The sequence below is a fragment of the Pleurodeles waltl genome, chromosome 2_2, assembly GCF_031143425.1.
Source record: "Pleurodeles waltl isolate 20211129_DDA chromosome 2_2, aPleWal1.hap1.20221129, whole genome shotgun sequence".
In the NCBI taxonomy this organism is placed as follows: Eukaryota; Metazoa; Chordata; class Amphibia; order Caudata; family Salamandridae; genus Pleurodeles; species Pleurodeles waltl.
The window spans coordinates 881,659,444-881,731,532 of record NC_090439.1 but is presented as its reverse complement, the minus strand read 5'-3'; the positions used below and the strand labels follow the sequence as shown (position 1 = coordinate 881,731,532).

The 72,089-nt window shown below is 44.5% G+C and overlaps 1 protein-coding gene across 2 annotated transcripts; it reads left to right on the top strand.

The window, feature by feature from the left end:
• The first annotated feature begins 19,804 nt into the window (after window positions 1-19,804).
• YWHAZ (tyrosine 3-monooxygenase/tryptophan 5-monooxygenase activation protein zeta) lies at window positions 19,805-68,878 on the top strand. 2 transcript variants are annotated; one of them, XM_069220565.1, is made up of 6 exons: window positions 19,805-20,247; window positions 21,755-22,065; window positions 32,104-32,224; window positions 54,847-55,010; window positions 55,091-55,186; window positions 67,814-68,878. In XM_069220565.1, exons 2-6 carry the CDS (start codon window positions 21,766-21,768, stop codon window positions 67,880-67,882), a joined length of 750 nt encoding a protein of 249 aa, XP_069076666.1. In that variant the 5' UTR covers window positions 19,805-20,247; window positions 21,755-21,765; the 3' UTR covers window positions 67,883-68,878. The 2 variants fall into 2 exon arrangements, with proteins under 2 accessions (XP_069076666.1, XP_069076667.1); XM_069220566.1 differs by lacking the exon at window positions 67,814-68,878 and adding an exon at window positions 58,247-58,273 and having other exon boundaries at window positions 19,944-20,247.
• The last annotated feature ends 3,211 nt before the right edge of the window (window positions 68,879-72,089 follow it).

Genomic DNA, 72,089 nt, shown 5'->3' with positions numbered 1-72,089 from the left:
CCCACCAACAAGGTGTCCCAGATAAACCACCTTCCCCTGCCCTATCTGGCACTTTGAAGCCTTGATAGTGAGGCCTGCCTTTTGCAGGACCTCCAAAACTTTCCATAGGTGGACCAGGTGATCATCCCAGCTGGAGCTAAAGACAGCTATATCGTCCAGATATGCTGCACTAAAAGCTTCCAGCCCTTGCAGGACTGTTTTCACCAACCTCTGAAAAGTGGCAGGTGCATTGTTCAATCCAAAAGGCATTACTGTGAATTGGTAATGGTTTCCAATGGTTGAAAATGCAGTTTTTGCTTTTGCATCTTCTGATAATTTGATCTGCCAATACCCTGCAGTCAAGTCAAAAGTGCTTAGATACTTGGCAGATGCCAGTGTATCTATGAGGTCATCTGCCCTGGGTATAGGGTGAGCATCAGTTTTGGTTACCTGGTTGAGACCTCTGTAGTCAACACAAAACCGCATTTCCTTCTTTCCATCTTTGGAATTAGGTTTTGGTACAAGTACCACAGGAGAAGCCCATGGACTTTCAGAGTGCTCAACCACTCCCAGTTCTAACATTTTCTGCACCTCTTGCTTTATGCAGTCTCTGACATGGTCAGGCTGCCTATAGATTTTACTTTTGACAGGCAAGCTGTCTCCAGTATCTATAGTGTGCTCACACCAAGAAGTGGTACCTGGCACAGTAGAGAAGAGTTCAGAAAACTGACCCAGGAGATTTATGCAATGGTCTTTTTGCTCAGCAGTAAGACAATCAGCCAAAACTACACCTTACACTAGAGCATCTTGTTCTGTGGAAGAGAAGAGATCAGGGAGATCTTCTTCCTGTCCCTCATCAGTTGCCATGAGCAGGGTGAGATCAGCCCTGTCATAGTAGGGTTTCAGGTGATTGACATGGAGCACCCTAAGGGGACTCCTGGCAGTGCCTAAGTCAACTAAGTAGGTGACTTCACCCTTTTTCTCAACAATTGTGTGGGGTCCACTCCATTTATCTTGGAGTGCTCTTGGGGCCACAGGCTCCAAGACCCACACTTTCAGCCCTGGTTGGTACTGAACCAAAACAGCCTTCTGGTCATGCCATTGCTTTTGGAGCTCTTGGCTGGCCTGAAGGTTTTTACTGGCCTTTTTCATGTACTCAGCCATCCTTGATCTGAGGCCAAGTACATAGTCCACTATGTCTTGCTTTGGAGCTTTTAAAGGTTGTTCCCAACCCTCCTTAACAAATGTTAGAGGACCTCTTACTGGGTGTCCAAAGAGGAGTTCAAAGGGGCTGAAGCCCACTCCTTTTTGGGGTACCTCCCTGTAAGCAAAAAGGAGGCATGGTAAAAGGATATCCCATCTCCTGCGGAGTTTTTCAGGGAGTCCCATAATCATGCCTTTGAGAGTTTTATTAAATCTCTCCACCAGTCCATTTGTTTGTGGATGATAGGGTGTAGTGAACTTGTATGTCACACCACACTCCTTCCACATGGCTTTTAAGTAAGCAGACATGAAATTGCTTCCCCTGTCTGATACCACCTCTTTTGGGAAGCCCACCCTGGAAAATATTCCCAGGAGGGCCTTTGCCACTGCAGGTGCTGTAGTGGTCCTTAGAAGAATAGCTTCAGGATATCTTGTGGCATGGTCCACTACCAGTAAGATAAACCTATTGCCTGAAGCAGTAGGAGGGTCAAGGGGGCCAACTATGTCAACCCCTACCCTTTCAAAGGGAACCCCAACCACAGGCAGTGGGATAAGGGGTGCCTTTGGAGTGCCACCTGTCTTGCCACTGGCTTGACAGGTTTCACAGGACTTGCAAAATTATTTTGTGTCCTCTGACATTCTAGGCCAATGAAACAAGGGAACAAGTCTGTCCCAAGTTTTCATTTGTCCCAAATGTCCAGCTAGGGGAATGTCGTGGGCTAGAGTTAGGAGGAACTTTCTGTACTCCTGAGGAATCACTAACCTCCTGGCAGTTCCAGGTTTAGGGTCCCTTGCTTCAGTGTACAAGAGGTTGTCCTCCTAGTAAACTCTGTGAGAGTCACTGACATCCCCATTAGCTTGTTTGACAGCTTGCTGTCTTAGACCCTCTAGTGTGGGACAGGTTTGCTGTGCCACACTCAGCTCCTCCCTGGCAGGCCCCCCTTCACCCAAAAGCTCAGCAGTGTCTGCTTCCAGCTCCTCTGGTGTAGGTTCTGCACAGGGTGGAAATTCTTCTTCCTCAGAAGTAGAATCCACTGTAGAGGGAGGGATAATAGGTAGTGCTTTACTTCTACTAGCCCTAGCTTTAGGGAACACTTGGTCCATTGTTCCAGGATCCAAGTCACCCTGTCCTTTTTGCTTTTTGGCCTGAGCCCTGGTTAAAGCAAAAATATGCCCTGGGATGCCCAGCATTGTTGCATGGGCCTCCAACTCCACATCTGACCAAGCTGATGTCTCCAAATCATTTCCTAGTAGACAGTCTACAGGTAAATCTGAGGCTACCACAACTTTCTTTGGACCAGTAACCCCCCCCCCCCCAGTTGAGATTTACAACAGCCATGGGGTGGCTAAGTGTGTTGTTGTGAGCATCGGTTACTTGGTACTGGTGACCAAGTAGGTGTTGTTCAGGGTGGACCAGTTTCTCTATTACCATAGTAACACTGGCACCAGTGTCCCTGTAGGCCTGAACCTCAACACCATTTATTAGGGGTAGCTGCTTGTACTTATCCATGTTAAGGGGACAAGCAACTAAGGTGGCTAAATCAATAGCCCCCTCAGAGACTAACACAGCCTCTGTGGTCTCCCTAACAAGACCAACCCCAACTAAGTTACCAAAAGTGAGCCCAGCTACTCCCTTGGATTGGCTATTAGTAGGTTTGCTCCCACCACCACTGCTATTAGTAGGGACACTAGGTGTAGCAGTAGGGGTTGTAGTGGTAGGAGGCTTGGTGCTTTTCTTTGGACAACTGGGATCTGTTGTCCAATGGCCTTTTATTTTACATAAATAGCACCATGGTTTCTTTTCTTTGTTTTGATTAGAAGAGGATTTGGGCCCACCACCCCCACCAGAGTGTTTTTGTGGGCCTGATGAAGACTCATTTTTAGATTTGTCCCCACCCTTGTCAGAAGACTTACCATCCTTCTTCTTGTTGCCATCTTTGTCACCCCCTGTATGAACTTTTCTGTTCACCCTTGTTCTGACCCATTTGTCTGCCTTCTTTCCCAATTCTTGGGGAGAGGTCAGATCAGAGTCCACCAGGTATTGGTGCAACAAATCAGACACACAGTTATTAAGTATATGCTCTCTCAGGATCAAGTTATACATGCTTTCATAATCAGTAACTTTACTGCCATGTAACCACCCCTCCAAGGCCTTCACTGAATGGTCAACAAAATCAACCCAGTCTTGTGAAGACTCCTTTTTGGTTTCTCTGAACTTCATCCTGTACTGTTCAGTGGTTAAGCCATAACCAGCCAGGAGTGCATTCTTAAGAACCGTAAAATTATTGGCATCACTTTCTTTTACAGTAAGGAGCCTATCCCTACCCTTTCCACTAAATGATAGCCATAGGATAGCAGCCCACTGCCTTTGAGGGACATCCTGTACAACACAGGCCCTCTCAAGTGCAGCAAACCACTTGTTAATGTCATCCCCCTCCTTATAAGGGGGAACTATCTTGTGCAGATTCCTGGAATCATGCTCTTTTGCAGGATGACTATGGGGAATACTGCTGCTGCCACCATGGGTTTCTAAACCCGATTTCTGTCTTTCCCTTTCCACTTCTAAGGACTGTCTATCCAAATCCAGCTGTTGCTTCTTGAGCTTCAGTCTGGTTTGTTCCACTCTCAATCTATTGAGCTCCCTTTCTAACAATCTGTCATCAGGGTGGGTGGGTGGGATATTCCTTGAAACAGAAGTATGGTGAGAATGTACAGAAGGAGAACCATCCCTTACAGAGGGCATCCTAACAGCTTGGTTAACAGAAACATCACTTCTACTATGATGTGAAGGAATACTCTTGCTATGATGTGAGACAACACTATCAGTATGGTGTGACTCTACATCAGTACCAACTATGCTAGGCTGTCTTGTAATGGGCAGGCTAGTAAGTTTCTTTCCTGACTCTTTTACTAGGGGTGTCGCTGGATCAGATTGTGAACCATTAGCTACTTTTTCAACAGATGGGGCACCTCTAGCCTTATTCTGTTCTATAAGCATGTTAACCAATAGTTCTCTGGGGGGATTCTTCCCTACACTTAAACCTCTTTCTATGCAGAGACTCCTTGCTCCTTTCCAGCTAAGGTGATCATAAGCAAGTTTAGACAGACCAACAGTTTGGCCTGTGCCAGACATTTTAGAAAGTGTTTTAGTGACAGAAAAAGGAAAGAAAGTTTGTCAGAACTTTTAGAAAGACAGGGAAAAAAAAAAACATTTTAAACTTTTTTAAGAACTTTTTGAAAGTTTAGAAGTACTTTTCAGCACTTTAGAAAAGAAGTGAGAAAAGAAATGCAAAACTTTTTGGTTAGGTGTACATACACTGAACTTGTTTTGTATATTTTTCTCTTATGAAAAGTACAATGACAAAAGTGGTAAGTAGTTACAGAGCACTTATCCCACCACTGCACAACCAATGTAGGAGGCTGGACTGGCTTGTAGTGAGTACCAAGGGGTACTTACACCTTGCACCAGGCCCAGTTATCCCTTATTAGTGTATAGGGTGTCTAGCAGCTTAGGCTGATAGATAATGGTAGTTTAGCAGAGCAGCTTAGGCTGAACTAGGAGACGAGTGAAGCTCCTACAGTACCACTAGTGTCATATGCACAATATCATAAGAAAACACAATACACAGATATACTAAAAATAAAGGTACTTTATTTTTATGACAATATGCCAAAAGTATCTCAGTGAGTACCCTCAGTATGAGGATAGCAAATATACACAAGATATATGTACACAATACCAAAATATGCAGTAATAGTATTAGAAAACAGTGCAAACAATGTATAGTTACAATAGGATGCAATGGGGACACATAGGGATTGGGGCAACACAAACCATATACTCCAAAAGTGGAATGCGAACCACGAATGGACCCCAAACCTATGTGACCTTGTAGAGGGTCGCTGGGACTGTAAGAAAACAGTTAGGGTTAGAAAAATATCCCACCCCAAGACCCTGAAAAGTGAGTGCAAAGTGCACTAAAGTTCCCCAAAGGACATAGAAGTCGTGATAGGGGAATTCTGCAGGAAAGACACAAATCAGCAATGCAACAACGATGGATTTCCAAACGAGGGTACCTGTGGAACAAGGGGACCAAGTCCAAAAGTCACAAGCAAGTCGGAGATGGGCAGATGCCCAGGAAATGCCAGCTGTGGGTGCAAAGAAGCTGCTACTGGACAGTAGAAGCTGAAGATTCTGCAGGAACGACAAGGGCTAGGAACTTCCCCTTTGGAGGACGGATCCCTCACGCCGTGGAGAGTCGTGCAGAAGTCTTTTCCTGAAGAAAGACCGCCAACAAGCCTTGCTAGCTGCAAATCGTGCGGTTAGGGTTTTTAGATGCTGCTGTGGCCCAGGAGGGACCAGGATGTCGCCAATTGCGCCTGGGGACAGAGGGGGCGTCGAGCAAGACAAGGAGCCCTCTCAGAAGCAGGCAGCACCCGCAGAAGTGCGGAACAGGCACTACGAAGTGGAGTGAAACGGTGCTTACCCGAAGTTGCACAAAGGAGTCCCACGCCGTCGGAGGACAACTTAGGAGGTCGTGCAATGCAGGTTAGAGTGCCGTGGACCCAGGCTGGACTGTGCACAAAGGATTTCCGCCAGAAGTGCACGGAGGCCGGAGTAGCTGCAAAAGTCGCAGGTCCCAGCAATGCAGTCTGGCGTGGGGAGGCAAGGACTTACCTCCACCAAACTTGGACTGAAGAGTCACTGGACTGTGGGAGTCACTTGGACAGAGTTGCTGGATTCAAGGGACCTCGCTCGTCGTGCTGAGAGGAGACCCAGGGTACCGGTGATGCAGTTCTTTGGTGCCTGCGGTTGCAGGGGGACGATTCCGTCGACCCACGGGAGATTTCTTCGGAGCTTCTAGTGCAGAGAGGAGGCAGACTACCCCCACAGCATGCACCACCAGGAAAACAGTCGAGAAGGCGGCAGGATCAGCGTTACAGAGTTGCAGTAGTCGTCTTCGCTACTTTGTTGCAGTTTTGCAGGCTTCCAGCGCGGTCAGCAGTCGATTCCTTGGCAGAAGGTGAAGAGAGAGATGCAGAGGAACTCGGATGAGCTCTTGCATTCGTTATCTAAGGAATCCCCAAAGACAGAGACCCTAAATAGCCAGAAAAGAGGGTTTGGCTACTTAGGAGAGAGGATAGGCTAGCAACACCTGAAGGAGCCTATCAGAAGGAGTCTCTGACGTCACCTGCTGGCACTGGCCACTCAGAGCAGTCCAGTGTGCCAGCAGCACCTCTGTTTCCAAGATGGCAGAGGTCTGGAGCACACTGGAGGAGCTCTGGGCACCTCCCAGGGGAGGTGCAGGTCAGGGGAGTGGTCACTCCCCTTTCCTTTGTCCAGTTTCGCGCCAGAGCAGGGCTGAGGGGTCCCTGAACCGGTGTAGACTGGCTTATGCAGAAATGGGCACCATCTGTGCCCATGAAAGCATTTCCAGAAGCTGGGGGAGGCTACTCCTCTCCAGCCCTAACACCATTTTCCAAAGGGAGAGGGTGTAACACCCTCTCTCTGAGGAAGTCCTTTGTTCTGCCTTCCTGGACCCCAGGAGGGCAGAAACCTGTCTGAGGGGTTGGCCGCAGCAGCAGCTGCAGTGAAACCCCGGGAAAGGCAGTTTGGCAGTGCCAGGGTCTGTGCTAGAGACCCGTGGGATCATGGGATTGCACCAACAATGCCAGGATGGCATAGAGGGGGCAATTCCATGATCTTAGACATGTTACATGGCCATATTCGGAGTTACCATTGTGAAGCTACATATAGGTAGTGACCTATATGTAGTGCACGCGTTTAATGGTGTCCCCGCACTCACAAAGTCCGGGGAATTGGCCCTGAACAATGTGGGGGCACCTTGGCTAGTGCCAGGGTGCCCACAAACTAAGTAACTTAGCACCCAACCTTTACCAGGTAAAGGTTAGACATATAGGTGAATATAAGTTACTTAAGTGCAGTGTAAAATGGCTGTGAAATAACGTGGACGTTATTTCACTCAGGCTGCAGTGGCAGGCCTGTGTAAGAATTGTCAGAGCTCCCTATGGGTGGCAAAAGAAATGCTGCAGCCCATAGGGATCTCCTGGAACCCCAATACCCTGGGTACCTCAGTACCATATACTAGGGAATTATAAGGGTGTTCCAGTATGCCAATGTAAATTGGTAAAATTGGTCACTAGCCTGTTAGTGACAATTTGAAAGAAATGAGAGAGCATAACCACTGAGGTTCTGATTAGCAGAGCCTCAGTGAGACAGTTAGTCATAACACAGGTAACACATTCAGGCACACTTATGAGCACTGGGGCCCTGGCTGGAAGGGTCCCAGTGACACATACAACTAAAACAACATATATACAGTGAAAAATGGGGGTAACATGCCAGGCAAGATGGTACTTTCCTACAGATAGATAGATAGATAGATAGATAGATAGATAGATAGATAGATAGATAGATAGATAGATAGATAGATACTGAATAAAAACATTTAAAGTACATAAGGTACTAAGAATTTAGGTCAAATTAAAAAAAAACTAGAAATTCATTGAAAAAAAACAAAGGTAAAACAAAGTTATAGTTACGCCTTTTAATAGTATAAAAAGTAATGTTTTAAAACAAAAATAACACTGAACTTCATCAGTTATAGTTTACAGAGCTAACTGTAACTTACGCCCGGCCATTATGACCTCATTTATTACATCACTCATGACATGTTCAAAGACATAATTGATGATTAGCCAAGCACAGCATGGGGTTGAGTGGTTAGGGGGGTTGGCCGCAGGGTCTGGGTGCAGGCCAGGTCTTGTGGGCAACCTCCGCTGTGCATGGGTAAAGGCCATTCATGGTGTAAGGTTGGGTGCTTATAGGGGATTGGCCTCAGGGCCTGACGAAGGCCGTGTGCGGCAGTGGTTAGATTAAGGTATAGAAATAAAAATTACTATATATAAAAATAAACATACATATTCACTGAAAAAAACATAGGTTACAGGGACATTATATTTAGGAAGTAGAATTTTTAAAAAAACATAGAAATTCTCTTAAAAAACCAAAGGTTGCAGGGACGTTATAATTAGGCTCACATTTTAAACGTACAAAACCATAGAAATTCACCAGTTATAGTTAGACTTACTCCCAGTAACTATAACTCATGCCCTAAGGTAACTATAGCTCACGCCCTCGCAATGCACTGCTAATTAACCTACCAATTACACCACTCATGACATCCTTGAAAATATCATTGACAATATCAATGTAATATTTGCAGTAACATTTTTGATGAAGAAAAAATTGTGCATGGCGGCGGCACGAGTTATTGTTACCTTAGGGCATAAGTTATACTTACTTGAGTTAACTCTAACTATAACTGGTGAACCTTTATGATTTTGTATATTTAAAATGTGAGCCTAAGGATAACGATAATATATATATAGTAGAGAATGTCCCTTTCTGACCTGTTTTTTTGATCCTGTGCTGAATTTTGGTTTTCCTGGCTTTAGGACTCTGGGCACTTTACCACTGCTGACCAGTGCGCAAGTGCTCCCTGTCTAAGTGTGTGAGTGTAACCAAGGCTCAAGTGAGAGCCAAAATGTGTTGATGATTATCGTGTCAGCATCCAAATAAAGTGGCATTTCCTGATCATGAGAAGTGTTCGATATATATATATAGATATATACATATATAAAATCATGAGGTGTAGGGCTGGTAGCCCTGGGCTAACTATTTGGCTGCATGTATGACTGTGCTGACATCCAAGTGTGAACGCTAGTCATTTCTGTGGCCTGTGTTGTGGGACTATCATCTTCAGAGACATCCCTGCTGTGAGAGTCTGATTTTCACGAGGGAGCACAGGAGTCTGCACTTCAAAAGAAGCAGAACCACAACATAAAACTTCAAAGACTCAGACTAAGACTTTAAATCATATTTGGTGTCTGAAAATGAACTGCAAGCAGGAGTAGGGGCAGCTCCTCAAGACTTCTGCCTGTGACTAGGACTGGGGACAAAGGCCTGCTAATCTCCCTGCAGGGTGAGGGGACTACAACCAGGGACCCCCATAACCACCTATTATGCAGCCTGGAGCACCAGCCCCTGCCTGCTTACCAAGACCAGTGTGCCCTGTGAGAGAGAAGAGAGAGTTGGTGGGAGCAAGGTCCAGTGGAGAGCCCTGTCAAGTGGACTTCCTGTGCAAGGTGTGAGGAAACGGCTGCTGCACCGATCAGGTTGTTGCCCGTGTGCAGGACTGAGTTGGCAAACCCCGTATGACAGAAGAGGGTCGGCGTGAAGAAAGTTGTGGTGAAGACTCTTGTGTAGTAAGGGTCGAAGCCTTGTGCTGTAGCGGTGTGCTAACCCCATATGCCAAGAGCTGCTGGGGTGAAAAACTGCCATGCAGTAAGGGCTGCAGCCTTGTTTAGCAACCCCGTATATCAGGAGTTGCTGCCGTGGATAACTTTGCCATGTTGACCAGGCTTGAGTCCATTCACACTGAACAGTGGTGACCTGTAGGTCATCAGAAGCAACAAGGATTGCGACTGGTTCTACTCTGTTAGATGACTTAGGCAGTGGTGTAACAAAACTTTGGGGGGGGCTCTCCTGCAAGATATGCTGACACATCAGTAGGGGCTGAAGGGCTCCCCTCCAGTATGGCTATGACCTAGGGCTCACCCAAACCAAGGGGGCTGCAGGGGCCTCTGTTAGGCCCCCTGGAGTGAGGACGCCATAGGGGCATTGTTACTCAAGTGTAGAACCTAGGACATGATCATTGTAGCCTCCCCACTCTTCCCCATCAGATGCCAGTGGACACTTACCCTGCAGGCAAAACCGCAAGAAACTCCTGATTGCTGTACGAGCATACCCATGAGGTAGAGAGCCTCAGCCTGCACTCATCGAGTGCAGCCACTGAGTCTGTGTGTTGCTGACTCACTTGACGTGCACAGGTGCCACTGAATGAATCCACAAATACAGCGCACTCCAGGACTTTTCATTTCTTCCGGAGCATGTAAGACTCATTTTGGGCTTGACGGCATTGAGGTAACTTGCTGCATTGCCTATGGGACATACCCTGGATGTTCCAGTAGGGAATGGGGAACAACTGTGATCGCTAACACGAGAATTGAATGGGACAGGAAATTGCCGGAGACACTATAGCCCCGACCTCAGGAAAAGACTGTGTAATTGTGTATGAATATTATATTCTTCCTTAGTGTGGTAGAAATAAAATACTTCTCTTTTGTTACAAAACTGAGTATTTAGCGGCACAATGATTTATCACTGCTGCTGTGTGTAACTGGAGTTGTGAGCCTGTGTTAAAAAAAAATGTATACACCTTCCAGCTCCCTCTGGACTGCTCTTACCACGCAACCCAGAGAGTTGAGTGCAGAAGGGGCACTTGGCCCAGTTGCTCAGAATGCATGGTAGACCGGGTCCCAGGACTTCAGGAGTAAAAGGACTTAAGCTCCACAGTTGGGCCCAGGATTCCCAGTGTGCCCCATGGCTCTTTGAAAGGGTTTTTGACAATTGGTGGCATGTAGTGGGGTGCCTAACTTTTTAGGACCCTGGATGCAGCTATGGCATTGGCCATTTCCAATTTGTAGAAGTAGTACATTAAAGGGGTCATCATGACCCTGGCGGTGAGTGTTAATGTGGCGGTATTACTGCCAACAGGCTGACAGTACATACCTTCACATTATGAGAATGGCAGGTTAGCTGCAGCCAACCTGCCACTTCTCCACTCATACCGCCATGGTGGTATCAGCTGCCAGGCGGGAGATTTCAATCTCCAGCCCGGCTGCCGGCACAGCACTCCCGGAGGCATTATGAGCCGGCCTACCACCATGGTTCTCCTGGCGTTGGCAACACCTCAAAAACCCTGACGGTAGGCCCTACTGGTGACAGGGAATTCCTTCCCTGTCACCGGTAGGTGGATCCCTCACCCCCCCAACACACACCTGACACCCCCCAGCTCCCCTCCATCCAAAGCCCCCCTCACCCCACCCATACATACACTAGCCCCCTACCCCCAATCCAAACACACACACCCCCACCCCGGATCCAAACACAAACACCCCCCAACCCCTGACATTCAAATACACCCCCATCCCCGATCCAAAAACACACACACCCACCCCCTGACATTCAAATACACTCCCCAATCCAAACACACACACCCCACCCCTGACATTCAAATCACCCCCCAAGCTCCCTGATCCAAACACACACTCCCCCACCCCCTCCGATCCAAACACCTCCCCCATACACGCACACAACCGCAGACATGTACCACGCATACACCCAATTGCTCACACTGGCGTGCACACATACTTCCAGACATGCTCGCACACATTCTTACACACAATCACACCGACATGCAGACACGCACTCACTTCACCATTCTTACACGTATTCACTCACATGACTACAACCATGTAAACAACACAACACACACAGACGCATTCACTCACACATTCATGCACACACTCAGACACACACACACAATACCCCCCACCCTCACACCCCCCTCCCTGTCGGAAGCCCAACTTACCTTGAGGGAGGAGGTCTTCTGTCAGGAAAGGGGCACTGCTACCGCCAGCAGAACACCTCCAGGCCATATTACTTGTCATAATACAGCTGGCGGCGCTCTACTGGCGTGGCGGTGCTGGTGGTAGCAGCGCAACCTTACCACTGTCCGCCACCATGAACACTGCCGGATTTCCACCCTTCTTGTGGCGGAAGTCCAGCAGTAAAATGATGTCAGGGTAAGGAAAAAGCAATGTCCTGAATGTGTCTAGGGCAATACCTTGATTGCACCTGGCTTGGTACTAATATCGGAAGGTTTTATGGCTTGGACAATGTCAGCTGTGTTGACCAGAGCACAGGCTGCACATTAATCTCAGAGTGGGGCTGGGATCATTCCAGATTTGCAAGGACCGTGACAAGGTAGTTTGCGGGAAAGAGCAGACTCCGGGAAGGCAATGGCCATGGAGGTCAACGCTTATGCTCCTGAGGTAGGGGAAGGTGAGGCTCCAGAAGCGAACCAGCTTCTGGAGTCTCCGGCGCTCCCAGAACTGCAGTTGCTAGCTGCTTGGGGGCCTACCCGTTAAGATTTTTGTACGGCACAGGAGGAGTTCCGTACACTTCTGAGAGTTCTGAAGAATGCCCAGGAACGGGTCAGCAAAGGCATGGTCAAGAACACTGGTGGCTGGGAGGATGGCCTACTTTATATTGAGCCAGTATTTCCTGTGCCAAGGACCAGCAAGAGGCTAGTGGTTCCGTTACTGCACAGGAAATTTCTGTTGTCGCTGGCCCATGGCCCTTAGCAGGGCATTTAGGGCTTAAAAAAACCCTAGATAGGCTTGACCCTATATTCTACTAGCTAGTATACACAAAGCAGTTCTGTAGAACCTGTCCTGCTAGCCAAAGGGGTGGTAAGACAGGAGGGAGGACAAAGGTTCAGTTAGTGCCTCTACCAGTTGTAAGTGTTCCATATGAGTGCATGGGAATAAACATAGTTGGTCCATTCGACCCCCCACTCACAGTCAGGCAACAAGAATATCCTGGTTCTGGAGGATCATGCCCCCGGAAGCTGTACCTCTGAGAAGCATGAGTGCACGAATGTCAGAGAAAGCTCTCCTGGGGATCTTTTCTACAGTCATATTTTCAAGGATGGTAATTTCTGACCAGGGAACCAACTTAATCTCCTCATACATGAGCGAGATGTGGGACCAAGCTGGTGTGCCATACTATTTCTCTACAGCATATAACCCACAAACCAATAGTTTGGTGGAGTGAATTAACAAAATACTGAAAAGCATGATGGGAATGCTGTCAGAGATCCTCAGAAGGAAGTGGGATCTTCTCATGACATGTCTTTTGTTTGCCTTCTGAAAGATTCTGCAGAAGGGAGTGGGGTTCAGTCCCTTTGAGCTTCTGTATGGACACCTGGTGGGAGGATCCTCTCAGCTTAGTAAGAGAAGGGTGAGAAGAATCTCAGAGTTTCCCCAGAAGGGAGAATGCTGCTAAACCAAGCATGTGTGCGTTGTAACACTATTGACTTTAAATCAGAGGTGCAGTGGTCTCTTGAATCTTGGACTACTAGTGAGGCAAATCCTGGCTTTTATCAATAGTGAATGGGGAATAATCATGATTGCTAATACGAGGACTGAGTGGGACAGGGAACAGTCAGAGAGACGCTAGAGCCCTGACCCCAGGGGTGTACTGTGTAATTGTGTGTGAATATTGTATTCTTCCTTTGTGTGGTATGCAGTAGAAATAAAATACTTCTTTGTTGTAGTAAAAGTATTTGTCTGGTCAATGATCAATTGCTGCTGTGCTCATTTTGAGGTGTGAGCCTGTGTTTACCAATCTGTATCAACCCCCCCCCCCCCCTCCCTCTGCCCCTGGACCTGGAGGGAGCATTAGACTGCTCTGACCACACAACCATGAAAGTCAAGTGCAGAAGGGGTCCTTCACCTAGTTGCACAGAATCTACAGTAGGCCAGGCCCTGGGTCTTCACTGTTAAAAGACCTCAACCCCCACGGTTGGGCCCAGTAGTTCCTGCTTGCCCTGTGGCCCTTTGAAAGGGGTTCTGAAACACAATTAAAAAAACAAAGGCTAAAATGTTATAGTTCAGCAAGGTAAAAACAGTAGAAATTCAATGAAAAAAAAACAAGTTTATTGAGCTAACTATAACTTATAGGTAGACAGCTCAATACATGTAGGAGCTCCACTCTGGGGCAATAGCAATTTTTTAAATAGAGAATAAAGAACCTGTGTAGTTGGAATTTATTAGCAAAGGGCTCATGAAGTTGGCCATGTGGTAACAGTTGGCAAGCTGATGCTGTTCATAGACGGCCAATCTGTTTTCAAACTGGGTATAACGCAATTCGTGAGATATCACCAAATGTCCCTGCACCCAACTCCTCGTGGGCACTGCTCCCCTGCCATGCACTGCCTTACGCTGAGTGTTGCATTGAGTTGACCACAGGGTCTATCACTCCCCCATACACAATCTTTTCATGTGGGATACTTCACTTGGCATTGCCTTGGGTATTCTCAGGGATAGCTATTCAAGGTACAATGTTCATCTTCACCACTTGTGACTTACCGCATGAAGACAAATTGAAGGCCAACCGTCTTGTTATGTCATGCATTATTCTGTCTATTACGGGATCCATATTATCTTCCACTATACTTCAGACCTTTGCATGAATCCCCAGGTGTATCAATTTTAACATTTGCCCCTTTAACGGGTGTGGCCATGGCATTTCCATTATAGATTAGCTGGTTAATGGTAAGACTTCACATTTCCCTCAGTTGATTCAATAGTGTGAGAATATCTGTGAAGTGTGTTAACGGACGCATCCCAATTAAATTGAGTTAATAGCATATCATCTGAGTAAAATAACACCTTGGGTTTGCCTGCCAGGGTACAGTCTATCTAATGGCTATTGCCAAAGGTTCAAGGACAGAGACACAAAGCAGTGGGGATGTGGGCAGACTAGCAGTTGTGACGCTGTGCTGTGGTAGTCCAATTTATCAAGTACGAGGACTAGTACTAGGGTTCCAGTCCCCACCTAATACTACCTTAGTTCTGGACTTTGGAAGGAAGAGTTTATCGCTGTAAGTAGCTGGAGCATAAAGCGAGCTCGGGATTAAGGGCTGCTGTTGAATGTTGGCCTTTATGACTAAGTAGTGGCTTTACGGGTATGACCACTTTCAGGTTACTCTACAGTAATTACCATTTATTCAGAGTTCCACAAGTCAGGATAATGTATTGATGTTTTGCACACTAACAAACCAGATTTTCTTCAGAACTCTGGGATACGTAAATAACATTTGAAACATGAACTGGAATAAGCCTTTTTACTATTGTGTTAGAAACTTCTTATATTGTGGTGGTTCAGATTGGTGAACTATTTCTAATCTTTCAGAGGTCAAGACTTGATGGCTGAATCATGTAAATACACCATTTTATTATCTCATGAATCTATTGTCCCAATTACAAGTGGTCTGGTAAATTGCAATCCCTGCGCAAGCACCTATTTGCGCACAAATCACAATTATAAGTAATTCAATGTTTATTGTACCTGGTAATTATCAGGACCAATAACTTTTGCATCCTTTGTTATATTTCAGCAGGCTGAACCTGTCGGAGTTTTGTATGGGGGAAAAAAGATACTTACAGAAACAAGTGGATTTTTAGGTGATAAGCACCAAAATCTGCATTATATTCCCCATAAAAGGAACAGGCGGTGTTTTTTTCACCTGGTAAATTCTGAAACCCAAGGTGTAGGGTTTTAAAAGGTGTATTGAACACCACTTATTCCTTCAGGGCACTCATATTTAGGCCTTAAGTCAGAAAGATGCCCAGACAGAGCTGGCACCAATAGCACCCTAGGTGGAAAGAAATGTGCTGCCCTCACTACTGCAGGTGAATAAAGTGAGGCAGCAGCCCCTTGCGTCTGAACATTCACCTCTGCACTGCCCCTGAATCACCAAGTTAGGTCTGTCAGTTTGGTTTCAAGTTGTTCGTTGGAGGAGGAGTATTGATGTATGGCAGAGGGTTGTGAGAGGCAGATGCGGGTGCAAGGTAGGGGGCTGATTGGGTGCTAAAAACAAAAACTGCAGCATATTAGAAGCACTTTATATTGAATCGCTGGAGCGTAGGTGGAGCGACGTTGCTTAAAATTACAACACAATTCCTTTCCTTAACATTGTTAAAGTTACAGTTCCTTTTCCCGAATGGTAAGAGAAATACACAGTTCAACATTTTGTGAAAGGCAGGAACTAGGGTGAGCAGAATGGTAAGGTAAAAAGGAAGACAAATTTATAGGCCTTTTGGTATGCATACAGAAGGACCATTTAGCCAGTTTATCCATACTCATGTTCGCAGGACATTTATGCAGACAGTGTTTTTGCCCCTCTCAAGATTGGCACCCAGGTCACCCATGCCAAAAGCCAGACCTGTGTCCAGACACAGGTGCCATTTCTTACAATACTAAGGGTTTTTATGATTGGTGTGGTGCTGATGTAAGGAGGTTAAATACCTCAACACAAATTCAGGTATTCGTTGTGGAGTTTACCTCACAGGAAACAGGAGTGGGGCAGTGAGTTACAATATGGCTTGGACCTGGAATAGGGATGATAATCATTTTTGGAATATGACCACACATAACTTTATGCATAAATGAATGTTTATGACCTATAAGAATTTTTGAGACCCTGAAGAAGTACACGGAGTGAACGAAATGCGTTGACTTTGTCTCTTTTGCTGTTACCTTGTGGAATCATGAAGTTTTTACTGCTTTCTTTAAATGGAATAAACAAGATATCGAATAATCTACAACAGTGGTTCACAACCTGTGGTCCGGGGACCCCTGGGGGTCCGCAAAGCCTTCTCAGGGGGTCCGCGAGAGCCTAGAAAATTAAAAAATATTAACAAATATTGACAAATTAGGTACCCAGCTTCCAGTAATGACTCAGGCGGGGTCCCCAGATTCTAAAGATGATTCAGTGGGGGTCCCTGGGTTCCATTAATGTTAAAGTGGGGGTCCACAGAAATCAAAAGGTTGGGAACCACTGATCTACAACTTAGTTGGACTTTTTCATATTGATGTCTCTTGATGGTGCACCATTACATTGATGTTGATATTTGATCTGATTTGCAGTGTTCCATGGGGCAACAAGTATTGTAACATGCACATTATCTTTGTGAATTGTTTTAGGGACAAGAGGGATGTGTGGTTCATTTACACCTGCTGCTAAAAAATTGAATTTGTGAATATTAAGGGACACAATTGTCATCTCACTGATGAGTAAGACCAGTATGCATCTGGAGTTGCTTGTGGTCTTGTGCAGAGAAGATCCAGCTTGAACATGGTTGGTCCCATTCTACAATAGTACAGCTAAAATTACAAAAAGAAGGGGTGTAGAATTCCTATAGTCAGACACCCATAACATACTGTTTGGGGTCAGGTACAAGTATTCATATATATTTTGCCCTTGAGACAAGTAGGCCCAACCCACTGCAGCACAAAACCTTTGGCTGCCAGTTTACCGTACCACATTATGGATCAAGGAAGGCCATTGTCTACAGTAAAGTTAACATTTGTGACCATATGTTAATGCTGTTCGACCTTGTATTTATGGTCCAACAATGCAAGGCCTTTATTATTAGGGTGAGCACGTGCTAAGGAAATGTTGTAAGCTTGGACAGCAGCACTGATAGTGATTCCAGTGTAAAAATGTATACACAAGTTCGTAAAGTTCAACGGTATGAGGCTATGTATAATGCTCCCAGAATGCTCTCTGATTAGATGCAAATATCTGCAGAAGCTTGAAAGCAGTATTGAGGACTATTTGATTTCAAAATCAAAACGTTCATTAAAAAAATGCAACGAGGAAAAAAAAATGTTTTGATAAGCTGCTGTGAAATTTGAGGTACCATTTCCTTAAAGCATCAGTTGGTAAAATGCGTTAATGCATACTGGTATTTCTAAAAAAACATACCCATAATGGAAAAATCAGTGTAACCAGTTTCAACCAGATTATGGGAAACATAAAAATAAACAAGCATTGTCAAAGTGGGGAGGTTTAACATTGGTCATTCGCCTTTTGGTCTTGTCAATGCATGTCTTGTTTTGACATGGCTTTTGTAAAACTTTATTGTTCTGGGAGCTGCCAGGCCCTCACTATTATAACAAACATTGACAAAAGCAAAAATATTTTGGGGTCTCTAAAAGCACACATTGCCACAGTAGTTCCTGGCATTGAACAAAACTACTTTGTGTGCCGATATGCTTTTTGTGAAAGAGCACGATGCAGTCACTGATAGTGAAGCCAGCAAACAGACAGAGAGAGACAGCATTGTAATAAAAAACAAAAGGTATTGGTTAACAGCAGACCTAATTAAGGGCCCATTTCTTAAATGGAAGTCACAAAAGTGCACCCACAATACGTGTCATTGTATTATTGCAGAATCTTGACTTATAAATTACCAAGAATTTACAGAAGTAGGCCAGGAAATGGTACTCCTAGAAAATATTTGTGAAATACATTTTAGCTCAAGCAAATATGTTTGTCCAGATTTGCTCAAGCGAAAATCTGTTGAGCATTTACAAGTTCATTTTCCCTTCAATTATTTTTTTCCCTAACTGTCAGGAATAACTTTCCAAGCTTTCTCAGTATGGAAAACAATTAGAGAAGTGCTAGGAAAAAAAACATAAACATGCGAGTTCCTAGGTTTGCACAGACTCAAAAGGGCATTCTAAACCTGGAACTATTGCTTACTGCTATCTACAGCCTCAGTATGTACATCTGTGGAAAGGTGGCAAAATAAGGAACTTGCTAGTATTCGAACGCTACTATAGTATGAGCCCTGGCATAATCAGAGAGGCTATTATCAGAGCCCTTATATAATGAGATTTCTGCCATAATTTGTCGCCACACTCCATGGCACCAAAGGGTTACAGGATAAGGTTTATGAAGCAACCTGTTCCATGGACAAATAGATATTTTATTAAATTCCACACCCCTGAAAAGTCAGCTATACGATTACTATCCAGACTGTAGATGTGTTGGCTCGATCATTTCCTTTCATCTTTATTTTACTGGCAACATAAACAATCACTGACTCTTCTTACCTTCCCCTACCTATCCTTACACCTATTCGTATCCCAAAATGTAATCCTGGAAGAAGCTGTACTTTTAATGACTTTATTCTGTGCATCAGGTTTTGGGATATCTGTGTGTCAGTGGCTTCAGGCATTTAGCACTGATGGAATGCCATGAAATGATAGTCACTGGATCTGAGCCAGCCTTTGTTAGGGTAGCGCCCTGGGCGAAAATAAATTTGGCACCCTTGACTGATTAAAATTAAGCAGGTGGGAGCCTCTTTTGTGCTCTCCAGCAAGTGCCTGGCTGGGCAGTGACTAGCCTCTAAGCACGAACATCTTGGGACCGCTACAATCCACCTGAATCACCCGCAATTTAACATTGACATGCTAGTGAGAGGGTTGTTTGCAGGAAGAGAGGGTAAGGAAGGGGACTAATGGGGTGTCAATCATGAGTAAGACCACTTCTAGATGAATCACTGGAGCCAGGTGAAGGGGCGTTGCTGTTTGCATAACCTTACTAGACACAGCTCTGTGCGCCCCTATGAAGACTGGTCTTGCACTGGATTCAGATACTACCATTCCAAGGAGGGTGACATCATGTAAATAAAATGTAGTAACTCAGAAATCATATTTCAAGGTGGGGGCGAGTTTCAATAAGGTGCGACGCACTTGACAGTAGAATTGGTCCTTCACAAATAGGACGTCTTCTTTCATGTGACATTTTCTATTATGTTCCCACGTGTACATAAATCAAGGCAACACACAATACTCTCCGTTTCCATAACGTGCTGGGTACATTCTGATGGCTCAAGAAACGTTCTGGGTAATCGGCATTATCGGAGGAAAGGAGGCCCCTGTACAAAGAGCTGCGGGTAAATTGCTGGGGCAGAAAAGGTCGTTTGAGTTCATATAAAGGGCAACGCCTGAAAGTGTGCGGGTGCAAGGGCCCACCGTGAGCCCAATAATATCTATTATTCACGCTGGTGTAAGCACGCGCAGGTCGTTGTCCTAATTATGCAAAAGCGAAAGAAACATCAACCGCCCATCGCGCTCCAGCGTGCAGAGGCAGAACTCCCCTCCCCGGTGCGCCATTTTGAACGGCCCGACGGTTTGGCAGCAACTACAGAAGAACGCCGCGGAAAGCAGGAGGGGTGAGAGTGTCGGCCACGCGCACTCGGCTCCGCTCGCGGCCGCCATGCTCGAGCACCGCCCTAGAGATCCGACAGTTGTGTGCTGCGCGGCCACCAATCAGCGGTTGCCATAGCAGCCCTTACGTCATGCTCCCTGCAGCCCGCCTGGCGATTGGAGGAGACCCCGCGGCTGAGGGAGACTGAGAGGGGGGCGGAGGCAGAACGGGTGAGGGCGGCACAGCCGAAAGCAGAGAGAAGACGCGCAGACACCGCTCCCCAGCTAGCCCGGACGGAGGGACGCCAAGAGCCACAAGACCCCCGTCTCTTGTAGCAGTGCGGACACAGGTATTTTGGGGTAGAGTATTGGCAGTTGCGACACGTTTTATCGCATTTTCTTCGTTCCTGGCCCGTAGTGAGGCCATGAAACGAGCGTCCAGTCTCCTGTGTCCCGACGAGCCAGCGCCCTGACTCTGCGGTACGACCCGGAGGCCCCGTGTGTGAGGGGAGGCGAAGTGGTTGGGGCTTCCCGTGTGAGCGGTGATGGAGCCGGCCTGGAGGTTACAAAATGTCCGTTATGTCCTAGTTGGTGACGTAGGCGAGGCTGAGCCTCGCGCGGCCCCGCTGCGGCGCGCTCTGATGTGCTGAGGCCGCCGGGCCCGGACTGTCCGCTGCGGCGACAGCGAGTACTCTGGTGCCCTCCCCGAGGTTAGCGAGCCCGTCTGCACGCACGCGAGTATAGAGGGGGCAGACCGAGCCCTGCGCCATGTTGGTTCGCACGTACGGTTCTTTGTGTCTGCGGGCTTCCCCGTACAGGGTGTGGCTGCGTGATCCGTGTCTATCGGTACCTGTCGCCGCCTTGTGTCAGGGGGCCACCGCCTCCCCGTACCGAGGACAATCTTCCGTGCCGCAGTTACGGCAGATGCTCGAGCCTCCTCCGCTGCAAGATGCCGCCGCCCCCGGATCCTGTGGGTGGAGAGGAGAGCAGGGGCGCTTTCTTTCGAAGCGTGCTAGGGACATGCTGTGCACACGGATCCCGCAGCCAGTAGTGGTGGGGGTTGAGCCGCATCCTCTCCTTGTCACCATTGTGTCACTTCCAGGGTTTCAGTCCGCATAAGCTTTAGACACCTAACCTCTCAAGTGTAGCCTTGACCACCCTGTGATGCTGTCATGGTCCAAGGGGCTCTAGCACTCCCTTGAGTCGTGTAACTTTTATCAGAGTGCGGCCTGCTTACTACTTTATAGCATCTGTGTGTGTGTGTGTGTGTGTGTGTATGTATATATATATATATATATATATATATATATATATATATAGCATGGAAAATATGCGGTGGTGACTGTCGCGGCCTTTTCCACAAAAATAAATCGGTTGGGTAACGTGCGTGCGAGGTAGACTCTCATCGCCTGCACTTCACCCAAGCATGCCTTCGTAAGATGTCACTTTTACCTTTTGAATCGTTTTATCACCAACGACACTTACACTGTCCTTTCATAGTGGTTTTCCTCAAACAAGTGGCGTGGACTCGAGCCACCAAACACCAGACTTTTTCATAGTTGTTGACTTGGCGTGTGTTTTCCTTTCCTGTAACCTTTACCATATTTGAGTTATTGATTGTCCTAACTATTAAATCGTAATCCACATGACCCTGTTAAGTATGTCAGAATGGTGTTTCTTTAACATCGTAGTGTTTGTTTTATTTTTTAAGAGGACTCTGTTCCTTTCAAGAAATGACAGCACTGAAATGTGCTTTTCTTTAGTATTCTTGGGATTCGACGGCAATTATATACATGTATTTTTTTCTGTTCTCTTATTAAGCCGCCCTTATTCTTAATCTTTACTCATTTTTCTTAGCCAGTGCAGTCATGGATAAAAACGAGCTGGTGCAGAAAGCCAAATTGGCAGAGCAGGCCGAGAGATACGATGACATGGCACAGAACATGAAGAAAGTAACGGAGGAATGTGGTGAAAGTGGATTGTCAAACGAAGAGCGGAATCTACTGTCTGTTGCTTACAAGAATGTGGTAGGGGCTCGTAGGTCATCTTGGAGGGTCGTTTCTAGCATCGAGCAGAAAACGGAAGGCAGTGAAAAAAAACAACAAATGGCCAAAGAATACCGGGAGAAAATAGAGACCGAACTAAGAGAAATCTGCAATGATGTACTGGTAAGATGAACTGGCAGGTTTTCAAACACATTCCTCTTGGGAACGTCTCGTCAGATTTTTCTTAAAATGTTGTGATGCACTGGGACGTAGAGGCACATTTCTTATAGGGCATCGTCTGCCAGTTTGTGTCTGAAATAGTGTAGACAAAACATGTTTTATGAATAGATAACTAGTTTGTTTAGCGCGTTACTGTAGCGTAAACTTTACCATGTGCAGTAAACACCTCTGTAATTTGAACTACAGCTATGTACCAGTAAGCGAAAACTGAGTTAAAAAAATACTTAAGGAGTGAAATTGGGTTGAGCCGCGTTTTATGCAAGACAATCATAAGAATATGTACTCTGAGGTAACAGTTGGTTAATTTGTTACATATTGATAAGAATACATGCGCCACCCATTGAACGACTAAGTTTTCCATGCCTAGCTTGGTGTAGTTCTCAAATCATTATTTTTCTTGAAGCCTGTGTTAGAATAGGATGTTAAACACTTGGTCAAGAAAAAGTCTCGCCTCCCAGTGCAAACTATGCCAGCATTCATTAATGTTCTACCATTTCTTGCAGTTGGCATTGCTGTTATGAGTAGTGTTCTCTTCAGGTTCACGGCTACTTGACACGTGCAATTGTTCCTAGTCCTAATGATCCTGGGGCAGACCCCCTTCCCGCCCCCAGGTTTTGTGCATCTACCACCCGGTTTACGCCTCCCATGTCCGAGCAAACCCAAACCCTTGGTAAACATACCACACAGCTGCGAGAAAGTGTAGAACTGAACCTGCTCTGGATTATAACCAGTGTGGTTTCAGCCTGTGGCACAGCGCCAGCTTTCTCAAACATGAGACGACCAACTCGTCGTCCAATATGATGGCAGCAAATATGAAGACCCTTTTACCATTGCCAGGCTTAGTGGTTGGCCGGAGGTATTTGGGCCAGCTCCATGGTTGGCCTGGGTTATTAGGGACAGCACTTGAATAGATTCACTATTTTTTCCATATACATGGTCAACAGATTTGTATAGGATCTTCTGAGACAGCCTCCTGTAAAGATCATTGAGGAGCGTAGTGTCCGTGTTTATCTTCCTAGGTACACGTTTCTGCATCAGTTAAAATTCCACATGTTCGTGGGTGATACATACGTTTAGAGCACTTTGCAGTGAAGCATACTAGCATTACAGCGTACCTAGATTATGCTTCTTCTTGGAGATCATTTATGACTCGGGCCTCAGTCGTATAAGTTGAAAATGTTGTATTATGCACAAAGCACCATCCGAGTTCCTGGCCTTATTCAGAGACGGGGCATCGCCGCTCTTCAGCTGTCTCCGTTATTGTCTTCAACTAATTTGTTCCAGAAACGTACCTTTTTTAGGACTCTTGAGTATACGCAGACCGTAACACTTTCAGAAATCTTCAGCTTTTGACCGAGATCGAAGCTTTTCGTCTTAAGTTTGGTTTTACGGAAGCTTCCCAAAATTATCAAATAACAGTTTAATATCGTCTAAATTGGCGAACAAAGAATGGTAAATTAATGTCCTTTTAGACATGCTATTGGGCTCTTAACTCGTCAGAAGTGTCCTTTCTAGTCTCCTTTCCAGAACCAAGATGGGATGGGAGGCTGTGTAGTAGTGCTTTACAAAACTCCTCAATAACAAGGGAATGCTTAAGTCGAAACAGGACTGTGAGTTCCATGAGTGATTTGATTTTAAGAGGACTGCTTTAAAATGGAAGCTATGATCTGGCTAGATCGGTTTAGTGCGAGTGCTTAGATTATTATTTTTAAATATACATACATTTGTATTTTTCATATATTGTATCAAAAACATAGGAAAGCACCATACACGATATCATGAGTACATCGCCAGTGCAAGAAAATTAGTAACTGTAACATTGATCAGCAAACACCCCACCACCCTCTTTCTATACAACTGGAAGCCCGTGCGTTATCAAGAAAAGTCAATTGCAACATTTCACAGGACCACCTCTCAACTACACCGATTATGGCATGACCTGACTGTCCCCCATCATCTGCCGGTGTCTCTAGGGGGGAATATTGCGTCCGTCTGCCCCATACCATCCAAAAACATTCGCGGGCGACCTCTGGTGGCGTATGTGACTTTCTGCCGCCATATGCATATCCATATCCATGCCCGTCTCCACTCTTGTAATGTCAGGCTCTCACACACACTCCAGCACAGGGCTGTCTCTCTCTGTCTCTAAACGGCCTAGGCGACAGAACAAAAGCTTGGCTCGTGGCAAGTTAATGTCGTTAGGAATACCCAGGTGGATGGATGTGGGTTCTAGCCTGATCGATGATTTAGTGATTTCCTCAGTGATTGTCACCCAGGAGTACTCCCATTATTGCAACAGAATTTGAAGTTCTGCATTACCTGCGTCTTAGATGTGATGTGGCCCTACTTCCTGATTATAGCAGGCAAATTTTAAAATGTAGTTTTTGGAGGAAGTGACTATTAAGGCTTTAGCAAGTGTGCAATATTAAACCAGTGAGCTACGTGAATTAGATGTGAAAGTTTGTCAATAAGGACGTGATGGTATTGAGATGAAAGATGAAGAATGGAGCTCGGGCGATATGCAGGAAAACTACCGTAGCTCAATCATTCATCTTGGAGCAACATAAGAAAGACATGTTATGCATTTGACTGGAAAATGTCCAGACCTCTGATTATCATTGATGCAGGTCAGGTAGTGGATCTTGTATGGCGGGCTGATGGTGTGTTGCCTTTTCGCGTCTTGAAGAAGAAAATGTGACACCAGTGAATTTAGGGTAGGCCAGAGCACGTGTTGTGATGCGGGCTTGTTAACCTGAATGTTTCTGTGTCATCTTTTTAACAAAGTAAACCAGGGATCTTCAATGCATGTGCACAACGCACATTTGACTCGTGTTGCCATTTATGAGCATAGTTATTCACTAATATTTGTAATATATGAGCCCTGGTAGGTCAAACAGTTTAAACGTCAGTGGTTTGACTCTACCCTGTTTTGGCACCCTGTCGACCCAGACATCTCAGCTTTATGCTCAGAATTATGTTATATCACTGTACTAGTGAAGGTCCAGCTCATGAAATGTGTTCGTTTGAATGCTTATGAGTATTGGAGGTAGCGATCAAACTAAACGTTGGAGATTAGGCAGTATACTGCACTTCTTTGCCTCACATGAGTTCGGCAGATTGTTATAAAATGCTTAATTCATAAAGTTTTCGCCTTCCTCGACAAATATTGGCAAAGCAGAAAGTTCTGGCGTTGGCTGCCAGCTTATGAGTTTCGCCAATACTTTTTTTAAACAAAAATCATTAGATAACTTTTTGTCAGAACATTAATAATGAATTCCCTTAAGCATTCACAGGCAGACTACAGTCATTGTCTTAGTAATTAAGTTTTACAGAAATATTAAAAGATGGCCACCTGAACTTGCATACTCACGGGCAGTCATCTTTGAATGGTGCATTCGGAGCCATTTTGGAATGGGTTTAATGCTCATTCAGAAGTGGATGCACTTGCATTCCACACTCCGGATGTAGTGCACTGCAGTCTGCGGCAGAGACTCGGAAGTATTGTCTGGAAAGCAGCCAGTCCCTCAGAAAAGGGGGGGGGGATATATACACACACACAGGCCCATTTCTCCTTGATTTCTTGTAGGACTGCTACCGTGCACTCGCTGAGTTCACAAGCAGAATGCCGTCATTCGTTGTGAAGGGAGCTTATCAGTGGCTCATAGGCTGACTAGTTTCTCCACGCTGAAAACTGAGGTGGGTGGAAGCAAAACGTGAATCACACTGCAGTAGACCAGTGGTTGGAGATGGCTGGCTGAACGACTCCCACCCCCCTTTCTTATATTGCATACTTAAGGTTTTATCAAACTGGAAAGGCTGGCAAAATTCAGACCAAGATACAGGTCTGTTGATGCCCTTAGTATGAGTTGTCTTCTCTTTGGCAATGCTGGCTTCTAAAAGTGTGGTCCCGTCTCTTTTAGTAGTATTGAAACGCGTCCTAAGTTATTAGATTAGGTTTGGCTAAGAACGCTTTTTGAGTGCCCTATCCAAGCACGGTGAAGATAGTCATTTGGCTCGGATACATTCTTAGGCCGCCGAGCATCGTTTATATGGTGATATAAGCCTTATTTCGTGTTTTTGTGTGTAGGGGAGTTGAAGAGGGGCTTTGCCTATTATATGCAGGTGTCCCTTTATCACATTCGGGGATTTGCGATGCAGGCGTCTGACCTTCCCACTAGAAACCTTCCTATTAGAAACTGAGTTTGGGAGCACGAACTGGCTCTGCTGATAGAGTTCAGCTATAGACTAGGTAGCTAGATACTGGAGAATTTAAAACCTTTCTCTGGCATCGTAGTTTGCAGGATTACCGTGGTGGGGTTGATTGTAGTCCATGGACATGCTCTGCAATGGAAAACTACCACTCCTCCTGGTGTACTGGGAAACTTGTCTCAACTGAGGTAGAGCCAGCGCCTTTCAAGCGAAGACCATTGAAATGGACTGCCCCTTCCGACACCGTAGAATCCGGCAAATGACATTTTTGCACATTTGGGGCCATTTGTCAAAGTTAAATTGGCAAGCGTTTGGTCATACGGTTCAATGTTTTGTGGCATGCTTCGGCCTTCCTTGTGAACGAATCCCGAGTGGTACTTAGATTTTGTGAAGTTGTATTTGAAGGCGCCGCCTGGCCTCTACCTTTTACACTTGATGTGCCAGGCTCCAAGGAGTAATCATGAAGCGAGGCCGCTACCTGCCCTTCCCTGCAACGTTTTAGGGATGTGAGTTGACTTGCATGGATTGGGTCGAGCCTAGACAGCGCGCATGCGCCGCCTTCGACAGGTTGTAATCCACTTCTGTGGGCTTTCATCACGCTCAACATTTTCATTGGTTCCCTTGCCTGCCTCTCAATGTCCTTTTTCGTAGGTAAATGCTTTGCTAGTTTCGCCTTTGGCTGCTTTTTTTTTTTTTTTTAACCGCTTTAGAGACTGACCCTGTTACATGGATTGCACGATCGGCCTTGGTGAGGTGCACTTTTTTTCCCTTCCTCCTATCATAGTCCTTTTGTTTCTTCTGCATCCCTTGTTTTTGGGCATGCTGCTGTTTTTTGTGTGTTGTCCATGCCCAAAGCTGGAAGGTGCGTTTATTGAAAAGGTGTTTTTTTTTTTATTTTTTTTTTTTAAATATAGCGCTTTAATGAGTGCCACTTACGTACTTGAAGCTTCATATAACACAAACTCGATAGGAGGAGCGCTTTACTTGAATACCACTTGGGTACAAGTTTAGCAGTTGAAAAATATACAAACTGGCACATTTTTAAACAGAAAAACTCAGAAGTCCTCAATGCAGCTCTCCCGGCATAGCGGGAGAGCTGATACTACAGTATTTACTGTACTCTGGAAGCCATTTTGGCCCATAACTTAGCCTGTGGTGGTTCTATAACAATGGGACGATCACCAAACCATTCAGTAAGACACACTCTTTCTGTCTAGGTCATCCCTGGATCCCCACTTTAGGTTTGGGAGGGAAGGGCGTAAAATAGTAACCTCTCCCACCATTCAATGCCGTAAGTGTGTTTTTTTTTTTTTTGTTTTTTTTAATGGTTGGGGGTGGTCGTGTTTTTAAGGGCCTTGTTTGTGATATTATTGCAATAGGCCTGAAAATGTGTTAAGGCGGTACGCCCTCTGGTGATAAATATATGGTTACGCTGTATTACTTTCTGCCATTCTCTTTTCAGGTGGAGGACTGACTTTATGGTTACATGACCATGTTTTTCCAAATGCAATTTTTATTGTGGTGTCCTCTAGGGGCTGTTCTGAGCATTAGTCATGATACTGCAATAATCGCTGCACTCGGAAGCTCTCCGCTTTGTGGGGGCGTTCCTTTTGTGGTCCTTGGACAATGGGACCACCATCAAAGCGCTCAGCACGTGGCGCTCTCTGCCTAGGTCATCTCTGGGTTCCCACACTAAGTTTTCGAGGGGTGGCGGCAAAATAATCCCTTCCACCATTCAGTGTGTTCCTAAGCTGGTACTTTAGTTTTACAGCTGAGTAGTTTGTGTGTTAAGGGCCTTGTTTGTAATATTATTCTAGTAGACCTGAATATGTAAGCCACTACTCCCTCTAGGAGCTAAAATATGGTTACATTGCACTACATTCTACCATTCTCTTATAAGGTGGTTATACTCTGTAGGGGCTGACTATATGGTTACAAGACTTTGTTTCTAAGAAATGCTATTTTTATTGTGGTGCTCTCTAGGGGCTATTAGCATTAGTCAAGAGTCTATATTTGTTGGACTCAAACTCACCACATAATGCTTTGCCTAGCATTTCTTTTGCAAAGCATTTTGGCCCATAACGCAGCCTGAGGTGGTCCTACCACAACCACTAAACCATTCGGCACGACCTGCTCTTTCTGTCTAGGTAATCTGTGGGTCCCTACACTAGGAGGGATAAAATACATATATTAAATAATAGCCACATTTAAATTTTTTGCTGCAAATAGAGGAAAGAAGGTAAATGGAAGTACTTTAGTTATATGCAGGGTCACTGGAATTATGTGGTAAAGAGGACCAAATTATGGGGCAGGATTGACATTTATTTGGCAAGAAAAGTACAGTTATGCGTTTACAACACAAATAGATCTAACTCGAGCACATGCAAGACCTATTGCAAATGCTTGTTACACTTGTAGCTGTCTACATACAAACTTGGAGGCACTAGTGAAATCCGTTACTGCCTACCGAGGGGTTTGTTGATCCACACCTGGTTACATGTTGATGGGCTCTTAAACGGCGAGGAGGGGCTCGCGCTAATGTGGTGCTGCCACCTGAAAGGGCTTTCAACCAGAATTTTCTATGTTTGTTTTATTAGTATTTTGGCAGTAACCAAAAATATATCCCTTGGTCGTTGTGCTCTGCTTGAGGAAGGCTCACGTCTCATTGTCTTCTTGGAATCACATGCATGTTTGTGTTCTCGACAAGTTTGCATGTGCCCGTCTGCCTAGACAGCTAGTGAAGCAAAGGCTTCACGTGGTTTCGACTGTAGTCAGTCATTGCCCTGCCCAAAAGACAACACCGCGCCAGCAGTGCACTACAGTCTGATGCTTTCTCTAACTTTCCCAAGAGAGCTGTCAGGATCCAAATACCTTTCTAAAACAAGCATTTGCAATGCAACGGGTCTCGTGTTTGCTCATGTTAGATCTGATCGCGTTGTAAACTCCTAACCCGACTTCATCTAACGGCAAAAGTGCTTTTATGTACGTAACCCGAAAAAGTGAAATTAACTGTGTAAAGCGCTCAACTTCTGCCAAGCGAAATCGTGCTAGGAAAATAGAGAAAAAGTAGTCCACGATCCGACAGAAAACAGCGAGCCTCACATGTTTTCTGTACTTGGACGCTGCGCTCGAGGAGGGCTAACCAGAAAAGGCATGACGTGTACATGCCTTACACTAATGAAAGCAAGCAGATTTTACTAGGCAAGCCCACAAACCAATGAAACACACTGACGTGACGTCGACAGGGCTCCGAGCCCTTTTCTAAGAACTAAAGCGTCTCGCTGCAATGCGCGAGCGCATGAAACGCAGGCTCGACCCTAAAAGACTCCTTGCTAAGCCATTTATTTAACCGTAATCTTGACGTTGTCTAGTAATACAATATGGCTTTTAAATTGGAAATTAGAGGGGTGGGCTTTTCTGGAGTTCTTATTTCACATTCAGGGGTACTTAAAGCTTGCTGATAAACGCCGGTACTCTACATTTTAAATGTAAAAGGAACTGGCTGCACTTGAGCGCCCTAGTTACCTGCGCACTAATGGTATCACATCCGAACTTTACTTCTAATGCCTTGTGTAGGTATTTAAAAGCACAGATCTAAAAATTGAGCCGTTAATGAACCATGGTTTGCAAAGTTTAGGCATAGTGAATTTAAGGATCGTGATTTACTTTGTCAAACTTTAGTGTTGCTTTTGGCCTTATTGGGCTTACCTCAGTAATTGGTGACAGAGGCTTCTCTTAGAGACCATCCTTTAAAGGTCAAGATTTGATCAGTGATCCTGAAGGACAGGGCTTTCCCCATCACTAAATTGCAGTTGACCAGACAGCTCAAGTGAATCATTCCTTGGTAGTGTACACTTCAGTACCTTGGTAATTGACACCGTATAAGATTCATGTTCTCCGATTACCTCTTCCGCTGAAGAATTTGTTGACCCGAAATAGAGGCAATAATCTGCCTTTAATGGCTTTGAGGTGTGAACGAGCAGTACTCCACTGCACAGAGGACACATTGGGTTCACTACCCCCACACTCCAAGGTACCCCACAGTACTCCGTAGACCTCACTGAGTGAATTTGAAACGTTTCTCTAGGACGACATTTAGCAGCATAACCGTGATGGAATTGCGAGTAGTTATTTATGGACCATGCAAATACTTGGCAATGGAAGGCTATTGTGTCGCTCGCGGTGCCCTCTTTAACAAAGTTCAGTTCCCTTTAGTAGGACCCTGAGGCCTCCATGCATTTGGTGTCACTCAGTTGTCGATTGACATACTACTGCTATGGTTAGATTTTTGACGAGTTACTAGTGGGTGGAGCTTCATCAGTTGGCATATTTGTGCCATTTGGTTGCCAGTTTCCTCGAACGATGACATTTCAGTTGCCACTCTGTAACCCCTACCCTAAAAGTGATTCTTTGTCACGGCCTCGATTACTATATCCCTGTGACTCACCGTTTTCCAGTGTAACTACACTGGCTGTTAGGGTTGTTTAAAGGGCATGCTCCTGAGTAACTATGTAGTTTCGTCCAGTGTACAGATTTTGCTTTTAATTTCATATTGTTGTCTGGAGTAGGAGTTGAGGGGGTAGGTAAATGATCAGCTGGTTTAGTGAGTGTTGCTTTGGTAGTTCACGTCTTAAATTTGCACACAAGACGAACAAATGGTGTAGTGCTACATACGTCTACAAAGCCCTTCTTTCAGAGTGAAATCGACTTATTAAGATGGCATTGACACCTTCCTGGGTAACGTTGTCCTTTTAAATGTTAGTGACTGAAACGTTCGGTTCTATTAGAAGTTACACTCTCCAAGATCATCCAGTGTTGCCTAAGATGTCATTTTTCTCCCACAACGTGCATTTATTAGTTTCCGTTTATTGAAGACTTCCATCGCAAATGTTTTTGGAAACATTCTTACTTATGTCATGGCGAAATAATAGCGTTTGCTTGGAAGTCTAATTTCTCATACTGAAAGTTTGAGTCAGTCCGGTTTAGAAATATGTTATGTCTTTAACACTTCCACAAATGTAGTTCTAAAACTCTGGATGCCGTCTGTGGCCTTAGCTTACTTTTACTTTACTCGTGGGATGACCATTGATTACACCCACTGGCCCTTTTTCAGTCAGGAGTACAGATTGTTTCTGGTATAGCTTGATAACAGTTGGAGCCTTCCAGTCGTGCAGCCAGCTCTCCATTTGCACGCTAAATTTCTTAGGCCGAAAGCCTGCACTGATTTGTTCCTCTTGCATGTATTAGTATGGTCCTCTGGATCAGAGCTTACAGTTAGCCATATTTGTTGAAAAGAATACTACCGTCGAGGTCGGAAGGAGGACTACTTTATTTCCATGACACACATTGGAAGTCAATAATCTAACTTTGCTTGTGTCTGATCTTTCTCACAGAGTACGTACGGCCCTGTTCGCCCTACATTGGTATAGACTCCGGTCATAACATGAGAAGTGAGTTTCCCGCATTTCACATCCCCCAGGACCCTACCCCTGCTTTGTACCTTAATGAACTTGATTGTTTCTGTCTTCGAGAACGGCCGATTGTCCTTTTAGCTACCTAAGCAAATGCAGTGTTGGTATGATGTAACTGGATGTTTTCGATCAAAAAGGCAACCCTCTCTTTATTTACCGAATCTTCTATTAAATGTGTTAAACACGAGTGACTTTGTTTCTTTTTTTTGATTACTATATAATTTGTTTGTTTTTTAAACTAAAAAATCACTAAGGGAGAGCATGAAGTGTGGTTTCTGATGTTCACCGCTTTTAATTTTAGGGTCTTTTGGACAACCACCTGGTTCCTAAAGCTACACAATCTGAAAGCAAGGTTTTCTATTTGAAGATGAAAGGAGATTATTATCGTTACTTAGCTGAAGTAGCTGGTGATGATAAGGAAGGTATGTACATTTTAAGCTTCTATTTTTCTTGTGGATAATGTTGGGTAGCCCCAGTTCTGGTGTTTAAATTGGATTTACCACTTGGAGAATCCCCATTGGAACAAGCGGACTGCGTATTTGCCATCTGATTTAAACACTAAAGGTGAGAGTAAAACATGGTTTCCATTATGATGGTCTGCCCTGTGATCACTGTCCCCAAACAATGACACCACAAATCTGAGTTGACAGAACCTGTTAACCTTCAACTCACTGGTTACTTGCCTCTATAGGATTAAGGATCATAAGTCCGATGATACCATTTGACACCACTCACCTGTTGTTTAACCAGTTACTTGATCATCCGAGGACCAAGTTGAGTGAGATTTTAGTTGAAAACATACTCTGGAGATAAAACCATACCGGCTTGAATTATGGCACCTCTGACTCAAGCCAGGTAGTCTGGGCATGTAGTAATAAAACCCAGACTAACGCCCCACCCCCCCAAAAAAAACCTCTCCGTGCTCTATATCGGCTATTAACACTACAGTTCATGTTTCTTGTAGGGTCGCTAGGCCGTTTTCTCTGGCAGCAATGCTTGATAAATTTATTTTAGCATTATTCAAAGCATACTCTAAATGTGGTGTGTTGTGTTTGTGTTTTTTTTTTCTTTCTTTTTTTTCCCAACAGGCAGGGATTTGAGTTGCTCTGGGACAGATCTGGCTAGTAAAGTCACACCGTTTCTCTAGCATTGGACCTTTTCTAGATACAAATGCTTGGGTTGTTCCCCTGCATCAAGCTCGGGACCCTTTGTCTGTTACCAGAATAGTATGCAAGTGCAGTAAGTGACATTGAAGACAAACTGAAAGCAGCCTTAAAATACAAGTAGCCTATTCACCTCATTGTAGCCCATCCGTCTCATTTTAAGACCAAAAGTCCTTGTGTGGAACTGTTCTCAAGTAAATGATACTATTTAGTAGATTAAACAAACCTGCATTAAGACTGAACCAGCTGTCTAGTTGAGATGTTTATATTTTGGGATTTCTGAATCCCAACAGTGCAAGGATTAGAAACGACTTTGTTCAAGGTGTCTGACTGCTCCCCCATGATCTACACCACCTATATAACTTCGATGGCCTTGCTGCCATACCCTATTTTTCAATGCCTTGAAGATTGGTGACAGGCTTCTATTTGAGACAATCCTTTAAAGACGAAGATCTGATCTGTGCTCCTATTGGACAGAACATTCCCTATCACTGTATTACAATGGACCAGAGACCACTCAAGTGAATCTTTGCTCGCTAGTGTACATTTCAGTTCCTTGGTAACTTACATTTCACAAGATCCATATTCTCCTATTACAGGTTCCGTTGGAGGAATAGAGGTGTGATTGCAACAATCTTGCTTTAATGGCCTTATAGGGAGATGAACGGACAGTACTCTGACATGCAGAGGGCTCTGAGGCACTTAGTGTTAAATAAGTCGCCCCTAAACTCCCTCCTGTCCCCAGTCTTGGAATACATTATTGCTGGATTCCCAGCTGTGGCTATATCAAATTCATAGGTACAACACAGTACTATTTATCCCTCACAGTAAATCTGAAACATTTCTCTAGTATCTTGGAGGATATTTAGTATTACTGTGGGGTAGTTGTATGTAATAGTGTGCCCTGGAAATACTCTTCAATGGAACACTAGTCCTTACAGCATACTCAAGACTCATCAAGGGGTGCAACCAGCACATTTCAAGTGTAGACCATTGAAACACATGTCCGCTCTGTTTCAGCTACTTCATAATCCAGCACATAACACCTTTTGAAAGTTAAAGCTGTACTGTAGTTTGGCTGTCAAACTGAACGACTCCCAGTGGACTAAGGCAGCTATTAACAATGGTTGGACTTATTAGCACCGTTTTGTTCCAGTTTAACACCCGAGTACATCAATTGGCAACTGAAAGGTGATGGATCCTTTCCAAAGGATTTGGCACTGCGTTTAGTGTTTTTATTAACTTTTGATCGATTTCAGCTAGAAATAATTTTTTCTGGGTGGAATCAGTACGTTCTGCATAGTAGGATCTTCATTTAGAGCCATAAAGGTTGAATAATTCCCTGCAGCCTGTGCTGACCCCTAAACACCTTAGAAGAAGCCTGTACCTTTAAAAACCTCAGAAGCACCCTATCCCACAATGCACTATAGTGGCAGTTTGCCCATGTCAGTTCTTTTTCCGGCTCCTTCAGGCAGATTCTTTGAACTTCTCGGTGTGGTTTTTTAAAAAATGTATTTGTTTTTACCCTGCTTAAATATTCTCTTGAAATTCAGCCCTCGTAAAGACTATTATACTACATAATTTGACATCCCTTTTTGTTGAGTAAATCCATATATTTTTTTTTGTGTGCTTTTTCTGACTGGATTATTTTAGTCAGACTGCTTTTTCTTTTCACCAGATGTCCATCGTGTGGAAGAAAGCAGGCAAGCTCTGATGCTCAAAGTTTGTATGCTGTGCCTTTCACCTTCACACTGCACAAAAGGATATGGCATTTCTCAAAATGTCAGAGGACACTTCAGAGCAGCAGGCTGCGTGGTTTGATGCAAGACATGAAGGCAGAATAAGAGAAAGAAAAATAATGTAAAGATTATCCTCAATTTTCAGTGGAAAAGCATCAACTCTGATTTTGACTTCCACAGGGGGATATTTAAAGACCGGAAATCTCCTTCTTGACATTGACACCATTCTCATTAACGGTGTTCACTGATGTCTACGCAGATGACACCCAACTCGTCTCCCTCACCCGCTGAAACTCCGCGTTGTTCGAAACTCCAGACGTAATTTGTGACTACGAATCTACCTACTGCCTCCTCACAGGTGGGATCTCTGTAGCACGTGGACCCTGGGCCCCCTGCTGTCGGCAAGCAGGGGTTGCACCCTTCAACTGCGGGGAACAGAGGCAGCCAATAGCCGGTGTTGAGAGAACCTTTCCAGTACAGCCCCACTTCCAGCCGTAACCCCTTTTCTCTGGCTTTCTCTGCTGGAACAGGGTTCCTGTGCCTTGCCAAGTGAAGGGGACCATATTGCCATGTGTACCCTCCGGTGTCCTCGTTTCCCCTTACGACTAATACTTCTATTGGCTTCTTCCCAATTATTTTCAGGGATAAAAATGGGAAGTATCCTGAGACCAAGCTTATTGCGCCACCCCCCCCCCCCCCCCAAAAAATATATATAAATAACTTAATTGGGAGCAGCAATCAACGGTCAAGAGTGCTGCGGGTCAAAAAAGTTTGGGAATGGCTGAATTACAGCCTTCCACGTTCTAGGAGTCCAAAATGTAGAAGCTGACTTCCTCGGTCAGTTTCACATAGAAACTCGAGTGGGTTCTCGACCATTATGTAATAAACATCTAAAAGGAATGGGATACACCAACGTTCGTTTTGTTCACCATAAAATGCAGAGACTTCGTGTCCGGGGTGGCAGAACCACAGTCTCTGGGAAATGCCTTTTTGATCAGCTGGTTGACTCCCATTGTCTATGCTTCTCTGCCAATACCACTCATACTACAAGTAATCCCGAAATTATGGAAATTTAGCATCAGAATGATTTATAATTGTCCTGGATTGGCTGAAACAGTGGTTGTGCACATACCTTCTTCAGTTATTTATAGTGCGTCACAGGCGCCTTGCACTGAGGTCGGATCTCATATCCAGGCTTCAAGTCCAAAGCTTGAATCCAACGATCCCATCCTTGAATTTGGTAGCATGGCTCCTGAAATCACTCAATACAGCTATCTAAATCTTCCCCAAGATTGTGTGAACGTTATTAAAGAAACAAAGCAACCAGCAACAGGTTCATGGTATGCCCTCAAGTGGAAACACTTTTCTGTGTGGCGTCAAAACAATGGCCTGACCCTATAATGTACAAGAGAATGTCATCCTCCTATAAGTAACTTCCCACACTTACCTTCCCATGACCACCTTATTATTATAAACTATGGCTCTTTAAGACAAGGCTTAGCTGCTTAGAAACAATCTATAGCAAGATGGATAGTTTGCTGTATTTCTTCGTGCTGCCAAACTTCTAATAAAACTGCCAAGCGAACCTAGCGCTCCCTCTGCAAGAGGGAAGGCAGCAACCACAGCTTGGGTCGGTCAGGTTTCAGTTGTAGATATCTGTAAGGCAGCTACTTTGACATTTATACACCCTATTTTTGACATGACACTATTGTCTAGACACAGACACTCAGAAGTATGTTGAAGAAACATTGAGGAATCGGTTTAAGCAGTTCCAATTTTTGGCTTGATGTTAGTTCACCACAGTGCGACTATTACAGCTAACTCGCATAAGAAATTTACCACATGCATATACCTGACAGCCGCATTATGGGGGATCTTTCCTTCTGCTTGCTACTCTAGTCAATGTTTGACTATCAGTGAAGATCCGACGATGCAGAAGGAAAATTTACATAATTGTAGTCCTAGTTCTGCATTGCAGGTATCTTCATTGAAGTCCTAAATGGACCCCCTGGCTCTCAGAGCATGTTATATACTTCACATAAAAAAAAAGACACTCGCAGGCAAATTGCCCCTTTAGTGCATTGAGATGCGGGGTGCTTCTGGCGTTCTTAAAGGTACGAGCGTTTTTTTTTATTTTATTTTTTAATAAAAGCTTCCGTCCGGCTACATTTTTTTTTTGTGCTTTTTGTACACAGCCTTTTATTCAAAGGCTTAGTTTTTCAGCAATCCTTCTACAGAATTTGGGAGGAAAATACATAGCTGGCAAACTACACAGACTTTATGGAAAATTATTTTCAGTGATGAACATGCTTCAATTTCATTTTCCTGAAGCGTAGATATATATCAAAGGAAGGTGTTGCTGGGTCCGTGCAGGCTGCGGGGATTTAGTCAACATTTATGACTTCAGTGAAGATACCTATAATGCAGAACTAGAACTTACATGTAGGTAACTTTTCCTTCTGCAGCAAATGCTGGATTAAGTGGCAGTTCAGCAAATCCATGATTGTGTGGTGAAGGCCCAGCCACAGAATTATATATTTCCAGCAGCAATGCATGACATGTTGCTTTATGTTTTGTCTTTCTAGAACAGGTGAGTGGAATACGATTACCAGGCACTTGCCCGACCAAAAAAAGGACACAGATGTACAAAACAACTTGGAAAAGGCTTTTTGCTCCGCCATGTTTTATTGCCTTGGAGTTTCACTTGCTCACTCCCTATTAGTCTTAAAAGGGGGCTCCTGATCAGTTTTCAAGCTCTCCTGTGACAAGCGCAATGGTTCTGGAAACTATTGTCAAATGACGTGCACACAACGTTTTACTGGCTCAGCTTTGGTTGCCCAGCATCCTCTTGCCAGTAATTGCACTTGCCTAAACTTGTGTCTAAAACCTGCAAAACCATTACAACCTTTTCGTTGGTGAAATTTGCAATCCTAGTAACAAATCGTGTAATTTAAGATTTTTCTCCTGCTTCTAGATTCTTTTGCGCAGAGAAGGTTGATTACTTGCCTTTCCCTACTTGCTATTCTGAAGGGCCATTTTCAGAAATTAACATACACACTGGATGACCTACTTCTCCATTTTGATGTGCAGCTAGAACTCTACCAGGAAACAATGGACAATCAAATTATAACAAGTTTAATCCAATGGGTTTTTAGGGTAGGCAGTAAACACGAAACACTAATTGGTCAAGACTGTCTTCTGCATTTTTATTTTTGGACTCTACAGGAATTGATCTCTCTAAGTATTACTTATAGGCTGTTGCAGTGCATTTTTATTTGTGTCCAATAGTCTGAATCCTTTCTCACAGTCTATTTGTCCAACATTTTAACTGTCTAAATATTCATGCATCAACTAATGATCATTGCTACCCTCTTCTCTGTTCCCAAAGAATCAACCACCTCTTTAAAGTAATTGTACATGTGAATTGCTAATAACACTGTATACGTGTAGCGGACTAGTGCAATGGAATCATGTTGAATCCTCTGTGAATGCTGATCCGTTTACCCCATTGTTTGTAACAGTGTGAACTGCTTTTTGCTTTCTTTAATGTGTACTTGAAAGAATTGGTTTATTGTAAACTGCTGTGCTCGCGCTGTCTCAAAAACCTCGGTGAATGAGAGATATACCCGACCTGACACACAACCATCTCTTTATATGCCTGGTAGTTAGGTATCTTGCTGCTGCTTCATCCTGTACTGTTTCCAAGTGATGCTGTGCACCTTTTGCGTGCCATCTTTACGCTCCACTTCGCGAAACTGGTTGATGTTGTGCATTTCACACATCGCTTGTTTAGTGTTGGGCTCGGAGTGTTACAAGTTGTTTTTCTTCGAAGAAGTCTTTTCGAGTCAAGAGATCGAGGGACTCCTCCCCTTTCAGCTCCATTGCGCATGGGCGTCGACTCCATCTTAGATTGTTTTCTTTCCGCCATCGGGTTCGGACGTGTTCCTCTTCGCTCCGTGTTTCGGTTCGGAAAGTTAGAACAATATCGGAAAATTCGATGGTATTGTTTGCGTTCGGTATCGGGTTAGTTATAGCAGATCGACACCGAATAAAAGAAGAGCTCCGGTAGCCCTTCGGGGCTTCTATCCCCCGGCGGGGCCTGGTCGGCCCGACCGCGTGCGTCTTCAAGGCTCATGGAACGGACCCCATTCCGCTTCTGCCCCGAATGCCACAATAAGTATCCTTACACAGATCAACATTTGGTCTGTAATTTGTGTTTGTTCCCCGAACACAAAGAGGATACTTACGAGGCCTGTCGGGCATTTCGGTCGAAGAAGACGCTACGGGACCGGAGAGCTCGAAGGCTTCAAATGGCATCGACGCTGTCAGGACACCACGGCGTCTAAGAAGAGGAGACTTTGGCCAGCAGGCCATGGCTTAACCCGTAAACTTGGTGACCAACCATCGGCACCGAAAAAGGGCACACACGTGTCGAAGACATCCGACTCTGGTCGAGATACCGGCACAGAGTATACTCAGCACCGAGATACTGGCTCCGACCAAACTCGATACCGGCTCCAAACAAAGTCGGCACCGAGAGATCGGCACCCTGAAACCGAAAAAGGTGGCTTCGGAGCCGAAAAAGACTGTGGAAAAAGTTTAGGTGCCGAAACAAAGTTCTTATTCCGAAGAACAAGGCCTTTCAGCACAACTACAAGGCCATAAATTTGGACAAGAATTAGAGATGGGGGAGCCAGACTATACACAAAGAAGGCTCCATATTAAAAAAGAAACAGGGAAAATAAGAACTCTTCCCCCCCCCCCCCCCCCCCCCCCCCCCCCTATTAAAATGAAAAGGAAACTTGCTTTCCAAGACACAGAGAAACAGCCAAAAGCAAAGGTGGCGAAAGAGAAAACTCCACCACGTTTTTCTCCACAACCATCGCCACAGCACTCACCGCAACTATCACCAATTGCAACACCCCCTATGATGCAATCTCCAACGCACACAGGGATGACCCAGATGCATGGGATTTATATGATGCACCAGTATCTGACAATAGCCCAGACTGCTACCCGGCAAGACCGTCACCACCTGAAGACAGTACTGCTTACATGCAGGTGGTGTCCAGAGCAGCTACTTTTCACAATGTAGCACTGCATGCTGAACCTATTGAGGATGACTTTTTATTTAATACTTTGTCGTCAACACACAGCCAGTACCAGAGTCTGCCGATGTTACCAGGGATGTTAAAACACGCAAAACAAGTGTTTCAAGACCCCGTCAAATGCAGAGCCATTACACCTAGGGTGGAAAAAAAGTACAAGCCTCCCCCTACGGACCCTGTGTACATCACGCAACAACTAACACCTGACTCAGTGGTAGTAGGCGCAGCACGCAAAAGGGCAAACTCGCAGACTTCTGGGGATGCACCACCACCCGACAAAGTCGAAAGTTTGATGCAGCGGGGAAAAATAGTTGCAGCACAGGCAGCCAATCAATGGCGCATTGCCAATTCACAGGCTTTATTGGCAAGATATGACGGGGCTCATTGGGATGAAATGCAGCATTTTATTGAACATCTTCCCAAGGAGTTTCAAAAGCGTGCATAGCAAGTGGTGGAGGAGGGCCAAAGTATCTCCAACAACCAGATACGATCGGCAATGGACGCAGCGGACACAGCCGCCAGGACTGTGAATACAGCGGTCACTATTTGGAGACACGCATGGCTCCGCACCTCCGGATTTAAGCCAGAGATCCAATAGGCTGTGCTTAATATGCCTTTTAATGGACAACAGTTGTTTGCGCCGGAGGTGGATACAGCTATAGAGAAGCTAAAGAAGGACACTGACACGGCCAAAGCCATGGGCGCGCTCTACTCCCCACAAAGCAGAGGCACCTTTAGAAAGCCACACTTTAGAGGGGGGTTTCGAGCCCAAAGCACAGAACCCTCAACCTCTCAAGCCAGACCCACATACCAGGGCCAGTATCAAAGAGGAGGATTTTGGGGACAATATAGAGGTGGACAGTTTCCTAAAACCAGAGGGAAATTCCAAAGCCCCCCCACAAACTAAACAGTGATTTCAATGTCACAAATCCCCAACACAACACCAGTGGGGGGGGGGGGGGAATAACTACAGACTCATGGGTCCTAGCCATTATCCAACATGGTTATTGCATAGAATTCCTACAATTACCACCAAATGTGCCTCCAAGAACACACGTCCAAACAGCACTTGGATCTATTACAACTAGAAGTCCAAGCGTTGTTACAAAAAGAGGCAATAGAACTCGTACCCAACCATCAGAAAGGAACAGGTGTTTATTCCCTGTATTTTCTAATACCCAAAAAGGACAAAACTCTGAGACCCATCTTAGATCTCAGAACACTTAATCTTTACATCAAATCAGATCACTTTCATATGGTAACACTTCAAGACGTGATCCCCTTGCTCAAACAACAAAACTATATGTCAACATTAGATCTAAAGGATGCGTACTTCCATATACCCATACATCCTTCACACAGGAAATACTTGAGGTTTGTAATGCAAGGAGTACATTACCAATTCAAAGTGTTACCATTCGGGATAACCGCACCAAGGGTATTTACAAAGTGCCTTGCAGTAGTAGCGGCACATATCAGAAGACAGCACATAGACGTATTCCTGTATCTAGACGATTGGTTAATAAAAACCAACACTCAGAAACAGTGTCTTCAACACACAAAATACGTCATAGAAACCCTTCACATATTAGGGTTCTCACTAAACTACCTAAAATCACACTTACAACCGTGTCAAATACAACAATACTTAAGAGCGACAATCAACACAAAATAAGGGATTGCCACTCCAAGTCCACAAAGGGTACAAGCATTCCAAAATGTAATACAAAGCATGCACCCAAACCGACAATATCAAGTAAAATTAGTGATGAAACTTCTAGGCATGATGTCTTCATGCATAGCCATTGTCCCAAACGCAAGATTACACATGCGGCCCTTACAACAGTTCCTAGCGACACAATGGACACAAGCACAGGGTCAACTTCAAGATCTAGTGTTGATAGACCGCCAAACACACACCTCGCTTCAATGGTGGAAACCTATAAATTTAAACCAAGGGCGGCCCTTCCAAGACCTAGTGCCTCAATACGTGATCACAACAGATGCTTCCATGGTAGGGTGGGGAGCACACCTCAACCAACACAGCATCCAGGGACAATGGGACACTCAACAAAAACAACTTCATATAAATCAACTAGAACTACTAGCAGTGCTTCTAGCATTAAAAGCATTTCAACCACTAATAGCCCACAAACACATTCTTGTCAAAACAGACAACATGACAACAATGTATTAAACAGGGTGGCACACACTCAACACAGTTGTCTCTTAGCACAGAAGATTTGGCATTGGGCGAATCACAATCACATTTGCCTAATAGCACAATACATACCAGGAATTCAAAACCAGTTAGCCGACAATCTGTCGATCACCAACAGATCCACGAATGGGAAATTCATCCCCAGATACTACAAACCTATTTCCAAAATTGGGGAACACCGCAAATAGACCTATTCGCAACAAAAGAAAACGCAAAATGCCAAAACTTCGCATCCAGGTACCCACAGCCTCACTCCAAGGGCAATGCGTTATGGATGAGCTGGTCAGGGATATTTGCTTATGCTTTTCCCGCTCTCCCTCTCCTTCCGTATCTAGTAAAAAAATGGAGTCAAAACAAACTCAAACTAATACTAATAGCACCAACCTGGGCAAGACAACCTTGGTACACAACACTACTAGACCTCTCAGTAGTGCCTCATATCAAACTACCAAACAGACAAGATCTGTTAACTCAACACAAACAACATATCAGACATCCGAATCCAGCATCGCTCAATCTAGCAATCTGGCTCCTGAAGTCTTAGAATTAGGACATCTAGTCCTTACACAAGAATGTATGGAGGTCATCAAACAGGCTAGAAAACCTACTACAAGACATTGCTACGCAAATAAATGCAAACGATTTGTTAATTATGGTCATAATAATCAAATTCAACCATTACACATGTCCACGAAAAACATTGTAAGCTACTTACTACACTTACAAAAGTCTGTTAGCCTTTTCATCCATTAAAATATATCTCACAGCAATTTCTGACTATCTGCAAATTACACATTCAACTTCACTATTTAGAAAATCCCAGTCATAAAAGCATTTATGGAGGGTCTAAAAAGGATCATTCCACCAAGAACACCACCAGTTCCTTTGTGGAACCTCAATATTGTATTAACACGACTCATGGGTCCACCATTTGAACCCATGCACTCTTGTGAGATTCAATACTTAACCTGGAAAGTAGCCTTCCTAATAGCTATCACATCTCTCAGAAGAGTAAGTGAAATACAAGCCTTTACCATACAGGAACCCTTTATACAAATACACAAACATAAAGTGGTTCTACACACAAATCCCAAATTTTTGCCAAGTTATATTACCGTTCTACTTAAATCAAACGGTGGAACTCCCTGTGTTCTTTCCAGAACCAGACTCTGTAGCTGAAAGAGCATTACAAACATTAGACATAAAAAGAGCACTAATGTATTACATTGATAAAACCAAAGAAATTTGCAAAACAATTGTTTGTAGCTTTCCAAAAACCTCATGCACGGAATCCAATATCCAAACAAGGCATTGCCAGATGGATAGTTAAATGTATTCAAACCTGTTACGTTAAAGCAAAGAGACAACTGCCTATTACCACAAAGGCACACTCCACTAGGAAGAAAGGTGCCACCATGGCCTTTCTAGGAAATATACCAATGACAGAAATCTGTAAGGCAGCCACATGGTCTACGCCTCCTACATTCACTAAACATTACTGTGTGGATGTGTTAACACAACAAGCCACAGTAGGACAAGCAGTACTACGAACTTTATTTCAAACAACTTCAACTCCTACAGGCTGAGCCACCGCTTTTGGGGAGATAACTGCTTACTAGTCTATGCAAAGCATGTGTATCTGCAGCTACACATGCCATCGAACGGAAAATGTCACTTACCCAGTGTACATCTGTTCGTGGCATGAGACGCAGATTCACATGCGCCCTCCCACCTCCCCTGGAGCCTGTAGCCGTTATAAGTTGATAAAAATAATTCTGTACATTATAAATTTGTAAATATATAACTTTTTTTATCACACTATGTACATATATACTTCATTGCATGGGCACTATTACTATATACACTACTCCTACCTCACCCTCTGCGGGTAAAACAATCTAAGATGGAGTCGACGCCCATGTGCAATGGAGCCGAAATGGGAGGAGTCCCTCGATCTCGTGACTCGAAGGGACTTCTTTGAAGAAAAACAACTTGTAACACTCCGAACCCAACACTACATGGCGGGATATGCATAGCATGTGAATCTGCAGCGTCTCATGCCACGAACAGATGTACACTGGGTAAGTGACATTTTCCATATATATATATATTTTAAACTGGTCCTGTTAATTTCTTTAGTTCAATATGGTTTCCCTATACTCCTTTGCTATCTACTTAGAATTTGATTGCATGTATATGTGGTGCGGCACGGTGTCTCTTGATGCTTGCCTTTCTGTGTTTTTTTTTTTTTTTTAAATAAACTAAAAACGTTACTGTGCTTTACTAGGTTCACTTTCATTTAATTATTTTTTTGGTCCTTTAAAATAGTTGGCCATGAATTGCAGCACACTAATTGGTGTGCTGTTATTCCTTTTTCAACCTTTTAGCTACTATGTTCTTTTAGAATAGAAGCTGGTCAACCTTCCCTGCCGCTCATCGCAGTTAAAGCAAGATAATACAGCCGGACAGCAGTCTTCTTCCGAGCAGTGTAGGTTGTCCATTATTGGATTCAGGGTGGCTATAAATACTTGTTCAGATGAGACCACCACCACCACAAATTCCTCTCCTTTAGAATGCTCCCTAGACATCAGACCGGATCCAGAAAATCGTGAGAAGTACCTGTGTGCTGATAGGTGTCCATGTGCGGCATCGTTATCCAAGTCAGAAGTGAGGTTGCATTGCAGTGCCCATATATGCACCACCCAGGTGCTCTGACTTGAGTTCCTTTCTTTCCACACCAACACTGCAGATCCTGAGAGCTACCTCAGGGTGTGGGGTGTTCTTCTTTTTTTTTTTTTTTTCTTTAAACCTTTTTCTCAGCTGTGCTTAAGCAATTGTTCCCAGCCCGACAGGACATGTCAACTTCTAAACCTTCAGTGTTTAAACCTTGTGGGTAATGTCACAGACAAATGTCTTTCTGATCCTCACTTGGTCTGTCTCTGGTGCCTGGGGTGAGGTCACCTCAAGGCCTGTGTAGAGTCCAAATCTATGCATCCCAGAGCAGTTTGCAGGCAGGTGATGAATCTCCTGGCGACAAGCAGAAGGTGGCTTAGCGCCTTTCACAAGGTAGATCTCGGGCTGTTCCTGAGGATGATAGCCTTCCCGCTTCCTGACTTCTTCCTCTAAGTCAGGTCCAAGAAGTCGTCAAAGCATTCTTGGACTTCCTTATCCAAACGTTGTGCTTCTAGGCCAGCTCCCGAACTGCCCCTGCAGAGCTGGCGGCTGAACCAGCTCCTTGCTAGCACGAGTTTCTGTGACGCCTGCCCATGCTCGGTTAAAGCAATTATGACTCCATCTTTGGGCAACTGACTCCCTCTGGTGTGTCTTCGTGTCTCATGTAGCTGCGGGGTTGCCACGGGTGGGTTCACCCCGATGCAAACAGGCCCTCAGGATCCACTCCTAGATCTGGCTTGACACTGCCATGCATGCTTATACCCACCTTGGCCCAAGTCGTCCCGGCAGAGACAAAGGACTTATACCTGTTTCCAGCTGTGCCAACCCAGTGTTCACACTGGTGCTGTCCAGACCATATGAACCCCTGTACTTACCACCCTTTATTCTTGGAGGGGGTGATGGGGAAGAAGGGTTTTAGGGCCTTTTTGAGTAGGACCCTGACCAGGAAGAAAATTGTGCTGGAGTTTGAGCAACAACAGTTGAGGTTTTTCAATGCTCTCCCCACCCCTGAAGTCTTTAGTGGCCTATCTTGGCATGCAGGTGTCCCTCACCTAAAACGATATGCCTGGCTTTCCTACAGGTGCAGGATTATCCCTCGCTAGTCATGTCACCATTTGTGACTTGTTTTCTCAAAGATTTGCAATATTTGTACCCTCCTACCCCTTTTATGATGCTCCATTGGGACCTCAGTCTGGTCCTCACATTTCTCATATGTTCTTCCTTTCACCCTTTCCACAGCTGTTCTCTAGAGCTCTTGACCATCAAGACTGATTTCCTAGTGGTCATTCCATCGTCCAGGGGGGTCAGTGAGCTTCAAGCTGTCTGTTTACCCTCTGTGCACCAGAATTTCCCTGATAAACTGGCGGCAAGAGGCACGTGCCGAAAGGACCAAAGGTGGTCACCCGCTTTCACGTTGAGTACCACTCTGCTGACACTTTTTTTTTTTTTTTTTTTTTTTTTGCTGCACTTCATCCTTCCAGAGAGCAGTAGTAACTCAATCGCCTGACCCAAAGAGTTCTCTCTTGCTACATGATCACACCAAAGACCATTGGTTAGAAGGTCAGCTCTTCATTGGGTTCACTGGAGCGAAGAAGGGCAATGCTGTGCAGAAAAGGACCATCTCTTGATGAATTGTTTTCTGAATTACGATCTGCTATGTATTTGCTAAGAAGCACCCTCCTGAGAGCTTGTAGGACCATTCCACCTCGGCCCTACTATTGCACAGGTCCAGGACATGGGGGTCCCTTTCCTGGACGTTTTGGTTTAAACCAGTTCACAGCCCGTCCTCCAGGAAGGTATTGCTTGAATATCTATTCAAGGATGAGGAGTCTGCAGTCAGAAGAACAAGTTACTTATGTGTGTGTGTTTAGTGTTTTTTTTTTTTTTTTTTTTTTTTTTTTTTTTTTTGTTAAGCACTTTAACTGCAAATTTCTCACTGATCCTTCCAGTTCTGCAAACTGGGCTCTCTACCCAAAAAATCGTGGGCTTTGCATTTTTGGCACAGAAATAGTTGCAAAAACGGTCAGTTGCGCCCGGTGACGCATATATTGACACAAATACGTCAGTTCGGATGCAGAGCTGATCTGTCACCTATCTGCCCACAGAGGTACTGCTGAAACTTTTCTGGATCTAGTCGGACGCCTGAGGATATTCTAGGGTGAGGAGTCTGATAGTCTCTGCCAGAAAAAAAGTGTTACTGAAGGGAAGTAACTCGTTAATTAGTACCATGCAGGATCCCAGAGCACTGTAAATAAAAAAATAAAAAATTCTAATTGCCATTTTGAGATTGAACTTGCTTTTTGGCTTAAACTAAAGTTTGTCTAAGGAGCCTGAGTGTACACCTCCGTATAAAGGTACTTCATTCATTAGTGATACTCATGGGTGTGACCGATGACTGAGGTATAAGGTCAGTTGTGTTTGTATGTCTCCCTCAGCAGTGTACTTCTTTCTTGGAATAGTGCATCTTGAATGAATATATCACCCTGTATGGGAACTCTCTAACATTTTCTTTGTGTGGAGAGTAATCTGCTAGGATGGTTTGTCCCATCCTCGATAGCAAATTCTAGAAGGTCAGAACTCAAATCAGACATAACACAGGGTATTGTCTAGCCCAGTACTTATTTTTCAGTTGAAAGTATCTTAAATTCACAGCAAAATTACTTACAATTTTTAATAGGGTTCTCATTTACAAGGGCTATAACCTTTACTGCGATCTGCAGTGATGCGCTACACCCCTTTTGGTTCTTTCTTATGCCCTCGGTTTATGGCATGGTCATGGGTGTTGATTTGGTGCAGATACAGTTGTTAACTCAAAAGTATCCGGCTGGCTAGATGCATAAAAGGTTGCATAGACAATTCAGCTAGCTTCACCTGGGTAAAAAGTTCATACTGCAGAGTTCTTAGTGCTTTCAATCTCTTGTGCCACTTAGCTAAGCCTCACTTACCTCAGCACTGTGGATGTAGTTCTGGTGGCGGCAGGTGGGTGTGTTCAACATTGAAGCTTTGGTGACTCTAACTGCGAAGACCTGCGGTGGCAGCAGCCTCTCTTGGGATTAGTTGCCAAGTGGAATCAGCACAAAGACTCTTATGGCGGAACTAGTATTGCGCAATCCCAGGCTTGGTGTAACAGGCACTTAAATTGAAGTGCCGCTTGCAGGGGCTGGGTGTTCGGTCGCGGTTCATCTCAAGCAGTTGCAGCCTACTCCTCCGTACTCTGTAGGAAAATGCCTCTCATGGCATGGTTACCCCCTAACTTTTTGCCTTTTGTTGATGCTAGTTACTTAGTGTGCTGAGACCCTGCTAACCAGGCCCCAGCGCCAGTTTTATTTCCCTAAACTGTACCTTTGTCTCCACAATTGGCACAGCCCTGGCACACACAAGTCCCATGTAAATGGTACCCCTGGTACCAAGGGCCCTGTGGCCAGGGAGAATCTCGAAGGGCTGCAGCATGTATTATGCCACCCTGGGGACCCCTCACTCAACACATGCACACTGCCATGCAGCTTGTGTGTGCTGGTGGGGAGAAAATGACTAAGTCGACATGGCACTCCCCTCATAGTGCCATGCCCACAACCCACTGCCTGTGACATAGGTAAGTCACCCCTCTAGCAGGCCTTACAGCCATAAGGCAGGGTGCACTGTACCACAGGTGAGGGCATAGTTGCATGCATGAGCACTATGCCCCTACAGCGTCTAAGCCAAATCTTCGACATTGTAAGTGCAGGGTACCCATAAAGAGTGTATGGGCTGGGAGTCTGTCAAATACGAACTCCACAGTTCCATAACTGCTACACTGAATTCTGGGAAGTTTCAAACTTCTCAGCACAATAAATCCACACTGATGCCAGTGTGGTATTTATTGAAAAATGCACACAGAGGGCATCTTAGAGATGCCCCCTCTATACCAGTCCAACTACTATTGGGGCTGACCAGTTTCTGCCAACCTGCCACATCCAGACGGGTTTCTGGTCACATGGGGTGAGTGCCTTTGTCAATCTGTGGCCAGGAACAAAGTCTGTACTGGGTGGAGTTGCTTCTCACCTCCCCCTGCAGGAACTGTAACACCTGGTGAGCCTCAAAGGCTCACCCCTTTTGTTGCAGTGCCCCAGGGCACTCCAGCTAGTGGAGATGCCCGCCCCTCCCGATACAGCCCCCACTTTTGGCAGCAAGTCCGGAGGAGATAATGAGGAAAACAAGGAGTCCCCCACCAGTCAGGACAGCCCCTAAGGTGTCCTGAGCTGAGGTGACCCCTGCCTTAAGAAATCCTCTATCTTGTTTTGGAGGATTCCCCCAATAGGATTAGGGATGTGCCCCCTTCCCCCGCCCCCCTCCTCACAGGGAGGAGGCACAAAGAGGGTGTAACCAACCTCCAGAACAGTAGCCATTGGCTACTGCCCCCAGACCTAAACACACTCCTAAATTGAGTATTTAGGGGCGACCCTGAACCCAGGAAATCGAATTCCTGAAACAAGGACTACTGACCTGAAAGCCCCGCAGAGACGACAGACGACAACTGACTTGGTCCCAGCCCTACTAGCCTGTCTCCATACTCTGAGAACCTGCACAGCGACGCATCCAGCGGGACCAGTGACCTCCGAGGACTGACGTGCACCTAAAGGACCAAGAAACTCCAGAGACAGCGGCTCTGGCTCTGTCCAAAACTGCAACAAAGAAACCATCTTTAAAGAGACTCCAGCCTCACTCCGGAAGCATTAGTCTTCACACTCTGCACCTGACACCCCCCGGCTCCTGTCCAGAAGAACCAACACTACAGAGAGGACCCCCAGGCAACTCTGTGGACACACTGAGTCGACCTCCCTGCACCCCCACAGCGGCGCCTACAGAGGATCCAGAGGCTTCCCCCTCCCGACCGCGACTGCCTGGTAACAAAGGAACCTGACGCCTGGAAGAAGCACTGCACCCACAGCCCCCAGGACCGAGAGGAACCAACTATCGGTGCAGTAGTGACCAGCACGCTGCCGTCATCCTAGCCCAGTCGGTGGCTGGCCCGTGAAGCCCCCTTGTGCCTTGCCTGCATCACCAGAGTAACCCCCTGGGTCTCTCAATTGATTCCTATCTACAACACAACACCTACTTTGCACACTGCACCCAGTCACCCCTATGCTGCCAAGTGTGTATTTTGTGTGCCTGTTTGGGACTCCACAGCTCCATAATGGCTACACTGAATACTGGGAAGTTTGGTATCAAACTTCTCAGAATAATAAACCCACACTGATTCCAGTGTTGGATTTATAAAAAAATGCACACAGAGGCCATCTTAGAGATGCCCCCTGTATTTTACCCAATTGTTCAGTGCAGGACTGACTGGTCTGTGCCAGCCTGCTGCTGAGAGACTAGTTTCTGACCCCATGTGGTGAGGGCATTTGTGCCCTCTGAGGCCAGAAACAAAGCCTGCTCTCTGTGGAGGTGCTTCACACCTTCTCCCCCCCCCCCCCCCTTGCAGGAACTGTAACACCTAGCAGTGAGCCTCAAAGGCTCAGGCTTCGTGTTACAATGCCTCAGGGCCCCCACTTTTGGCGCCAATTCCAGGGGAGATAATGAGAAAAACAAGGAGTCCCCACCAGTCAGGGCAGCCCCTAAGGTGTCCTGAGCTGAGGTGACCCCTGCCTTTAGCAATCCTCCATCTTGATTTTGGAGGATTCCCCCAATAGGAATAGGGATGTGCCCCCCTCCCCTCAGGGAGGAGGCACAAAGAGGGTGTAGCCACCCTCAAGGATAGTAGCCATTGGCTACTGCCCTCCCAGACCTAAACAGACCCCTAAATTCAGTATTTAGGGGCACCCCAGAACCTAGGAAACTAGATTCCTGCAACCTAAAGGACGACTGCTGACCTGAAGCCCTGCAGTGAAGACTGAGACAACTGATTTGGCCCCAGCCCAACCGGCCTGTCTCCCTACTTCGACGAAAACTGCAACAGTGACGCATCCAACAGGGACGAGCAACCTCTGAAGCCTCAGAGGACCACCCTGCACCCAAAGGACCAAGAAGCTCCCGTGAACAGCAGCTCTGTTCAACAATCTGCAACAAAGAAGCAACTTTTAAGACCCCACGTTTCCCGCCGGAAGCGTGAGACTTTCCATTCTGCACCCGACGCCCCTGGCTCGACCCGCGGAAAACAAACACCTCAGGGAGGACTCCACGGCGACTGCGAGCCGGTGAGTAACCAGAGACTGCCCCTCTGAACCCCCACAGCGACACCTGCAGAGGAAATCCAGAGGCCCTGACCGCGACAGCCTGTAACAAGGGACCAGACGCCTGGAACCAACACTGCACCCGCAGCCCCCAGGACCTGAAGGAACTGAACTCCAGTGCAGGAGCGACCCCCAGGTGACCCTCTGCCCCCGCCCCTCTGCCCCCCCCCGTGCCCCTCTGCCCCCCCCCCCCCCCCCCCCCCCCGTGCCTGCCTGCATCGTTGAAGAGACCCCTGGGTCTCCCCATTGGTTCCAATTCAAAACCCGATGCCTGTTTGCACTCTGCACCCGGCCGCCCTTATGCCGCTGAGGGTGTACTTTCTGTACCAGCTTTTCAAGCAGTGTCCCTGTTTCAGGAAGATGATAAAGCAGCTACCCTGAGATCGGTACATGTATTTACCAGGCATTTGTTTGGATTCCAGGGTCGATACTTAAGTGGGTTGGCCCTTGTTGAGGAATCTGCTTGGATGAGTTTTATTTTCCTGTCTGCAGTGTTCAGAGATGGGTTTACTACTCTAGCTGGCGCCTAGGACTATTAATGAGAATCCCTGGATAAGAAGGAAAATTACTCACTTGTAATCCTGATTTCTTTTTCAGAGGAATCATCTTAAGCTTCCTTCCTTGGACAAGAGAATACAATGTTTGATCCTTTCATCCAGGATCATATTAGGTCTATAAAAGTGAACTCTCTGGTCAGCTCTGAGGCATGATGGGCCACAGAAGGGAGTTGCCCTGAAAGGCACGGTGGTAGTATATGCTAACATTGTCCTTCATTCTCTTCTTTTTTCCATTCAAAAAGAATTGTGGAAGATGTTTTCTGTTAATTTGTCAACCTAGTGACCCTTTTTTATATTAATTTGTGGCCTTTTAAGATGAAATGGGGCCACTTTTACCCTTTTTTCCAGTGAAAAGCTTTGCGCAGATGTGCATTTGCTCAGAGATGGCGTGAGTACAGTTCTGTGTTTATGAATTCGGGGATTCCTTGGAAGAGAACAATGATCACAGGCAAATAACTATCTCCCATCAAGATTAACTGTTTGTATTTGAGGCAGGAGGTGAAAAACTGAAGGAAAATGTCTGAGAATTTGATGTCCAAAGCCACTTCCAGGATTATGGGATAATACCAGTGGTTCTCTGGGTCATTTAAATACGTTAAAATGGCTCACAGGAGAACAGGGACTGGGCACATTTGTACAGCAGAAGAGAGTAGTGTTTATAAAGCTCAGCTGCCAAATTGGGCTCTTCGACATTGAAAAGCAGACTTCCTTTGCAATAAAATAGTGGATGCTGAGCGTCTATCTTCTAGCCTATTTTATGTTCATCCTGGTTTTTAACACTCTCCCTTGCTAGGAAGTGTTTTATAGCAAGCATTTTATTGGGTAACCTGAATATCTATGGACATTAAAGGCTTCATCTATTAAGCCGAGCTCCAGGCTTCATCAGCAAGCAAAAACCTAAAAAAAAATAAAAAATCTGGAAGGGGAATATTTCTCCTTGTCCGTCTGATCTTCACTCTTCATTCCGAAGCTGCAAATCAGGCCCCAAAAGACCTTTGCCCAGTAGTTCAGCAAGCAGTAGTCTTAAGTGGAGCAGGTGAGCTATTCAGTTTTAACCTATGGGTTATTTACTGTGAGTGAAAAATCTATACTACGTCAAGTCTTATCTGTACCAATGCGTTCACTTGCCACTGGCCTACTATAGGGATGATCTTAGAAAAGGTGCTAACGGACAGTTTTCCAGCTACCTGGAAGAGCACAATATTTCAATTCGTAGCAGATTGGTTTTCCTCCCAGGTGGGGAACTAAACCCACCTTGCTGGCCACATTGGATTAAGTTTGGCCCATTTAGGGAGGATGGTACCGTAAGAGTGATCCTGGACCACTCTGCTAGATTGGGCACAGTAGATCGTGCTGTCTAATTCCAGTGGCTGGGTGATAAATCTGCGTAGGACGTTCTGTGGATAAGTGGTTTAAGTCTCGGGTGCCGTCATTCCCTTTCTACAGGTTTGAAAATGCGAAAGTGGAATCAGCACAGCTCAGCCGTCATCCACCTTGTGATTGGCCCTGTCCTCTTGTCAGGCATTTTGAGTTTAGATGGAGTTTATACAGTGGCGGTTGATTTTTCTTAATTCGATTGCCGATGAGGTTTAAGCTTTGTTTTGGGGGTATCTATAAATGGGTGAGCAACACTTGAGTAAATCAGAATGCTACTAAAACTGATCCCCTGTTAGATAAAGAAGTCTCTTGCTGGTGCAGTGCTCTTTGGTTAAGCGGAGTGCACATCTAAATCTGTTACATTACAATCTTTGTAACAGATTTAAAAAAAAAAAAAAAAAAAACTGAACCTTGATCGGGGAAGTGCGACCTATTTGGAGCTGGCAGATCCCAAGGCGCAGTGCATCGTGTACATGCACAAACCATTCTGTAAGCAGTGTGTACGAAAATAAACTACAAATGGGTTTTAGGCAACTAACCAATGAGATGCATTTTTTTTTCCCGAATGGGGTCTTCTACAAATAAACTTGTTTCCAACTTCACAACTCAAAATGACAATGTTTCTATGTCACGATACAGTAAACCAATATTGTTTTAAATAACTTTTTTTTTTTTTAATATTAAATGGTCAGTGTGTTGTCTAAAGTTTCCCCCCCCCCCCCCCCCCCCCCCCCCCCAGTTCCACTGACAACAACAACCATAACGAAGTTGCTCCAGGGTGACCACAATGGTGGTGGTTTGGCTTAATCTGACCAAGAAACGTCACGAGTGAAGTTAAAGTGCAAGCCATACTTGGTCCGAGTTCCAGGACCAAGTTTTCTATCTCGGTCTCATATCCTTGAACGTGATAAGTGTCCCAAATACGTTCAACATAAACTTTTGGACCTTGCCAAACACCGTATAGACACTACTTAAAGAAGCGCAAGTAAAAAGCAAAGCAGCTAACAAAAGGCACTACTTCCTCAGCGGTCCAAATCCTGACTAGTTCTCGTCCGACATTTGGCAACAGTTACTGCCTACAATTAAATTGTCACTGTCCCGGTTATAAAGGATTTCTTCGCAGGGATAGAGAATTCCATCACAAACCCCTTAGGCTGGTGACTTTTTTTTGTGTGTTTTTCCTTGGAAGGCTTTTTTTTTTTTTTTTTTTTTTTTTTTTTATTTAAAAGGTTATTTCTGTCCATAAAGTAAATTTTAGATTGGGGCTTATCCGATCAGAAAACGTGTATGTTTCTTCGTTTAGTCATGAGGGCTCGTTCATCATTCTTGTTGTTAATCATATTTTCATGTCAATTAGACACCTTAGTAAATCTAATCAGTAGTTTTGTGAACTATGGTCCTTTAGGAACATTTTATCATATATCTACTGCATGGTTTCCTGAATTGCATAGTTAATTTGGTAAACAAGCCTGTACCAGGGAGAGACTGAAGCCCATTGGGGATGGACAGAAGAGCGTTGTTTGCTCTTTACTTTTTAGTTCCTCAAGCCGCTGGTGTTTAGGGTTGAGCTTCCTGTTAGTCTCCCTGAAGATAGTGGGATACAGAAGGAAATGTCTCCTATTATCTTAGTTATAGATTAGAGGTGTCTTCATTGAAGTCCTAAACCATGCACCTTCCTCCCCCTAATTGAACTCTGGTGCAATTCGGCGCTTAGTGTTCTGGTATCCATGGGTGAAGCTGTTCCCTGGTTTGAATTCAGCGAAGATACCTGTGGAGCAGAGTTAGGATCACAAGTAACTTTTCCTTCTAATCACCTCTGGTTTAGTTAGCCAGTTATAAATTGTGACACAGCTGCGTAGACCCCACCCAGCTTGAACCCTTGAATTGATCTTCTTGCACTGAAGCTTTGTGAGGTAGTGTTAAACAATAAGAATTTATCAGTAGGTTTTTACACTCTGCATGTTAACACGAGCTTCTTGTTTTCCCTTTACTAGCTATTGTGAACAAATCACAGCAAGCGTATCAAGAGGCCTTTGACATCAGCAAAAAAGACATGCAACCAACACATCCCATCAGATTGGGACTGGCCCTGAACTTTTCTGTGTTTTACTATGAGATTCAAAACAGTCCAGAAAAAGCATGTACTCTTGCAAAGACTGTAAGTATGTGGTTGCGTTTTCTTTTGTTGTGTAATTATTTTAATTACTTGTACTATAAGCTGTTCTGCTTTTTCTTCAGGCTTTTGATGAAGCCATTGCTGAACTTGATACATTAAGTGAAGAGTCGTACAAAGACAGCACATTAATAATGCAATTACTGAGAGACAACTTAACGGTGAGTTATCTTTAATATGAAATCAATGTCTGGACGTCATTTCTTCCATCACTAGTTAGGGATTGAATTCACAAACATATTCCTTGCCATAACTATTTCGAAGCCTCTATAGAAATGTTTTAAGCGGTGGCTATTTAATACCACACTTTTCTGTCTTTTTCATTATTCCCTCTATTTAAGGAGGAGATTTAAGCCTAATCTTCAAACCAGATCTCGGAGATTGAAAACCTCAAACTTCTCCAAATGCCAAGGATTCGTAAGGCCAGGAGAAGCAGGACGATCTTTTGTTTTTCTGGCTTCTAAATTGTGGAATGCTCTTCTCAGCTTGCGTTGTAGTCCCTGTGAATCTTTTTTTAGAAAAAATCTTAAAACCCTGCTCTTGTCTGGAGGGCATTTAAGTCTGCATTGATGTGTGTTGCATTGGTTTCAGATATCTACTGCTAGCACCAGTACGCCACTTCGGAGGCATGACTGTATTGTAATTGATCCAACTAGAATTTAAAAAAAATCAAGCAAGTTTTAAGGTAATTGGATCAGATGGGGAGCTCTGCTATGATTTTAGACAGGCTGCTCCAGTATCGTTCAGTGGCAAGGAAGTTTGTTTCTATACTGGAACGTGCATCCCTGAATACATGTCTGGCCGTTTGGCTCAATTTCTCTTATTTTTTAAATACACCTTTTGGACAGTCTCGTTGATTTCACGCAGTCTCCTTTGTTTGTTGGTCCGCTCTTTCACAGACACTTCTCAGCCATGCTTTCAGTTGTCAGATCATTTTTTTTTGTTGTTGTTGGATTCCTTCATAGGAGAATGAGTCTGTACTGTGTATTGTTGAACCCCCTGTTGGAGTGACGTCATACAATTTAGTTGGAGACAGGGATATGGAGACCCAGCTTATCCTGCTGAGTAAGCGAATGCCTTGGAGAACCAGGGTTCATAACCTTGGGTTTTCGATGCAAGAAACCCATAGTTATCCCACTTCCCTGCCCCTTCCACCGTTGCTTGTTTGTCAAAAACATGATGCATAGAATTTGATTAACATGCTTGCCATTGACTTATTGATATGGACAGCTGTTGATGTTGTTTTTGTCCAGAAGCAAGCAAGGTAGCTCGAAGGCTCCTTTCTGATGGGTACTGCATCTTGTAACATTGTGTTCACATTCTAGCTTCCATTAATAAATGCACATTGTTCAACAGTAGGTCCTCACTGGCACCAAGTGGTGTAAAATGCCTTTACTGTAGATCTGAGAGGTGCCATTGTTGATGTTGTAGGCCGAATGTTATGAGCACCAGTGATGCAGTTTTTTTCCTCGTACCCATTTAGAGATCTAGATCGTTATGTTTTGAAAACTGATTTGTCATGTTTAACAATTTTGGAGACTGAGGCTTTGGGTATTCGGAGGAGCCAGGAGTTTAATTCATTAACTAATACTGCCAGAAAAGCAGGTTTTCGAGCCTTAGTTGTCTTTAATTAAAGGTCTAGCAGACAGATTTTTTTTTTAACCGCTCTAATGAAATCCAGGTGTGGCTATGCATGTGGCACATAAGCATAGGTCAGCAATCTTTGATCCGATTTCTATCCAACACAGGCTTTATAACTTCTGGGCAAAACTTCTTAAGGGAGAAACTTTAACATTAAGGATCATTATAGCATTTTTGTAAAGGTTGTCACAGTAGTGTGAGTTACATTTGGGTCTTTATAATTGAGCTGTGTGTGTGTTTACGCATATATACACAGTAATGTTTTTTTGTAGATATGGGGTGTGCATGTGTCTGTGAATGTCCACCCCCCCCCCCTCCCTCCCGCCCCCCCCCCCCCCCCAAAAAAAAAGATTTCCCCCCTTTGCCCCAGTAATATGTGGCTAAGAAAGAGTGGGAAGGACCCTTTTTAGTTTTAGGATAGCAAGTCTGGATATATTTAATGATCCCTATACCTTTGGCAACTTTTGATATTGGGTGTCTTTTATGAGGTTTAGCAAAAGGGTCAAAAATTTGTTTGATTTTTGCGTGAAATGGTTTAGGGCCATATGCACTAAAGCAGCTTACCATAGACACATTATGGGTAAAATCCTTTGATACATCTGGCCCATAGTTCCTATCCATGAAGTACACTAGTGCCCTTTTAACGTCTAAAGTGTGAAGGACTCTCTCTGCAGCAGAATCTGGATGAAGAGAGAGGACTGGTAGCTCAATTCTCTGGTTATGTTGGAAAGAAAGAAAAACAACGGGAAATAATTTAGGGTTAGTTCTAAGGGACCACCTATTAGGCTTGACTGAAAGGTTCATATAAAATGGGGGGCTGCATTTCACTTATACTCCTTAGTGAAGTTGACACAACGAGGGTCCCCTAATTGTTACCTAGAAAATACTTTTAAGTAAAAAATTATCATAAAAAATTAGTTAATAAAGTACATAAGTCCATGTTGCACACAATGTTCCTCGATCCAGGAGTCAACCACTTATTGATAGATGAGTTCCAAGTTTATTCCAAATCTGATTAACATTTGACAGTCTGAAGTCCACAAGATGTTATCCTTCCAGTCTCTGATTGAAATTCACAAGTGAACAGTCCACAAGATATAAATTAATCCAGCCAACACGTGTTTCGTCTTGGGAAGTTATTTAACTCCCTTACGACTTCTTCAGGGCTAGAAATCATAGAATATAATACAACAACATAAGTTAGAGAACCAAAATGCTCAATCGTCAAAACTAGAGTAAATATATATAACACCCAAGGGAGGTGTATTTTTTGGGTGGCTTGGATATTTGTTTCCTCTTTCTTTGGCTTCAATTTTCAATTAGGATGGTTTTGTATGGTCACATAGCATGGTTGCATGTTTTCTGTAATTTATGGATGATTCATCATTTATTGTCCAAGTATTTTTTTAATAACCTTTTAGGTTGTGGGTGTATTTTGCACTGGTTCGCTTACTCATTTCTGGTGACTAATTTTTAAATTTGCACTTCCCTTGGGTGTTATATATATTTACTCTAGTTTTGACGATTGAGCATTTTGGTTCTCTAACTTATGTTGTTGTATTATATTCTATGATTTCTAGCCCTGAAGAAGTCGTAAGGGAGTTAAATAACTTCCCAAGACGAAACACGTGTTGGCTGGATTAATTTATCTTGTGGACTGTTCACTTGTGAATTTCAATCAGACTGGAAGGATAACATCTTGTGGACTTCAGACTGTCAAATGTTAATCAGATTTGGAATAAACTTGGAACTCCTCTATCAATAAGTGGTTGACTCCTGGATCGAGGAACATTGTGTGCAACATGGACTTATGTACTTTATTAACTAATTTTTTATGATAATTTTTGACTTAAAAGTATTTTCTAGGTAACAATTAGGGGACCATCGTTGTGTCAATTTCTTTGGTTTGAGGTTGTTTTTTTCCTCAGAGGGTAGGGTGTGTTCCCTCAAGAGGTTCCCCAATATCTACGTTGGGTAAATTGGTACCCTGAGCGCCACATTTCCTCAATTTACACCCTACTTTCTTATATCCTTAGTGACGTTTACTTATCCAGCTTTAATAATAAATTGTCATTGTCTACCTTTAGGACTTAATTCCGCAATCCACTATCTGTGGTGAAGCAGTCTTCATTTTTTTAACATTTGGTATTGGGACCTGAAATGGTCATAAAATAGGACCATTAACTCCCTGGAATGAACTTTAGCAATGGTGTAGGAAAGTACCCTCATTTTGTCATAGTTACCCCCACTTTTTGCCTGCTTTCACTGGGATCCTGCTGACCAGGATCCCAGTGACTGGGCTTTCTTCTCTAAATTTGGTTCCCTGCGACTTTTGTGCACTCCACAATTGGCATACTAATGATGTCCCCTTAAGTCCCTAGTACATGGTACTTGTGTACCCAGGGCATTGGGACAGCAGGGGGTCCCCCATGGCCTACAAGCATGTATTATGCCACCCATAGGAGCCCATGCAAAATGTCTGTAGGTCTGCCATTGTAGCCCGCGTCAAAAGGTGCAAGCACCCTTTCACTACAGTCTCTACACCAGGTCACTAAGTCACCCCTATGATAGGTCCCTACAACCTCCGTTCCATTGCACGGATGTCCAGCTACCTAATAGTAACTCCGAACTTGGGCATGATTGGTATCAAACATGTCAGAATCATACCCATTGGTAGTATTGGTTGTATGATTCCATGCACTCTGGGGGCTCCTTAGATGACGCCCCTCTCCCCTAAAGTATTACTCGTACCAGTCTTCCAGGGTTTTGCAGGCAGCCCACGCTGATGCAGCCCCTCGGACAGGGTTCTGCCCTCCAGCTACTTTACCAGCTCGGGCAGGGGGAGGCAGAACAAAGGAGTTTCTGTGCGAGAGGGAGGTGAAACATGGCTTGGGAGGGGTAGCCTCCCCAAGCCACAGGTTTGTTTCGAAGGGGTCATTTGGTGCCCTCCTTGCATAAACAAGTTTACACCATTCCAGGGACCTCTGGTCCCCTGCTCTGGTGTGAAATTGGACAAAGGAAAGGGGGTGACCACTCCCTGTCCCTCACCACCCCAGGGGTGGTGCCCAGAGTTCCTCCAGGTGGATAAGATGTGCAAAGGCCCCTGGCAGCATCTTAGTGGCCAGATCAGTCGGGTGATGTCAGTGACCCCCTCTGATAGGTGGTCATTGTGCAGAGTGACCAATCCCCTTCTAGGGCTGTTTAGGGACTCCCTTGCGGGCGGGTCCCCAGATTCGGCATGCAAGACTCTGCATTGTCTACTTCTGGTCCTGGCCGCCAGATCTGCAACTGGACACTTCAGGAACCGACCAGACAGCAACTCCTGAGACGACCTCACCTTGCAACATTGTTTCCCCGGTTCCTTCCAGTAACTGCAACATTTCCCCGGCAGTGCATCCTCTTGGGCCGGCAAGACTTCAGCTGCACTAGGAAGCAAGACGGAATCTCCCTTGGAGTGAAGGATACACTCCCTGCATCTACAGACACCTACAGTAACGATGACCAGCTGCGTGGATCTGCTCTCCTTTGGAACTGTGTGGATCCTGCATCACAGTTGGTGGTCTGGAGGGGGTCCCCTTGGTCTTCTCTGCCTGCTGTCTGTTTTGGGAGATGTTGAGCCCTTGCTGCTCCTCGCAGGACAGTCCCCCTGAGCACTGCAACTCTTACAGTAACCAAGGCTTGTCACCTTCTCCAAGGGATCTTCAGGCGCTGAGTAGCCCTGGCCTCAAGCACTCCATCCTTCCAAGGACATTCTCCTCTCTGCTGCTCCAGTGCCGTGGGACTCCTCTCCAGGTGTGCTGATTGGGCCTCTCTGCAACTTGCTGTGCCTGCTAACATTTGGTTTCCTGGGGGAGGGGGGGGTGCTGGGACCGCTTCTGTTGGCTTTCCTGAGTGCTGAGGATCAGCCAAGATTCCCCTGGACCTTGCTGGTCCTCTTCAGCCTTGCAACTCTTTGCCTACTTGCATTTGCCAAGGCTTGTTGGTGGTTCTCTTAACCACTGACCATCTGCGACCCAGCGACCGATGAGGGACATCTGCACTGCCCCCAAGGACTCATCTGCAGCTCCTGGACTCCACAGCTGATCTTCTCCCGCCCCCATTGAACTGGATCTTCATCCACAGAAGGGTGGGTAGTGGCTCCTGCACTGATTGGGCATTCCATTGTGGACTGGAGTCTGACCCCCTACTTTTGCGGTTCCTCTTCTTCCAGCATCCACCTTTGGGTTCCTCTAGTCTGGTCCTGTTCATGCACAATCTTCCAAGTTTTCTTGTTAGCCTTTGAGAAGTCCAGGTGAAGAAGTCTCTACATGTCCTGGTTCGCCCAGCTCCCGTTCAGTGTCCATTAAGGTTGCCTTCAATACCAATAGGGTAACATAGATGTACATCAGCTGTTCCTCCGCAAAGGATTAGCCACCTAAGGACACATCTATAGACTGGAGAAAAAAGCTGGACAGCGAGGACAGAACGTCAATGAGATGCCTGATATTTCTGCTCGGAAGACACCATTGATGTGAGTGCGGTTCTAGCTCTTCATTAGGCAGTGCTTATCAATGATATTGTATTCCCTTCATTTTCACCAGTGAATGCCAGCACATCTAATTAAATACTAACCAGCTGAATGTGAACCGTGTATTCACATGCAGTGCCTATGTTTTTTCTTCAACCCTGCAGCCTAGTGCTCTAATTACTGGAGCCAGCCCTTGAGATGAAGCGATGAGTTTATATGCGCGGGGGATGGATAAGTTACGTGGTTGTGGCAAGGGAAAATTCAGCAGTCTGTCTACCTTCCTCGTCAGCACAACCTTTCTAAAAGCAGTTAAACTATCTAACACATGCTGTTCTTTAACCCCTTCGCTGCCAGGCCTTTCCCCCCTCCTGTGCCAGGCCTTTTTTTGCCTATTTGGAGCAGTTCGCGCTTAGGCCCTCATAACTTTTTGTCCACATAAGCTAACGAAGCCAAATGTGCGTCATTTTTTTCCAACATCCTAGGGATTCTAGAGGTACCCAGACTTTGTGGGTTCCCCTGAAGGAGGCCAAGAAATGAGCCAAAATACAGTGAATATTTCGTTTTTTTCAAAAAAATTGGAAAAAGTGGCTGCAGAAGAAGGCTTGTGGTTTTTCCCCTGAAAATGGCATCAACAAAGGGTATGCAGTGCTAAACTCCGCAGCTTTCAGGAACAGGCAGACTTGAATCAGAAAACCGAAGTTTTCAACACAATTTTGGCATTTTACTTGGACATACCCCATTTTTGCAATTTTTTGTGCTTTCAGCCTCCTTCCAGTCAGTGACAGAAATGGGCATGAAACCAATGCTGGATCCCAGAAACCTAAACATTTCTGAAAAGTAGACAAAATGCTGAATTCAGCAAGTGGTCATTTGTGTAGATCCTACAAGGGTTTCCTACAGAAAACAACAACTGAAAGAAAAATATTGAAATTGAAGTGAAAAAAACATCAATTTTTTCCTCTACGTTTTACTCTGTAACTTTTTCCCTGCAATGTCAGATTATCGAAAGCAATAAACCGTTACGTCTGCTGGACTCCTCTGGTTGCGGGGACATATAGGGCTTGTAGGTTAATCAAGAACCCGAGGAACCCAGAGCCAATAAATGAGTTGCACCCTGAAGTGCGTTTTCATTCTATACCGGGTATACAGCAATTCATTTGCTGAAATATAAAGAGTAAAAAATTGCTTTCAAGAAAACCTTTGTATTTCCAAAAAGGGCACAAGATAAGGTGTTGAGGAGCAGTGGTTATTTGCACATCTCTGAATTCCGGGGTGACCATACTAGCATGTGAATTACAGGGCATTTCTCAAATAGATGGCTTTTTTACACACACTCCTATATTTGGAAGGAAAAAATGTAGAGAAAGACCAGGGGCAATAACACTTGTTTTGCTAATCTATGTTCCCCCAAGTCTCCCGATAAAAATGATACCTCACTTGTGTGGGTAGGCCTAGCGCCCGCGACAGGAAACGCCCCAAAGCGCAACGTGGACACATCCAAATTTTTGGAAGGAAACAGAGGTGTGTTTTGCGAAGTGCCTACCTGTAGATTTTGGCCTCTAGCTCAGCCGGCAGCTAGGGAAACCTACCAAACCTGTGCATTTCTGAAAACTAGAGACTTGGGGGAATCCAAGATGGGGTGACTTGCAGGGCTCGGACCAGGTTCTGTTACCCAGAATCCTTTGCAAACCTCAAAATTTGGCTAAAAAAACACATGTTCCTCACATTTCTGTGGCAGAAAGTTCTGGAATCTGAGAGGAGCCACAAATTTCCTTCCACCCAGCTTTCCCCCAAGTCTCCCGATAAAAATGATACCTCACTTGTGTGGGTAGGCCTAGCGCCCGTGACAGGAAACGCCCCAAAGCCCAACGTGGACACATCCCATTTTTTTCAAAGAAAACAGTGCCTACCTGTGGATTTTGGCCTGTAGCTCTGCCGGCACCTAGGGAAACCTACCAACCCCGTGCATGTTTGAAAACTAGAGACCTAGGGGAATCCAAGATGGGGTGACTTGTGTGGCTCGGACCAGGTTCTGTTACCCAGAATCTTTTGCAAACCTCAAGGTTTGGCTAAAAAAAACACCCTTTCCTCTCATTTCGGTGACAGAAAGTTCTGGAATCTGAGAGGAGCCACAAATCTCCTTCCACCCTGCGTTCCCCCAAGTCTCCCGATAAAAATTATACCTCACTTGTGTGGGTGGGCCAGGTGCCTGCAACAGAATAAGGCCCAAAACTTGAAGAGATAGAAGGGATAGCACAGCGAGTTTATAAGGGCATATTCTTTTATACATCTTTAGACGGACTCTGCTTTGGGGACCCACATAAGTGAGGTGTCCTTTTACTTGGGAGACTGAGGGGAAAACTGGGGAGTAGGAATTTTGTGCTGGAGCGGTGATCCTACTAAGAAAAGTCAGGAAAATATACTTTTTATGCAAATTTTGAGGTTTACAGAGGAGTCTGGGTAAGAAAAAGTTGGGGGAGCCACGCAAGCCACAGCTCCCTGGACTCCTTGGGGTGTCTAGTTTTAAAAAAATGTCTGGGTTTTGTAGATTTCCCTAGATGAAGTCCGCACCCAGGACCAAAAACATAGGTGGGCCCTCCCCCACCCCAAAAACAGGTATTTTTGTAATATATCATATTGATGTGTGCACATACGTCCGTGATGTGCCAAACACAAAAATTGTGAAAAGAAACACACTTAGGTTATGTGAAGAAGACCCCTCACCCACCAACCAAGTTGGTGGCATGCTTCATCATCGGGGTCCCACCCGAGGCACCTAGCGTGTCACAGGTGTGCTGCGATGCCTGATTACAGCGGAGCAGGTTTTGTCATTTTTACCACACATACTGGTTGGCTTTGGCACGAGGGTGAGTGATGATTCAGTGGATCAAATTTTATTAACAAGAGATTTCACAAAAATGAAATGCACTGCTAATAACTGAAAGGCAAAAAACTGAACCAATGACTTAAAGCTCGTGAGCTGTAAAGCCGCGACAAGGCACCAACCGCTTTACAGTCCATTCACACACCTTTCATACATGACACGCACAAGACCATTCACACCGCGAGCCACGGGCCAAGCACATTACAACACTCACATCGACAGACCGCGCCACTCAAGGGCCCATCACTTACATACGCCCACATGCCTGATATAAGAATCACACCAGTTGATGGGAGTGTGGACTGCCAGCCGAGCGCCACCCCACGCACACCGCCAGCCGAGCGCCACCCCACGCACACCGCCAGCCGAGCGCCACCCCAAGCACACCACCATCACTTTTTTTGTTTATAAACAACAAAGAAACCACTAATTATAAAATAAGTACAAAACTACAAACACAAAAGCTCTAACTAAATACATGACAGAGATGCCAACCGTGAAACATATATGAAAATATAAAACAGACCGCTTACGCTCACGGTATTTCCCAGAATTTTATTTTGGTATGGTAACTTATGTAACAGCCGGGCACACACAGCCCAGGCTTTGAAGGGCATTCGGGGCAGTACATCCGGATTAATCTCCGGGCACATACTCTACATTTCTTTGTGGGCAAGTCTTTTTTGGGAGTGGGAGGAATGTGATCTGGAAAGTGCCGATCTTTCACTCTAGCCACATCCTCCACCACTTCTACTCTAGGAACTCTTGCCGGTTCCACCACAATAAGGCTTTCTATCACCGACTCCTGAAATTTAACAAATGTCATCCTTGACTCAGGTGAACAATCCTTGTATACAATAAAGGCATTAAAAGTTGCCAAATGAAATAAATGTTGGGCCAACTTTTTATACCACACGACTTACGAAGAGCAGTGTAAGGTTCCAACCTTTGATCTACTCTATCAATACCACCCATGTGCCTATTGTAGTCCAAAATGCACGCAGGTTTGCGCACTTCCGCAACCTGACCCCAAACAGCCACAGTGGAAGTACTCTCATCATGGATGGTCGATAGCATGTACACATCCCTCCTGTCTGAAAATTTCAGAGCTAGCAGCTCATTATTCCGCAAGGCACTGCACTGTCCCCTCAAGTTTTTTACAGACAAGCTCCCTTGGATAGCCTTTCCGGTTAGAACGGATTGTGCCACAAGCAACAGTGTCCACCCTAAACAACTCCTTGAACAACTGCACTCCAGTGTAGAAATTATCTACGTACAAATGGTGACCTTTGTTAAACAGCCGTCTAGCAAGTTTCCACACAATTTTTTCGCTAACTCCAAAAGTGGCCGGACAACCAGGAGGGTCAATACTGAAATCCCTACCAGTGTAGACCCGGAAATTATACACATCCTGTACTGCTTTCAGACAGCAGATACAATTTAATCCCATACCGTGCCCTCTTACTAGGAATGTACTGCTTAAAAACTAAACGCCCCTTGAAAAGGACCAAAGACTCGTCCACACTTATCTCTTTGCCTGGAACATAGACCTCTGAAAACCGATCCACAAAATGATCAAGGACAGGCCTAATCTTAAAAAGACGGTCACAATCAGGGTGATCTCGTGGCAAGGCTAAAGCATTGTCTACAAAATGCAGCATACGATAAAGCAAATACCGATTACGTGTCATAGTTGCAGGAAATATAGCAGTTGCCATCAAGGGACTAGTAGACCAATAAGAAGCCAGTGACTGCTTCCTGATCAACCCCATCAAAAAAGACAAACCTAAAAACCTAGCCCAAGGGGTCGCCCCCAAAATAAACTAAGAAGAAAATCCCTGGTGTCCTAGTGGAGATTCCTGCTCCACGATCGCGGGCCCTGAAACCCTTTCCTTTTCCCCGTGTCTGTTTTCACCACCCCCGCCCCCCAAAAACAGAAAGGACTCACCTTTCCTCCTCGCGCGCTGGAAGCAAATGGCTTCCAGCGCGCCCGGCAACACTAGATGACGTTGGCGCGCTGTGCGCACGCTGACATCATCGGATTGCGGGGGGTGGAAGGGGAAGGTCTTCCCCTTCCATCCCCGCCTTGGGGGGGTGCACAGGGGGTGCGCTAGCGCTCCCCCCAAGTTCCCCTGTGCCTTGGACGAGGTGACCTCGTCCAAGGCACAGGGGAACTGTAGCCTTGGACGAGGTGACCTCGTCCAAGGCACAGAACAGGTTAAAGTGAACTTGTTTTGGTTACTTCACTATTTCCTGCAGCACAATAGCCTTCCAAAGGCTGTACTGTTCCTTAAAAGGCTCTATACTTGTGGTATAAGCTGGCATGGGTAAAAGTAATTGCTCTTAAGTAAGCTAGTGGTGTTCTTTGGGCAAAATTACAAAAGATTATGCCATTTGCTCAATTTGGCACAAGACCATAAACAGAGTGTGAACAGCTGCTGCTGTACCTGTTCTGTTGAATTTAGTGCTATTTTCTTCGCACAAAATACTTTTTCTGGTTCATTTTGGAAGCGATTGTGCATTTTGCGCTGATTCTGTTAAATTCTAATGTAATTTTGCCTAATTATACTGCAGCAAAATTTGAGTTATGCCCATTGCTAGGTATAAACCCAGAGGCAGGTCACCAAATGCTATTACAACATCATTACCACTGAAGGTAGAAAGTTCTAAAATGGTCAGGGAGAGGAACTAAGACACATTAGAATGCTAAAGCAAAACGTCTGCCAGCATATTTATAATATATACGCATGCAGGTTCTCTGAACACTGTCGGTATACACAAGTACATGCTGTTTCTGAATTGAGGCCACGATGATGAAATAGATCTCAAGTAACTCCCTCCTTCACAGCTGAGAGCATAACTCACGCTGTAGATGAAAGAAGGACCTTTGTGTAGTGAAAATATTTCTTATAACCAAATCAAATTGGTTTGCTCTGTCGCATCGTTGAAATCAGGACTGGCAAGATGGATAGTATGCTGCATTAGTTCTTATTTGCACATGCTAACAGTTTGTGATTTAATACATTTTCCGCGTAATGCAGTAGTACTGAAGTATAAACCATAGGCAACTATTATGATTAAAACTCCACTTTTCTGATCTTACTGGTTTTTACACATACGCAAAGCTACATTTTTCTAGCTGCATTTATTTTTTAATTTTAAAACGAAACGTTTTTTCTATGCTGGTCCAGTAGATGTGCTGACTGAAAGGCAGAGCAATTATGACTACGTTTCTTAATGAAGTCATCAAATGCTGAAGAAGTGCATGGTTTTTGTATTTCAGTTTTGATGATTTCATAGGTAGACCGAACACAACTGGAGACTGGTTTCTGCCTATTTGGGCCTCATCTGTGACATTGGACTCTAGCTGCACCCAAAGCAGGACCAATCTGATTAGCATAGCTGGCCTGTCTCGATTGACATAATGGCCAAAACAATGGTTTGGAAAGTAGCCTAAATTACCAGTGGTTTGGATTAAAACATTCCACTTCTGTTTTTATAAGTTTAATTTAAATACAGTAAATGTCTAAACACAGTGTAGTGAGCAAAAAATAAATATGGATAAATACAGACCTACGTGACAAAATATACATCTGAGAATCATAATTTAGATTGAAATCTTTGTTAGTGTAGTTGAGATTGTCTGTGGACTTTTAGTATTTTGGTTAAAATGGTAATGCTTTTTCAAATTTTTAATTTTGATACTTTTGATAAAATTGCAATGTAAACTAATTTGCCACATTTTTCTTTTCTTAGTTGTGGACATCGGACACTCAAGACACTCAAGGAGATGAAGCTGAAGCAGGAGAGGGAGGGGAGAATTAACCAGCCTTCCATTTTTGTCTGCCTCATTATAATATTTACCCAATAGACCGTTTGTCATCATACTGTCCCACAAATAGTTTTTGTTTACGATTTTTTGACAGGTTTATGTTACTTCTATTTGGATTTCTATATTTCCCTTGTGGTTTTGTGTTTAATAGGGGAGTAGAGCCAGTTCACATTTGGGGCGTTCAATAAGTTCTTTTCCATTGGAAATGGCCAATAAGGCAAATGTGGCTTTTTAAAAACATTTTAATTGTTTGACATAGTGTTTTGTGGCTTTTCACAAAGCTATTCTTAAACTGAACTGTCAAGCAAAAAAAAAAAAAACCTGCCTATTGGTCTGTATAATGGAAGAACAAAGGGATGTACAGTTGCAGCCATAGGCATAGACTAGAGTGGGTGCTCTGGGACTCAACACATGACATTGGAGGTGAATTATGCCAAATGCATAGTACATGGCAAGCATGTGAATCTACAGTGCCCACATTTTACACGTCGACACATCTATATTTTTACTGAATGTCATTCAATTGGCCAACTTTAACCCGCCAGCTATGAAAGGCAAAAACGGTTCACATTCCATTATCTGTAAAGTTTCCTGCTGTTTGCTCTCATTATTTTGCTATACTCATTTTATTTGTATTTAAATGGTTGCCACAACCTAAGAACAAATGTAAAAGTAAAAATGCAGTAAAATGAATAGCTTGATATCCCCAATTTCATTGAATATCAAGCACAGCGGTAAATTAAAAACCATGTATTTAACTTTTTTATTTTTTTATTGTATTTTTTTTTTTTTTTTTTTTTTGCTTTTGTGATTTTTTGATACTTGCCTAACATGCATGTGGCTGTGAAAATAGTTAACAGGGAAATAACTTGAGATGATGGCTAGCTTTGTTTAATGTCTTATGAAATTTTCATGAACAATCCAAGCATAATTGTTAAAGAACATGTGTAATAAGTTGATGTAAGTGGAATAAAAGTTTTATGAATGGACTTTCCAATTATTTCCAACATAGTTTTGTGATAAATGGCTCCAAATTGAGTCCATTCATAATTTCCTAAATATTGTGAGAATCTGGATTATCAACTGGTGTGGTGGTTAACAAAATAAACTCCCACAAAGTTAATAATTCGGTTTATTTTAGGTAAAGGAGGCTTCAGTGAGGAATCCTTACCTTAGTCTGCTGTAGCTGCAGCTTAAAGTGACAGATCGCCCTAAAAAATGCATGTATAGTAATTTACTAGTCAAAATCGCTCTATTAAAATCCCCAAATCACTTTAGTAAAAAGAAAACTAATTAGTAAAACACTAGAAACTTCTTTCTCCGGCCCCCGGAAATGCTCTTCAGTTACAAAATGGCTTCTGTATATCGGCAAATTTCTCGAGAGGAGCTGCTGCAGAAGGTCCCTCTTCTCTAGGAATAAGCCAATGAAAGCCATTCATTACTTTTTACATGCAGCTTCTGCACTGTGCCAAATCTTGTTAGTGTTGGAGGTGGGTACCTAGCAGAACTAGTTTTTGGGCAGCTATGGCATTTTCAGAAATTCCTTCAAACATTTATTGACACTTATTCAAAATTTTTACAGACTCATTCAGATAGTTAAACTGCACATTAAAATAAAAAAGTGCATGAATAATATGGCATACCACCCATTGTATCAACTATGTTTAAAATGGATAAACATTGAAACAAATTACCCCTTGCCATAGGACTGTGGCCCTTGCATACAAAATTAAAACATAAGCACAGAGACCATTACCAGCAAGGTCTTAAATGCACAACTAAGTCTACTAGTGCACATAATATTTTATTAAGAAATTTCCGTTCCACTAATGCCAGATTTGGACTTGGAAGTGCAAAGTATAGTTTCTCCTTCTGGAGACCTCCACTGGTAATCACAAACATTGTAGAGTCCTGCCCATATGTAGCTAGTGATCCTAGAGCACTTCTCCAAAATATAGCTTCTTAACTGTTCATCTTTGCCTTCAGGAAGGCCAAGTTTTGTGCTGTAACTTTAATTTTTTTGCAGCCTATGCAATGGGCTAGCTTAGCCAATTTAATTTACTTTTAAAAAGGCCAAAACAATAAGACTTACTACAAAGTAGATAAGATTTCTTTTTAAATCTCAACCACAAATCTATTTCAAAGGAAATTGAGGGCATATTGATCCATAGGCTGCAGCTATTCTAGTATGAACGGACACTGCACCTTTAAGGGCTCACAGTCCTCTAATATCCCATTATGCCTACTTGATGAAATTAAATTCAGTTTTTTTATTCTGGCTCCTGGTGATAGGATTTTGGCGCAGTGAGTTTGGCCTTTTTTGGCTTTTCATTAGTTTTTACAGATTGATATCTAACCATCTTTACTCCAGTATTGGAACTTTCATAGATTCACATGGTGGAATCGTTCCCCGTCGTCGATGGTGAGCCCCCCTGGTACCAATTACACAAGTAGTGTTGAAATATATTAACAAAAGGGCCCTAGGCCTCTTCAATTTAACAGTCTATCAGTCATTTTTAGGAAAAGGACCAATCCGACACCACCCTCTAGAATCCTCCTGCACGTCGTGCTAGGGAGCCTCCTCAGAGCTCTGCTCTTTATTCACACCTTTTGGATTAGCTTGAACATATTTTTCTCTGCTAAAAACTTCTTTGAACTGATTGGGGTTAACACCTTCAACATGTCTGACAGAGGAGAAGGGTTTATTCAGAAATTGCAAAACTTGTGGGAAGAGACTACATTTTGAAGACCCTCATCAGGATTGTGTATATACTGCCTCTATCCAGACCTTTCAGCCAAGGACTGTAAGGTTTGTCGTACCTTTTCCTCGAAGACTCTTAAGGATAGAGAAGGCAGATTATTGGTTTGGCTGCAAAAACATAAATGCAGAGATAATCCAGTCTCTGACTCTGATAGTGATGACTCTTCAATATCCAAAAAGTCATAAAAAAGGACGAGATCAGACACAAGATCTCCTTCCCAGCAATCGAGAAAAGCCCACAAAAAGACTGCCTCAGGGTCTTACAAGGGCCGCAGCCCCTCTATTTCACCTCAAAAATATTCCGGGAGAGGGGTCAGGACAGCAGTTCTGAGAGGCATAAAAAGTCATCTGTACCTCCATCTGTGCCTTTCAAAAGGCCTTCATCTACTTCTACAAAAAAGGTACCGTCGGCGACTGACTCATCGTCAACGAGAATGTCGGCGAGTGCTTTTTCAACTCCGACGACTTCCACCGTCGACAACAGTTCTGACATCGTCAACGACGAGTGCCCCACCGTCGATGAGAGCGGCATTGACGACCTAATCGTTGAAGATCTACACCTCATCGTCGATGGCAGTTATGACTGTATCTGCTTTACCATCGTCGACGGCCTTGTTGACGGTAGACTCTTCGGTAAGGCTGTCATCAATCAAAATCTCCATGCGTTTGTCATCGACTCCACTGTCAATTAAGACTGTCTGCTCCGTCAACAAGGGAAAAACAGCATAAAACACAAGCAAGACTTACCCCAAAGCACACCTCACCTAGTAAGGTGACCTCTCATACCAGTTCACTTGTTAGAGAGGGATGAAGACTCAGACGACGAGGGTCCATTTGGGACAGCCCATAGCCCATCTCAATTGAACGTCAAATATCAGGACGAAGATGAATTTGATGAAACCTATGACCCTCAATTCTATGGAGGAGACCAACAATATCAAGAAGGGCCATACATTCCAACCTCTGCTGGCTGATTACAGCAGGTGTTTTCCTCAAGGGGAGCAACCTCCTCGATCGCCTGTCTCCGGGGTTACCACTCCACGTCAGATACCGGCCTCTTTACCTCTAACAAATGTTGCCACGCCGGATATGACTTTACCTCAGGACACTGACATGTCAGAAGGTGATCACGAAGAAGGGGAGCTCCTTGACACTCATTCAGAGTGGGATGAATACATTATTCCTGCTCCTCCTTCTTCCCAAAGGTGGAGTCCCCTCCAGACGACATCAGAGGATTTCATAATCTCCTGGAAAGAGCAGCTAAGTGTTTCGCTTTGCCAATGCCGTCAAAACATACAGATTGTTTTCTTTATGATTTTAAAGAGCCGTTGCAGAAATCTGTGCGCTCTATTCCGCTGGTCAGCTACTTATGGCAAGAAGGGCTAAAAGTGATGCACAATCCTGCTACTGTCACAGCAGTGCTGCCTCGATTGGACAAA

Excerpts from the sequence above, each read along its gene's own strand:
- YWHAZ (XM_069220565.1), top strand. The coding sequence starts at position 21,766 with ATGGATAAAAACGAGCTGGTGCAGAAAGCCAAATTGGCAGAGCAGGCC. Across the intron at positions 32,225-54,846 it reads AGCTGGTGATGATAAGGAAG|CTATTGTGAACAAATCACAG; the intron begins GTATGTACATTT and ends TCCCTTTACTAG. Across the intron at positions 55,187-67,813 it reads TACTGAGAGACAACTTAACG|TTGTGGACATCGGACACTCA; the intron begins GTGAGTTATCTT and ends TTCTTTTCTTAG.